Source organism: Salvelinus sp. IW2-2015, linkage group LG31 (genome assembly GCF_002910315.2).
Source record: "Salvelinus sp. IW2-2015 linkage group LG31, ASM291031v2, whole genome shotgun sequence".
Classification (NCBI taxonomy): Eukaryota; Metazoa; Chordata; class Actinopteri; order Salmoniformes; family Salmonidae; genus Salvelinus; species Salvelinus sp. IW2-2015.
Window position 1 is genome coordinate 19,352,539 of NC_036870.1, and position 70,422 is coordinate 19,422,960.

Consider the following 70,422-nt stretch of genomic DNA (forward strand, 5'->3'; position numbering starts at 1 on the left):
ATCCAAGCAGTATTTACATTTCCTTTTAAATGTTGATATTTGGTTGCATTGTCAACCAAACAGAATTCTATATTACTTTTGTAATAGAGTAAATAGCCTAAAGTTAATGTAACATTCAACCTTAAAATGAGTAACACATCCATGTCAACATTTTGTAGGTTACTGTCACTATACATTTTTTCTTATATAATGCGTGCATGTTCAAGATGGCCTGCTTAGGTCATTGCGGGTCTGTGGAGATTTACAATTGCTGTAAAAATCTCTGCAGAAACTTGAACGGCATTGATCACTTGCACCATGTACTTTAAATCTAATCTCAACTGCAATCCAGGTCTCTCTCTCTCTCTGCTCTCTCGCTTCGCTCTCTCTCTGTGTCTGTTGGTCTCTGCGTCTGTCTCTCTCTGTTAACTCCTGCATTTTTAAACAGACCTGCAGGTAATTGGGTCAGTGTCCAGAATGCACACACAAACACACAGGCCTGGATGATCATTTCTGGAACTCTAACCTTCTTCTACCTTGATATGACCTTGCTTTCAATCTGGTGAGAATCTAATGATTTAACCAAGTTCAACAGCTGTTAGCTAGAGGCAAGATGGCAGCACACTGCTACAACTACAAATAAACGGCATGCAACGAGAGGTACAGCGCTAAAACCATGGCAACCAACTGGGGCTGGTATTTTAAAATGGAGGAATTCATTCCCATTCTTCTTCTATACTCTTCTCCTCCACTCCTCATCCTCTCTTCCTTCTGTCCAGATAATTGCAGCCTTTCTCACTGCTAATGAAAAACAGCAGTGCCACAGAGTCATCACTGTATGTGTTTACCTGAGTGACACATAGGGGAAAGGCGAGGAGGGAAGAAACAGCAGAAACAGAGACGGAGTGAGGGAGGGAATACAGTGAAAGAGAAAAAGGTGATATGCACACTCCGTCTCTCTTCCTCCATTCTGTTTTGTCTGTTACTAGGCAACACCTGCAGGCATGGGCTAAATAAAGCCTTGCACCAGCCACTCACCCCCTCCCTCTTCAACCCCCTTTTCTATTTCCATCCTTCATCTCTCTCCCTTACCGCCTCTCTCGCTCCCAGTATTCATTCCTCTCTCACCACCATAATCTCTAACCCCATCTTATTCTCCCTCACCCCCTCCCTCCATCCCTCTCCATCCTTTTCTCACCCCTCCTCAGCTTCAAATTGTCCCTGAGACAAAAGCAGAGGATATCCACAGCACGGCCTTGAACCTTCAGAGCTACCTTGGCAGTTTGTGTTTGTCATGTTCTACCATGAATGCAGAACACATTTTCCTTGACAGCTTCTTTTCTCTCTGACCGTGATTTCTGAAGAACGACTATTAGATAGAGGGAAACCAACAGTAGAGAGAAGAGTAAGGAGGTAAACCCTGTGGACCCTGCTAGCTGAATCTCTACAGGAAATAAACCCCATCACCATGGAGACTAGTCAGCAACAGGAACCAGATATTGTTAACAATGGTCTGTGATTATCCCAATGACATGAGACACCTGTTCTAGAGCATTTATACTGAACTAAAATATAAATGCAACAATTTCAAAGATTTGACTGAGTTACATATAAGAAAATCAGTCAATTGAAAGAAATTCATTAGGCCCTAATCTATGGATTTCACATGACTGGGAATACAGATATGCATCTGTTGGGTCCCAGATATATTGAAAAAAGGCAGGGGCGTGGATCAGAAATCCAGTCAGTATCTGGTGTGCCCATTTTCCTCATGCAGCACGACATCTCCTTCGTATAGAGTTGATCAGGCTGTTGGTTGTGGCCCGTGGAATGTTGTCCCACTCCTCTTCAATGGCTGTGTGAAGTTGCTGGATATTGGCGGGAACGTGTACATTGATCCAGAACATCCCAAACATGCTCAATGGGTGACATATCTGGTGATTATGCATGCCATGGAAGAACTAGGACATTTCCAGCTTCCAGGAATGCTTGCAACATGGGGCTGTGCATTACCATGCTGAAACATGAGGTGATGGTGGCGGATGAGCCTCAGGGTCTCATCACTGTATCTCTGTGCATTCAAATTGCCATCGATAAGATGCAATTGTGTTCATTGTCCGTAGCTTATGCCTGCCCATAAAGTAACCCCACCACCACCATGGGGGGACTCTGTTCACAACGTTGACATCATAAAACCACTCGCCCACACAACATCATACACGTGGTTTGCGTTTGAGGCCAATTGGACGTACTGACAAATTCTCTAAAATGACGGAGGTGGCTTGTTAGACAAATTAAAATTAAATTCTCTGGCAACAGCTCTGGTGGATATTCCTGCAGTCAGCAGGCCAATTGGACACTCCCTAAAGACTTGAAACACTTCTGCATTGTGTTTGTCACACAACGCCAATGTACATTTCAGAAGGGCCTTTTATTATCCCTAGCACAAGGTGCACCTATGTAATGAGCATGCTGTTTAATATGCCACACCTGTCAGGTGGATTGATTAACTTGGCAAAGGAAAATGCTCACAAACAGGGATGTAAACAAATCTGTGAAAAAAAGTTGAGAAATAAGCTGTTTGTGCATATGGAACATTTCTGGGATCTTTTATTTCAACTCATGAAACATGGGACCAACACTTTACATGTAGTGTTGATATTTTTGTTCAGTGTACCTCAATTATATTAAAGTGCTCTGTTCTTGGGCATATGGTCACTATGGTGGTCTCTGTAGACAAATGCAGAGAAATGTCTTTTTGGGGTTTAAACCACAAATCCTGTATTTTCGCAGAAGATGAGTCAGAGAGCTAAAGCTGCATTACAAATGACACGTAAATCCATGCAAATCTGTGTGTGTGTGTTTAAGGTCTGTATGGGTGAATTTAAGTGGAAGCGTGTGGACTAAAAGTATTTAGCATTTTGAAATGTCTGTGTTAGCCTGTAGCCACATGTGTGTGTGTGGAGGCTGAGTGGGATTTGACTTAATCCAAACATGAAACAAGCTCTATCCCCAAATGCCTCCACTCCATGTGAATCTGTGAGTTGCGTAAGGGCATCTATTATATAATCCGAAACATATATTAATATCCACGAGCCAAGGCTTGCAGTCTGAGAGCATGAAGCATGCAACAGCAACAGATTGGAGAAGAGGAGAGCGAAGAGGAAAGGAGTTTGGAAGGAGGGGAGTGGATGAGGAAAGAAGAGGAGGTGAAAGGAGAGGACGAGGGAAGTGGAAACAGGGGAAGGTGGTTGGGTAGGCAAAGCGGGGAAGGGGTGATATGAGGAGATTCTGTTCGCTTGCTTGATTCTGTGTTGATGGTTCAGCCTAATGAAAACAAGTGACGGATCAAACAATGGGAGGAAGTGCACTAGATAGACAATAGGGTTTTGATACAGCCATTTCAATGGCATTTGAAAATGGCTAACGTAAGACGAAGTACACTCATCTCAGATGTATTTACAGTAACTGAGAAGGTTTTGGGTGTTTAGAATAGCAAACATGGTGGATTGTCTTGGTCTCGAGAGACCATTTGATTAAAGTGCCTGTCTGGAACACTTAGGGTCCAGAGCTTGAAGCAAAGGCCTGCTTTAAAAGCTCAGTCACAGGAGAGAGCAAGAGATTAGAAGAGAAAATAGGGGGAAAGTAGAAATGGATAAACAAAAGGTGTGAGGAGAAAGAGAGGAAGGTAGGGGGGAATAGTGGAGGGAGGTTAGAGAGCAGAGAGAGAGAAATTAGGAATGAAGTTACAGTAAAGAGCGAGGTAGAAGGCGTAGGAAGTGAATGATGTGTTCCTACAGGGGACATGTTATTATGGTATTAGTGAGCTGGCACAGAGCTGCAGCTAAAAGGCACTGGGCATCACTCACTCTGACAAAGCAGAGTACGGTACACACAGACAAGTTCCTCCCTGTTTAATACTCTCAAAACGCCACACATCCATGACAACTAGTCAACGTACCAGATGACACCTGATTTCCCAGTGCACTACTTTTGACCAAGGCCCATTGGGGTTTGGTCAAAAGTAGTGGTATTAAACTAAATTGGTAATATGGTGCCATTTGGGACATAGACCTGCAGTTGGTCTTCAGTCTCCCTCCAAGCCCACACCCCTCTCATACATCACCTTTTCAGTCTCCCTCTTCCTCCAAGCCCACACCCCTCTCATACATCACCTTTTCAGTCTCCCTNCCTTTTCAGTCTCCCTCTTCCTCCAAGCCCACACCCCTCTCATACATCACCTTTTCAGTCTCCCTCTTCCTCCAAGCCCACACCCCTCTCATACAGCACCTTTTCAGTCTCCCTCCAAGCCCACATCCCCCATACTGCACCTTGTCAGTATCCCTCTAGCACAGGGGTGTCAAACTCATTCCATCGAGGCCCTGGTGTCTGCTGGTTTTAGGTTTTTCCTTTCAATTAAAAGACCTAGACAACCAGGTGAGGGGAGTTCCTTACTAATCAGTGACAATCAAGTACAAGGGAGGAGCAAAAACCCGCAGACATTCGGCCATCTGTGGAATGAGTTTGACACGTGCTCCAGCACCTCTCCCTCCCATATTTCCCCCTATATTTTCTCCATTCTATAATGTTCCCTCTTCCTTATGTCTCCACTAGTTCCAGAGACAGCATGAAAGAAGAGGGGAAGAAAAGGGATGAGAAGGACAAGTATTCTTTCTCTGTTCTACCTCTTCCAGTTCCAGTGAGAGGAGGATGGAGGAAGAAGAGGATGGAATGAGAAAAGCAAGTGTATTCTTTCTTTTCCTCTCTTCCAGCTGCAGTGAGAGGTGAGGGGGCTGCACGGGCGTCATGACTCCTGTCATCATGGCAGCAGAGATGGGTTAGAAACAGGAGATGTATGGCTGATGGTGTGTGTATGTATGGTTGGTTGTGTGATATGACGCAGTTAAGTCATCATAGCAACCACCTACATGTGTACGTGTGCGAGTTTGAGCTTGTGAAGCAGAGTTGGGGTTGAGATTATATTTCAATGCACTTCAGAGACTTTATATGACTTTAATACTTTTAATCAATTCCACCTTTCTTCTTACTTACAATGATAAAAAATGAAATGGCCATTAAGAGAAACCTTCAAACATGCACAATAAGAAAAGAAACAACACTCTCTCCATGTTTTGCCAGTGGAGTTGAGTTTTGTTCAAATAAAACCGACAATAGAAAATAAAAGTCACTAAAGCATTGAAGCACACCAAGTCTGGGGGAGCATGGAAGAGTCCACATGCCCTGTCTAGGAGGGGTGGCCATTCTGCTATGGCAGTGGTTTCGAAGTACTACTGAGCTACCCAACACCCCTCTTCTCTCTCACGTTTGGTCTAGCTCTAGTCTGGCCAGCACCTCTTCCTCCCTCCTCCGTGTATCTTACTAGTCTAAAGTGGTTTCTCAACCCCTCTTCTCCATCTGCAAAAACATGGGTGACAACATGGTGGATGACCTCCAGTTCATTAACATCAGTGCACCCAAAGAGGAAAACTTGTTAAGACTATTGAGATACACATTTCTTTCTACTCCTCTCAGGTGCTGGTCAAAATCTCCCCTCCTCCCTCCCTCTCATCTCCTTTCAGGTGCTCGTCACCTCGATTTTCACCTCTCAACTCCTGTTTTGTGCTGACATCTTTATTCCCATTCTCCGTCTCCCCCTCTCCCTCCTTCACCTCCTTCTCTTCCTCCCTGGGTCCTTGCCCCTGTTTGTCTCTGAATACCTCGACCCCCAGCATGCGGAGGTAGTGGAACCTCTCGTTGCGGGGCACGAAGGCTCTGATGGAGGTCTTGCCTCTCCAGCCACACAGCTCTATAGGACACTGAGGACCATCAGGGTTACTGAGGAAAGAGAGGGAGAGGACGGTAAGGGAGTGGGGGGGTAGAGGGAGAGGACGGTGAGGGAGAGCGGGGGTGAGAGGGAGGTCAGGGTGAATTCTCTGATAACAGATAATATAACACACACAGACAGGCAAACAAAATGGACACTTACCTATTGTCAGGCCGGTATTTTAACACAATGCTGCCCATTCCTGTGGAAACAGAGGAAAACATGAAGGACTTACTAGTAATACAGACATGAATGGGCCAACACCCAACATGGCCTTAGACACAGATCATTGCTTTCCAGTTGAGAACACACACCCATCTTCTTGGCCTGTTGGTGAGCATCTTCCTCCAGTTTGCTGAGGTACGGGTTCTCCTGAGTCAGTAGAATCTTAATGTCCTCAACACTCACTGTGATCATCCTGGAGCGGATGTAGGGAAACAGAGTATAGATACCCTGGAGGAGGAGAGCAGAATGAGGAGAGCAGAATGAGGAGAGCAGAATGAGGAGAGCAAGGATTGAATGCGCGCGTGTGCGCATGCACCTACCTCCTGGGCTAGTCTGAAGGCACAGCCAAACTCCTCCCCGTCGCTGTTGCGAGACCACACCTTCACCCCTGTGTTGATCACCTGCAAAACACACAAAATAATGACTGTTTCAGCAACATATTTACAATTGCTTCTCATTTCAACATTGTCATTGTTGTTTTCAATAATAGTGATGACAGTTTCTAGATTTCTTTGGTTATGCAAATATTTGTTTATTAGGTCAAATTGCTCCAATTAGGAGATGGCCACTTCAAATAAACCATTGCTTTTAAGAAAACGAAATACTTTCTCCCATCATTGAGCCAGAACCCTGTTAAGTATGTTGCTTGTATGTCAGTATGTGTGCAGTTCTGGGAACCGTCTGGTGATGGACTCAGCCTGTCTGTTACTACTGCTTACCTGGAGGCTGATCTGAACCTGGGTCAGGTCTAAACATCAAAACATCAGAAAGGAGGAGGGCGATACATAGGGAGAGGGAGATACATAGGGAGAGGAGGAGGGCGATACATAGGGAGAGGAGGAGGGAGATACATAGGGAGAGGAGGAGGGAGATACATAGGGAGAGGAGGAGGGAGATACATAGGGAGAGGAGGAGGGAGATACATAGGGAGAGGAGGAGGGAGATACATAGGGAGAGGAGGGGGAAAAGGAAAGGGCGAAAAAGGGGGGGGGGCGCGACAAGGAGGGGAGAGCGCGACAAGGAGAGGTGGGGAGAGCGAGGAGGGGAGAGCGACAAGGAGAGGAGGGGAAATAGACAAAGAGCGGAATGGGGGGTTCTCTGTCTGCTTGAATGCACACACACGGCCACCTGTGCAGGAGCTGAGTGTACTAGGGAGATTTGGGATGAAAAGGATCCCATCTGTTACCTGGACTCCCCTTGATGGGCTGGCAGTGACACACACACAGTTGTTGTTAGGCAGGGCGCCACATTGTTCCTTAGAGAACATACAGGTGTCTCTCACACACACACACACCTTCCTACCTTCATTCGCTCACTGTTGTTGAGCATGACGTTGCGTAGCTCCTTGGAGACCATGTACAGATGTCTCTTCTTTCCCTCGTGGGTTCTGGTCAGAACGTTTATCTTAGGGAAGTCTGGAGACAGGTCATAGAATGACCTGCAAAACACACATTAACGGAATAGATCAACAACCAGGGATCAATCAAAACATGTAAAGGTAATACCATCTATGCTTGGTCAAAACATTGTCACCTCTGTACAGATAATGCTGATATCGAGCAGCTGCTTACATAGGCTACACAATCCACCAGACACCAAACACACTCACTCTATCGGGGGGAAGACCGGGTCGTCTTCAGTGAGGAAGACAAAGGGGTCTTCTTTAAAACCATGTCTCTTCATCTTTTTATTCGGAGGAGGCCTGGAACACAGAACAGAGTCAGAATACACACTCTTCCCTCCCACCCCTCTCTTTCTCTCAACTTACCCACACACGTTGGGTTCCTTGGTCTGATCGCTTGCCTCTTTGGGCGAGTCCTCTCCTGCCTCCTTCCCTCCATCTCTCTCTCCATCCTCCAAGGGCATCTCAGGAAGAGGGGTTTCCACTGGAGAGTCCTCTGGCTGGGGCACGGAGCTGGATGACTGCTCCTTCCTCAACTGGAGAAAGAAGTTAAAGTGAACTATGATCCGGGAACTTCTCTGTGGTATATGAGCTACCGGATGGTGTTGCCTTCCATCCGTGAGTGTGTGGCCGTGCATGTACATGTGTGTGTACCTTGGGGAATCTTCTGTTCCAGGGCATGGGGGCTTTTTTGACCAGGACAGCTACAAAGAAGCCTCCCGTGTTCTGGTGATGGGGCAGGATCCTCATACTGAATACACACATACGTATACACGGTATATACAAAGATTAGAGGCAACAGCACCCTCTGCTGGTAGAAATCAAATCAACACAAACCAGCAACACTTCACAGGGATTTGAAAGTCTGTTCAGCTTTTAATTTTTAATCTCATTAGCATTAGGTATGCAGCGTGCACAGGTGTAGCAAATACATGTACATGATTGTCATGACTGACATTTTAGGCATATTCTAACCAATAAAGTGGGGCCTATGTGTTTGTGTGCAGGTGTGTACGCAGGTGAGTGTACCATCTCTCCAACTTCATATTGGCCAGTTTCTCTGTGTCTGTGGGAGGGAACATGGTGGGTCTGATCTGTGTGTGGCGGTTGGCTGGCACCTCGGACCAGTCCTTATACCACTGACCCTCCTTAGTCATCAGCTAGAGATGGAAGGAAAGATGGTGAGAGAGATTAAGTGTGTGTGAGAGGTAACTGGAGGGAGAGGAGGGGATGGGAGAGAGCGCAAAAGACTCAGTTATAAAACGGGCTAAATCTGTAGTCAAACTGACATGGTGGTGGAATATCACGACTATTGTAGTGGCTAGACTGTCAGGCCTATCAAGTACCTCTAGTAGTCGCTAGCAGTGATTAATAGGCATGAGGTGGCGGTCATGTGTTCCAACAGTTATATACCTTCCATTTGGTGACTCCAGGCATCCATTTTAACCCTGGGAGATCAACTGACGCATCTGCTAACTCTAACGCACCTGGAGATAGACAAAGAGGCAGACAGAGGCAGTTATCACCTGTGTGTGTGTGACACTGTATTTGTGTGTGCATGCATGCGTGTGTTACCTTCACTCTTCTCCAGTAGCGTTGCTATGACAGCTTCGTCCTCTATAGGGTTGAGTGAACAGGTAGAGTAGACCATCCTCCCTCCTACAGCTAGCTGCTCCACACCACGCACTGCTATACGGATCTGGAGACTGGAGACACACACAGGTTATCACACACACACACACACACACATACATACACACACCTGGTCTCTCTCTCCTCACCCATGGAGATGCAGGCTGTTACTGGTGGTCCATTTCTTCCACACATCAATGTTCTTCCTCATGGTGCCATCTCCACTGTAGAAACACACACAGAATACTTTACGTTTTAGCAACACACTTGAGAAAAATCCAAAATTGGAGTTTGTCAGCTTCCCTGGATCATCTAACTACACTTTAGCTTTCCCAGACAGACAATACAACAATGTGGTTACAGGAGATCGCCCTCTCTCCTGTCTCATTCTTGTGGTCACCTTTTCTTCCCCTAATAAAAACAAAACAAGCAGTAGCCTACCCAGTGCAGCCACCAATCATAAATCAGACAGAAGAGCCAATCATAAGACACAGGGTAGAACCATGAGGTTGATATCTCTCCATATATCTGACTGTCTACACATCATGTCTAGTTTTGACTGTCCAATACCAAAATCCCAGATTTTCCTTTGCCCCCCACCTTTCTCCCCTACTTCTCTCAATCACTATTTACTTCCTTCTCTCAGCTAAACAGGTAACCAGGTTAACTCTTTGTTCACCTGCAGGGGACATCGCAGAGGATGCGGTCGTAGAACAGTGTACCCTTCTGTCCGTCCTCCGTGTCTATCTGTAGTCTGGGGATGCAGGAGGCATCATGGTTCACCACCATGATACAGGGGCTGTTCAGTCTCTTAGCCTGGTGCACCAGCAGGTAACAACGCTTGTTGTCCACGTCGTTGGCTATCACAAAGCCCTCTGAAGGGGGAAGAGGGAGAGAAAGAAAGAGGGGGAGATGATGTTCAGGATTACAATGCTTTGTTACAGTGTTTCACATTTGAGTCATTTTGCAGATGCTCTTATCCAGAGAGACTTACAGGAGCAATTAGGGTTAAGTGCCTTGCTCAAGTGCACAGATTTTTCTCCTACTCTGCTCGGGGATTCGAACCAGCAATGTTTTGGTTACTGTCCCAATGCTCTTAACCGCTATCTTTTCTGTCACAAAGTAACAGAAAAGATACAGTCAGCAACGTACCGCCCTTTCCATTGGGCCACAATTCAGATACTCCAATGCATCAGGTGTGTGTTACATTTTCTACAGATTTGATTCTGTGCGTGCGCGCGCGGGTTACCTGGGAAGGGTACATCCATATCAGAATGGAGCATCTCAATCAACTGCACCGTCTTAGATCCAGGAGCAGCACACATGTCCAGAATCTACCCACAGAAATACAGGTACACTATAATGTTCCAAGGTTTAGGGTCTAGGGACAGAATCTACCCACAAAAACACAATAATGTTCCCAAATGTAGGGTCTAGGGACCGAAATGGAAGCAGGTCTTGGCCAGAAAGGCGTCCAGTGTGTCGTTTACCTTGTGGTGGGGCTCAATCTTCATCAGCAGAGGAGGGATCATACTTACAGCCTCCTGTCTGCTGATGTTACCCTGTAGAGACCAACGTAGAGAAAGAAACACCACAGTACATAAGGCAGCCATACAGCTAAGAAACCATCGAGATCCTATTAAATTACTTTCTAATTCTTAAATAACACTCAAGACTTCCTCACCGACTCGGTCTCGCTGACCAGGAACTGATGGAACTTCTCCAGGAGAGGAGACTTCCTCAGGATCTTCCTGCTCATGTTGGTGTGCCACGCTAGCTCATCTGGGTACCTACACACACACACACACACAATTACAGGAGATGACCCTTTGTGTGTGTGTGTGTGTGTGTGTGTGCGCGTGCGTGCGTGCGCATACGTACCAGCTCAGAGGCTGAGGAGCCTCTATCTTCTGCCCGTCGATCTCTACCTCCTGGATCTCCTTGAAGTACTTGTTCTTCAGACAGTGGAGGATCTCCTTGGCATGGCTACATCATATCAAAGTTTATTTGTCACGTGCGCCGAATACAACAGGTGTAGACCTTACAGTGAAATGCTTACTTACAGGCCCTAACCAACATTGCCATTTTTAAGTCAAAAAATAGGTATTAGGTGAACAATAGATAGGTAAAGAAATAAAAACAGTAAAAAGACAGTGAAAAATACCAGTAGCGAGGCTATATACAGGCACCGGTTAGTCGGGCTAATTGAGGTAGTATATACATGTAGGTATGGTTAAAGTGACTATGCATATATGATAAACAGAGAGTAGCAGTAGCGTAAAATAGGGGTTGGCGGGTGGTGGGAAACAATGCAGACCCGGCCAGGTCTCTGACCTCCTTCGGCATCTGCAAACTTAATGGTGGTGTTGGAGTTGTGCCTGGCCATGCAGTCGTGGGTAAACAGGGAGTACAGGAGGGGACTGAGCACGCACCCGAGGGGCTCCAGTGTTGAGGATCAGCGTGGCGGATGTGTTGCTACCTACCCTCAACACCTGGGGGCAGCCCGTCGGGAAGTACATGGGGACAACCCAATGGACAATCCTTTTTAATACACTTAGAGGTTTAACAGAGTGGTGTTTTGGAAAGCAATCTTCATAAGTATGAATCCTGACGTGGAGCAAGAGTAGCCTAGTCCTAGACCTGTGTCTGCTGCCTCGCTAACCCCCCTATGGTCATTGTCATGTCAAATTATCATGAACACAAACAAATCTGGGACCAGGCTAAAACAAGAGTGGGAGTGTATAAATCATCATCCCTTTACAAAACATCTAAAGAGGTACATTTCAACTAACAGTTTGTCACCTCACCTACAGGGCGAGAAAGACAACTTCCATCTGTGCCATAGAGGATCCAGAGTCCATGGATGTATTTATTAGTGCACACTAACAAAACGTTTCTCAGAAAACATCTGGCAAACAAGAGTTTCTACTGGACAAATTTAAATAGGTCCCTCCATGTTCGTTATTGTTTACTTCCTAGTGAATACACCCCTGACCACTTGGCAGAGGTCTAGCTTAGTAGCTTCCCTTCCGTACCTCTTGTATCCAGTGATGCGGATGGTGGCGGGCAGCGGTTCTCTCATAGCCTCCATGAACTGGTCAAACTCCCCCTCTGGCACCAGGCCCAGCTCCTGGTAGTATGCCTCAAACAGCTTGTTCTCCTTGATGATGTCAGCGTAGCCTGCACCCCAACCCTACAGGACAGAGATATGGGAGGAGAGGGAAGACGCCAGGCGACAGGGGGAGGAGAGCAGATGAGGGGGGAACCGAAGAGGAGACATGGGAGGAGAGGAATGGATGGGGGTAAAGTGTAGTGTGAAGAGGATGTGGGTTTTCTGAATTGCAGCTTCAGATGGATAGATATTGATATAGTTTACTATCATAGTACAATAGCTATAACCTTGTCCCAGATCTGTTTTTACTGCATAGCCAACTCCTTGACATGCCAGCACAAACATCTGGGACCAAGATAAAATAGCTAGACATAGCTATGTCAACAAGTCATTATAAGCAATGAGTTGTGCAGTAGCAATCAAATCAAAGTTGATGGGGAGAAATTAAATCTCTTTGACTCGGCATACAATAATTTGAGGTGACCTAGGCAAGTTAGCTACAGTACGCTAAATTAGCCGGCTAGCTATGAAGAGCTATCAAAACTTACAGCATTGTCCCGGTTATCCCTTCCACCAGGCTTGCTATTATTTTGATGCTCCTTCTTTCTCAGTCGACTTCTCTTCCCCATTTTGGAAACACACACCACTCTAAATATGAACCTGCGAAGCAACGTTCTGGTGTAGCTAAATGTATTTTACTAACAGGATGATTGAAATGCGAATGGTACTGCACTCGTGTTCTGTTTCTGCGACTGACGCACACATGTGAGACAGGACCCCAGTTTATAGGTAGCGATGTATTAGCCTGAGAAATAGAAAATATCAGTGCAACATTTTGGCCAACTAAAACCAAAAACACACTCAAATATATTCTCGTTTTGGAGCTAGTCAGACAGTGACCAATGATAAGCTTTTTTTGTGTGTGCACGAATACCCCTTCCTCCAAACAATAAATAAAGGAGCCTGACTCATAATGAACCAATCGAGTCACTTTGTTTTGCATCGTCATTATCTAGCCAATTGAAAATGGATACAACGTTATTCAACTACAAGGTGTGTTCAGGAGAAACCACCACACTKGTAAAAAGATKAAATGACAGTAMATTTAGATGAATTCMATTACATATTTATSCAAACTGYCGTTWAAAAAAACWAAGTATATAGCCATTGMYCCTTGTTTCCTTAACTGGCGAKGAATMARCKAYRKASTMYRTMGYTKATTCMTCGCCAGTTAAGGAAACAAGGRKCAATGGCTATATACTTWGTTTTTTTWAACGRCAGTTTGSATAAATATGTAATKGAATTCATCTAAATKTACTGTCATTTMATCTTTTTACMAGTGTGGTGGTTTCTCCTGAACACACCTTGTAGTTGAATAACGTTGTATCCATTTTCAATTGGCTAGATAATGACGATGCAAAACAAAGTGACTCGATTGGTTCATTATGAGTCAGGCTCCTTTATTTATCCTTATGATTGGACGACGGAACTGAGCAGACCAGTGAGATGATCGCAGTACGCATACTTGTGCAAGTGACATATGTGTTCATTATTGCCTTGGATACATTCACTTTATTTACATTGTTTTGAATAAAAATGTAATTTCTTACACTATTTGCAGCTTATCTGGTAAAGATGGACAGTATTCTTTCAAAGCTTTTTGCCTCCGACACAGAAGAGTTGTATGTTTTGGACTGCCTGGCATACTTCATGATTTTCATGGCTGCTTGTACTTTCATAACTTTACTCTTTGAAAATGTCCCCTATGGCAGATACGCAACAAGCAGATATGGATTCCCCGTCAACGTCAAATTCGCCTGGTTCGTGCAGGAACTACCTGCTTTTCTGGTGCCACTGTGCCTTGTGCTGTGGACTTCTGCTGCGAAAACCACTCATCTTCCCAATCAGTTACTGCTGGTCATGTACTTCTGCCACTATGTGCAAAGGTAAGACCCAATGGTTAGAAGATAGTACTTTGTATGCATGTGAAGTACAGTGTTACTCTGACAAACACTAACTGTCATATCTTCTAGGTCAGTGGTTCTCAATCTTTTTTTGGTTACTGTATCACCAAGTACATTTTGCTCTGACCAGAGTACCGCCTCATATGCAATTGAATTCTCAATTGTAATAACACATTGCTAAATTATGTGCCAACGTTGTAACTGAAATGCAGTGCATTCCCAGCCATGAGACATGCATCCTAGACAACAGGTGGTGAAATGATTATTCATCAGTTCTATTTATTTTCTTCTAGATCTCTCATCTATCCATTTTTAATTCGTGGAGGGAAATCTACACCGTTTGCATCGTTCGCCTTGGCCTTTGTGTTCTGCATCTATAATGGCTACATGCAGGTCAGATACCTGAGCCACTATGCAGAGTACTCTGCTGATTGGGTTACCAGCCCTTGCTTTATCACAGGTAAGAGACATGGCTGACATGACATACAGCATAGGGTCTGTATTAATGCATAAACCACACATTCACAAATTACACAGTTGTCTATTTCAATATGTTCCATGAATTTCTTCTCGTTCTAGAGTTATCCACGTCATGCTATCCAAAACATCTTACATTTCCTAATTTTCACCTCATTGGTTGTCTTATACACTGTCATTATAAATCATCCCCATTGGTTGATTTTCAGGCTCTGCGCTGTGGTTGGTGGGTTGGTTGGTGAACGTTCACTCAGACCACATCCTGAGGAACCTACGGAAGCCTGGAGAGACCGGCTACAAGATACCAACAGGTAAGATACCTGCTACAGAGAGATATAGAGAGACAGGTTTCCCCTGACCAGACGCCATGACCGTTTTGGACAGCATGCTGTAACATTTTCACATCAGTTCTCTCATGGCCAGCTGAACACATTGCAGTGGTGGGCCGTCAGGGCCTGCAAGGCCTTCTCTGCTGGCCTAAACATCATCAGAATATAATTTTTTTTTAAATATATTTTCCCACAAATATGTATTAAATTATTCCCCAGAGTAAGAGTTATACTCTTCATTTCATAGCTTTCCTCTTGGTTGCACTGCTTCCAGCCCCAGGTTGAGATTTGGAGGGCTGGTCTTTATGTTAGATCTTTTATCCAATCATATTCAGCCATCATGTGTTGCCAGGGGTCTAAAATCTGCTCTTAAGGCCTTCAGAATCAACAGTGCAGGCGCTTGTAGCTTAAAGTGAATGGAAATTAAAATTTTGTGTCAACCAATCAGCTTTAGAGTTGGCTATTGTACGCCTGCTGGCTGGCTCCAGTGTTACACAGGAGCCAGCTAGCGGCGTAGGGCGTCCACGTCTTTTGATTGGATTACCAATATTGAGAGGCAGGTCCTATGGCAGGTCTATGCAGATCTAGGAAACTGAATTTGATAAACGAATTAATTCGCGTACTACCTAAACTGTTTTTTGAACCCACAATGGCGGAAGGAGGGAAGATATCGATTTGGTCGAGGATATAATTATAACGCCATTCTCAAGACGAACATTTCAAGAAAAGTTAGACATTGTAAGGAGAGGTCGCCCGACGCCACAAAGCCTGTCACAGGCGGGAAAGGGGTTCGTTCGTTCGCCACTTTCAAAGTTTCAACTATGAGCGCTGGCTCACAGGCTCCGAGAAGCACTGCAAACTGTACTGCTGGGAATGCCTATTATTTGCAAGTGATCGATTTGGTGTTTGGAGCCACACTGGCTTTGCAAACTTGAGTTGTCTAACCAAGGCAGCAACGAGACACCAAGTACGGCTGGGCACTTACAAGCAATGGTGCTTTTGAAAACGTTTGGGACACCAGAGTGGAGCTACAGCTCTCACTCGTCCTGCGTTATGTGACGGACAGGGAGTCAAGGAGCGATTTATCCGGTTTGAAGATGTGACAAGCGGCAAGCGAGCTGATGACATTGCCGCTCTTATTTTCCGTTTCTTGGAGGAAAATGAATGTAGTCTGGATAAAGTTGTGGCACAGTGTTTTGATGGCGCAGCAGTCATGGCATCTGGACTCAATGGGGTGCAGGCTAAAGTTAAGGAGAGGGCACCGATGGCCTTATTCATTCACTGCTATGCCAATCGACTAAATTTAGTACTGACTCAAGGAGCCTCAAAGCTTAAAGAATGCAAGGTCTTCTTTGCCAACCTCAATGGCCTTGCAGCATTTTTTTCACGATCCCCTAAGCGCACGCAACTGTCTAATAATCAGTCTTTGGTGAGTAGGCATACAATGCATGTTATTTTTTATTAAATGTGTATGTATGTTTCGCATTTTATTTCGTTAATATTAAATAGCCTATATATTAACAAAATAAAATGGCAAATAGCCTATGTTGCAAATTATTTGTTTTCTTTTATTTTCAGTGAATAGTTATGTGTTTTATATCATGGTGAAACTGCTTTGGGTGCGACAATGCGCTGTTTAGTGAACACACTGTATTTATTTTTTGGGGGACTTAAAGCTCAAAGTTTGTGGACCAGAAATGGATAGAAGAAGAATATTAATATAACTCTGTTGCACTCGACTATGTTCTTGCCTATTAGTTGAACTGTACTGTATTGTACTCTTCCCCTGCAATTCTCTGAAAAAAATGTCAATTTCAAGGTGACGCAACGCCTGGTTATACTGCGTTTCTAAATGTAAATGTATAGTGTCTAGAGCCATGGCATCTAAATGATGGTAATAACAGGTGGATTAATTCGGGTGGGACTGTGTAGGACCTCACTGAAGGCCCAGGCGCCAGGCCCACGGCACGCTACTGACACATTGTAAATAATGTCTGTAAAATGTGTCTATGCTAGCTACAACCATAGTAGCACACTGATGTTCAGTGTTGCTTAAAACAGGGAGTTCACTCTTTCCAGAGGGTGTATCCAGTATTCTATTTTAAATCCAGGGTTACAGAGAGTACAGTGTCACTATGACACAGCACCAGAGAGGGTCGAAACCATCACCTTGTGCCTGAGGTGAACCGTTCATAACTGATGAACCAGTTGAAACCTGTCCACCCTAAAGCCTTCTAGAAATAAAGCTTTTTACGGTAGAGACAGAAGAATGCAGTAAGTCTAGTCACACCGTATGAAACATTCTTACATTTTAGTCATTTAAGTGCCTTGCTCAAGGGCACAGACAGATTTTTCACCTAGTCGGCTCAGGAATTAGAACCAATGACCTTCAGTTACTGGCCCAACGTTTTTAACCGTTAGGCTACCTGCCGCCCTGTAGGCACTTCTGGAATCCAGAGAAACATGATGGTTTTAAAGGAGGAGCGGTGAAGGCAGTGGCTGTACACAGTCTGTTCAAGCAGGGGGGAGGACTGCAGCCATCTATGGTCTTTAGTGCCGTGTTTATGAATTATTTTTTATGCTGCCGTATTTAATCAGTCTATGACATAGAAGTGGTTTGAAGCCAGAGAGACTGTGAGAAAGGATCTGAAATACAATGCTACAGTTTCACCGGAAACTGACCTGAGACCTGAAGAAATTGTAGATTAACATGTCGTCAGTAGTGTTTTTCTTCCTTTTGTAATAATGCCACTATTGAATGCCTTACTTAACTGCAGTTTATACAATTATTTTAGGGATCTCTTTCTCCAATTATCCAACCACAATGATAATTTGAATGGTCTTGATGAAAATAATCAAGTGTGTGAAATTGTATCAGAGGTGGGTTTTCTGTATTGCAGCCTAGGATGGATAGATCTTGATAGAGCTCACGATCATAGTACAATGGCTATAACCTGGTCCCAGACCTGTTTGTACTCTATAGCCAACTCCTTGACATTACATTTAAGTTATTTAGCAGATGCTCTTGTACAGGGCGTCTTACAATAGTGTGTGCATACATTTGTACTTTTTCGTACTGACAAGCCAGTGAATGATCATAGACGTTGGCAAGACAGCACAAACATCTGGGACCAAGATAAAAAATTAAATTGTGATGGGCACTGATATGGAAAATCTATATTGAAATCAGTTGCATTTTATCAAACATATCTGTTTGAATGAATAACATTGCAACTGTGTGGACTTCTCTTCCAAGGCTTTGAAGTTCAGATAACTGCTTCCTGATTTCCCATGGACCAGGTGTGAATGTTCTGGGAGCCTAACCTAGCTTGAAAACAATGGAAAGCCTGTTGATGGCCCATCAGCAGGCTGTTAAGTATGCTAAGTAGATGTTCTGTGACTGCAGGAACAGTCATGAATTTACTTTTACACAATAGTGTAGGTTAACAGCAAGGATAAACCCATATCACGATATGCCATGCTCATATCAGTATTACATTAATTATCGATATTGGTGCTCACCACCAAACATTCGTATTGGGGGGGGGGGGAATTGTATATACACACACACAGAACCAGTCAAAAGTTTGGACACAACTACTCATTCAAAGGTTTTTCTTAGTTGTACCTTTTTCTACATTGTAAAAATAAAACATGGAATCATGTCGTAACCAAACAAGTGTTAAACAAATCAAAATATATTTTACATTCTTCAAAGTAGCCACCCTTTGCCTTTGACAGCTTTGCACACTCTTGGCATTCTCTCAACCAGCTTCACCTGGAATGCTTTTCCAACAGCTTTGAAGGAGTTCCCACGTGCTGAGCACTTGTTGGCTGTTTTTCCTTCACTCTGCAGTCCAAACCATCTCAATTGGGTTGAGGTTGGGTGATTGTGGAGGCCAGGTCATCTGATGCAGCACTCCATCACTCTCTTTCTTGGTCATATAGCCCTTACACAGCCTGGAGGTGTGTTGAGTCATTGTCCTGTTGAAAAACAAATGATAGTCCTAAGCGCAAACCAAATGGGAAGGTGTATCACTGCAGAATGCTGTGGTAGCCATGATGGTTAGGTGTTTTGAGTTAGAAATAAATCACAGACGGTGTCACCAGCAAAGCACCATCACACCACCTCCTCTATGCTTCACAGTGGGAACCACACATGCGGAGATCATCCGTTCACCTACTCTGCGTCTCACAAAGACACTGAGTTTGGAACCAAAAATCTCAGTTTTGATGTCTTCACTATTATTCTACAATGTAGAAAATAGTACAAATAAACTCTGGAATGAGTAGGTGTGTCCACACCTACTCATTCCAGAGTTTCTTTATTTTTGCTATTTTCTAAATTGTAGAATAAAATACAAACTATGAAATGACACATATGGAATCATGTAGTAACCAAAAAAGTGTTAAACAAAATAAATATATATTTTATATTTGAGATCCTTCAAAGTAGCCACCCTTTGACAGTTTTGCACATTCAACAAGCTTCATGAGGTAGTCACCTGGAATGCGTTTCAATTAAACAGGTGTGCCTTGTTAAAAGTTAATTTGAGACAATTAGTTGTTGTGACAAGGTAGGGGTGGTATACATAAGATTGCCCTATTTGGTAAAAGACCAAGTCCATATTATGGCAAGAACAGCTAGAATAAGAAAAGAGAAACGACAGTCCATCATTACTTCAAGACATGAAGGTCACTCAATATGGAACATTAAGAACTTTGAAGTGCAGCTGCAAAAACCATCAAGCGCTATGATGAAACTGGCTCTCATGAGGACTGCCACAGGAAAGGAAGACCCAGAGTTACCTCTGCTGCAGAGGATAAGTTCATTTGAGTTAACTTCACCTAAGATTGTAGCCCAAATAAATGCTTCAGAGTTCAAGTAACAGACACATCTCAACATCAACTGTTCAGAGGAGAATGCATGAATCAGGCCTTCATTGTCAAATTGCTGCAAAGAAACCACTACTAATTGACACCAATAATAAGAAGAGACTTGCTTGGGCCAAGAAACATATGCAATGGACATTAGACCGGTGAAAATCTGTCCTTTGGTCTGATGAATCCAAATGTGAGATTTTTGGTTCCAATGCCGTGTCTGTGAGACGCAGAGTAGGTGAACGGATGATCTCTGCATGTGTGGTTCCCACCGTGAAGCATGGAGGAGGAGGTGTGATGGTGCTTTGCTGGTGACAATGTCTGATTTATTTAGATTTCAAGGCACACTTAACCAGCATGGCTACCAGAGCATTCTGTAGCTATACGCCATCCCATCTGGTTTGCACTTAGTCCCACTATCATTTGTTTTTCAACAGGACAATGACCTAACAAACCTCCAGCCTGTGTAAGGGCTATTTGATCAAGAAGGAGAGTGATGGAGTGCTGCATCAGATGACCTGGCCTCCACAATCACCTGACCTCAACCCAATTGAGATGGTTTGGGATGAGTCGGAACGCAGAGTGAAGGAAAAGCAGCCAACAAGTGCTCAGCATATGTGGGCACTCCTTCAAGACTGTTGGAAAAGCATTCCAGGTGAAGCTGGTTGAGAGAATGCCAAGAATGTGCAAAGCTGTCAAAGGCAAAGGGTGGCCACTTTGAAGAATGTAAAATATTTGGATTTGTTTAACACTTTTTTGGTCACGACATGATTATGTGTTATTTCATAGTTTAGATGTATTCACCACTTATTCTACAATGTAGAACATTTAAAAAATAAACTTGAATGAGTAGGCGTGACCAAACTTTAGACTGGTATGGTGTGTATATTATTTATATATATATATATATATTAAAAGCCAACTAACTCTGTGTTAGCTTCCATGAATATACTGTGGCTCCATTGGTAGAGCTTGGCGCTTGCAACGCCAGGGTTGTGGATTCGATTCCCACGGGAGACCAGTACGAAAAAAGTACAAAGATGTATGTACCCACTACTGTAAGTCGGTCTGGATAAGCACGTCTGCTAAGACTAAAACCCAGACCTTGGATCAGTGGAATCTTGACTGGCGCAGGTGATAAATATGCGACACGGGCCTGGTTAATCACATTGTTGTCGTGACTGTTCCTGTGGTTCTACCAAATTATTTATATATACACTAGATGACTGATAGGGGGTGCCATTCATTCTTCTGGGCAGTGCCAATATGGTTGACCGGTGGCTTCAAAGCCTTTCACTGGTCAATACATAGCATCAGCAATCCAGGGTTTATATACTGTACATCACTGGTTGTACCCTGTCTTATGTTCTCTCCTGTAGGTGGGCTGTTTGAGTATGTGTCTGGAGCAAACTTCTTTGGCGAGATAACAGAGTGGGCGGGATTTGCCCTGGCGGCTCATTCTGTCCACAGCGCGTCCTTCTCCATCTTCACTCTCATTGTTCTTGCCAGCAGAGCCTTCGCTCACCACAGGTAGGAAACACACACACACACACATTCCACATGAAGACACACTGCACACACACGGTCTGGGATCAAATACACCTTTAACACTTGTAATACTATAATAGTGAATTCATGTCCTCCTGCCTTTCCTTCTCTCTAGGTGGTACCTTCAGAAATTCGAAGACTACCCCAAATCCAGGAAGGCATTGATACCATTTGTATTATAATGATTCACTACAACAATCCAAACTCCAACAGCCCAACACAACGAGCTGTGACCCTATGCTACATCATCTGGGGTCTGGTTAGGTTTGTTATTGCTTGTTTGTGTTTACCTCAAGAGAATACGTACAAGGATGAACACAATGAGTACTGACAATTCTATTCACTGGGAAGATATGAAGAGCTCTAGAAACCACAACACCACTGACAAGATTATTAGACATACCCTGATGGAGGCTACAATGCCAAGTAGAGGCAATTTATTTTATTAAAATAAAAAAATTCCTCCAAGAGTGGCTGGATATATTTTTCACATGGTTGCACCTCAGCTACCACCATCAACTTGGATATGTCCCGCAATGAGATTTACTATAGTATGTGGCGACTATTACTTTTACGATAAATTCACAGCGGACCAACCAACAGTACCAATCCATCTTACAAAGGTTCAGCTCCATTTCAACACATCCCCTAACCTCTACCCTTCCCCTAACTCCCTGCAGCAGTGTGTGCATCTCTCGCCCTCTCTGTTGCGTGCAGGCGGAGAATGAGCCAACCATCAAAACACAATCTGTCAGTAGAGCTCTAGTTTCCCCGGTGAGACAACCCAGTGCTAGAAGGACTGAGAATTAACTTACCGTCAACACACAGGAATGCACACAGACAGATTTCACTGCTTGTGGAAGAAACTAGCTCTTTGTATATTCGTGCACTCGTGTGTGTCAGATGAATCTGTCGTGAGCAGTGCTGTAGTCTTCCCCTATGATTTAGTGCTAGCAGCACTGAGGATGAACCAACCCTTCACCACACACACACTTAGTGAGGCGACCCCAGCCTTAGGGCTGAAAATGAGGTTATGAACCAAAGAGAGATACAAATGAGAGAAATGCTCCATTCAGTCAGTAAGGCCACTGGATTAGCTGATCACCCAGAGCTTGTTGCTGCCATAGAGAGACCAAAAGAAAGGGAGAGTGAAAAGATAGTGATGGAGGGAGAGAGTGAGCAATACTCAACCTGACATTCTTTCTCTGGGGGTTTTCCTTGGCTCTGTCACATGCAGCACGTGAGCAGGGAGGGAAGCAGACATTATGCAAAGAGCGCACACACAGTACAGACGGTGCTGCCAGTAGGCTCATTCCATTACAGAGTGTAATGGGCTGGAAGATAGCTGTGTGTAGGGTTGACTGCAAATGGTGTCTGGAATCGCTCTCTCTTTGCGTGTGTAATGAGGAACACCTCTAGTTATGTGTTCCCCGTCTCCTTCCCAGCCCTCTATCTTCACATGTAGTTTATAGTATAAATCCTGTAAGTGAGGATAGTATATTTCTAATTGGGCAGCAATTATTTTTTTTACTGAAACATTGAATTCATTTCAAAGATATGTCATGAATGGAATCAAAATAAGTAACTGAATTGGAAATCCTGAACTGCACTGTGGACTCCATCTCTCTCTGTGTGTGTAGTGTTCTCAAGACTCAAGCTATTACACCCATTGCCCCAAGCAACATATTTGTCTGAGGTAAGAGCTCACCTTGTGAATTCCTTGTGGTCTTAGGACAGCATTGCATTTTTACTCACACTGAACTGAGCTGTTAGCAAGCAGTAAAATGGGATGCTGAGCTCCTTAGCTTACCAGGGTCATTCAGGGAGAGACTAGGATCAATGACATTAAAGTCACCCAGCTTGTGGTAATACATTCTCTCTCTTCTTTTTTTTTTTTTTACCTCTACAAGGACCAGGAAGTCAATTTAACATAAAAAAGTATCTTCTGATATAAGAGGGATGCTCCAAATGAAACGACCTGCTTCTTAATGTAATCAATTTTTTGATGTCATGCACAAAGGCTGTCCAACATTTTGCCAGGGTTATTCAAATTTCTCATTACCATGTTGACTGATTACTTATTTCAAATTAACTTTATCTTAGCTGTCTACTCCTGTTATGATACTGGGTGCTGTTATTGAATTATTCATAATACATATTTTGCTGTATAAACATGGTCTAAAATTCTTCAAATATTTACTTTTAACAGCATTGGGTGATTTGTAATGAGTCAAATTGTGTGGCAGCTGAGAGCGAGGTGTGTGTCGTTACCACAGCTACAAAGCCAAAATTGGCTATATCTAAAAAATAAAATAAGTTTTTTGGTCTTAACTTTGGGTTAGGCATAATGTTAGCAGTGTGGTTAAGGTTAGGTTTAAAATCAGATTTTAAGAAGAGAAATTGTAGAAATAGGCGAGGGTTTATGACTTTGTGGCTGTGGTAACTAGGGACGACCGGGGTGTGTTCAAGCCGATCGTTTCAAATCCTACAGACATGCGCACGGCGCTTCGGTTTGAAGAGAATACGCCATATTGAATCACCGTAGACTTCTGCTAGCGATTTTTAGCTAGCTGTTTGAAAAGGACCAGTCTTCTAATGGTCTTCATTTGGCGTTACCATTTCTCTCTGTCTTTGTAACACGGGTTATTATCACATTTCTTTAGTCAGGGCAGTAGTGTATTTTTAACGGGCACATTGATTTGCTTGAAGGGGGTTCAGAAAAAAAGTTGAATGGATCCGAGGCTGGCTTGGAATCAGCCCGAGCAGAAAGGACCTGCGAACGCATTATGGATGCGAATCTGGGAGATTTCTCAGGTACGAGCGAGCTCCGGTCAGCATCATAATAATCAGAACCACAACCTGTATGGGAATTATCCAGCGTTGGACGTTTATAAAAATGTTGCGGCATTGAGCAATAGCATTTGCAGCAACACCACTGCTAGTATGAGCAGCAGCCATCACTGTATTTCAAACCGCACTACTTCTAATCACGGCACTGCATTTTCCTCCTACGGGTCAACGTTACCCAAAGGCAACGTACAGAACATATTGACTCCGTCCAACGCGAACGGTAACAGTGTAACGACAGATTTGTTGGGAGACAGTGGAATGCCCCAAAAGACGGAATCTGGAACGGACAGTCCATCTTCGAACTGCTCGTTGGGAAGGACTTGCGGTGGCAATGTAACGGGAAATAGTAATAAAAATCCTGGAGGTGCCAATCTGTTTTTTAGCTTCAGTGAAAGCATGCATAATAATGTCAACCAATACCACCACCAAAGACATCATCAGGATCACCCTCAGTACAATTTCCAACATAATTGTGTGAAGCGTCACCCGCCATCACCCTTAAATAACCACACTCACCATCCAGGCCGAAGGAAAAGTGACAACAAGGCGAGCACCTATGGGATTAATTACTTGCTTTCTAACTGGACTAATGACAACCATGTTAGCTCGGGGACTGGAACTCCTTGGAAGACGAGGAAATACAGCCCCGGTGTTGATGGGTGAGTATTTTTGATAGGGTCATTGCCCCACTGGGATTGTTTGACGCCAACGCACAGATAGAACAATGAGACAGATATTTCACCGGATGTATAAATGTGTAACATCCGGTTGGCCTTTCACTCACTACCAAATATGGTGATGAGAGGAAGCCCATTGGCCGGCTGTGGGAGAAGATTGGGCAATATGAATTTTGGCCGATTAAATATTTAATCTCCATACAGTTTTCTGTATCCTTAACTATAATATGTAGCTAACAGAGTGGATTGAGTTTTGTAGACTTTACCCTTTGCCAAAGTGAGGGGAAAAATGCGTTGTTTAGAAGTGCAAGGGCGAATTGAGTTATTGCACACACGCGTTTCACAGAGTAAGCGTTCCTTAACGGAAATATGCAATTAAATACTGGAACGCGCCAATATAATCTCACTAGCTCGTGCTTGGCTCTGCCCACCTTGCTTGTTCTGTCCACTGATTAATCTGCGCCCATTGGAAACAACAGGCTCTAGTTTATCTTGAGTTAGTTATACTCTTTGGCTAATTTGCTAATGTTAACCGCGATAACTAGCTATCATGGTTTCCTATTAGTTAACGTTAGCTACTTTTATTTTTGATTGTAAAAATATGTAATCTTGTCATGCATAAAGTCAACCAGTTAACGTGTAATTTTGATGTTTGTTTGATTTGCTGCACGGGTGATAGTAATGCGAATTGTAAACTTTTGCTAGATTGGACTGCAGTGGCTAACCAGTTTTTACTTATTAGCAGTGCATTAGCTAGCTTGCTAAACAGGTAGCGGCTAGCTAACGCTTTGGTAGGGTTAGTTTGCTAATTTATTGGTTATTTAACATATGAATGGTTGGGTAACTTCTAGAATATACGTTTAAGTCACACAAACTTAAAAAGGGGGTCATAGTTAGCCACTTGGAGGATGAACCTCTGACTCAATCTATAGTTATTCAACTATAGCTAGCTAGTTGGCTTGCTAACTACATTCCATATATTATTGTTGATTAGATTAGCCAGCTATATATTTACAAGTTGGTGACCACCGCTATAAAATCAGAGGCTGCAACAAGAACTTCCAGGTGACTAAGATACCTAGATGACTGCTATATCATGAGTTATGATGATTATGATGCCAGTAGATTGTCGACTTGATTCATGATGATGACTGCTAGCTAAGTTTTTGAAAGTATGACATTGACATGATCAGTCCAATCAAAGCTACTGTACATGTAACGTGATTTGACGTAATTTTATCTGTGGCCCACTGTGTGCAGCCGTCTTCATCTGACCTGGCCAAGGCTTTCGACTCTGTCAATCACCGTATTCTTATCGGCAGACTCCACAGCCTTGGTTTCTCTAATGACTGCCTTGCCTGGTTCACTAACTACTTCACAGAGTTCAGTGTGTCAAATCGGAGGGCCTGTTGTCCAGACCTCTGGAGGTCTCTATGGGGGTACCACAGGGTTCAATTCTAGGGCCAACTCTTTTCTCTATATGTCAAAGATGTCGCTCTTGCTGCGGGTGATTCTTTGATCCACCTCTACGAAGACGACACCATTTTGTATACATCTGGCCCTTCTTTGGACACTGTGTTAACAAACCTCCAAAAGCGCTCAATGCCGTACAACACTCCTTCCGTGGCCTCCAACTGCTCTTAAATGCTAGTAAAACTAAATGCATGCTCTTCAACTGATCGCTGCCCGCCCGACTAGCGTCACTACTCTGGACGGTTCTGACTTAGAATATGTGGACAACTATAAATATCTAGGTGTCTGACTAGACTGTAAACTCTCCTTCCAGACTCACATTAAGCATCTCCAATCCAAAATGAAATCTAGAATTGGCTTCCTATTTCGCAACAAAGCCTCCTTCACGAGCGATGTCATTTACAAAATAGCCTCCAACACTGTACTCAGCAAATTGGATTCAGTCTATCACAGTGCCATCCGTTTTGTCACCAGAGCCCCATATACTACCCACCACTGCGACCTGTATGCTCTCGTTGGCTGGTCCTCGCTACATATTCGTTGCCAACCCCACTGGCTCCAGGTCATCTATACGTCTTTGCTAGGTAAAGCTCCTTCTTATCTCAGCTCACTGGTCACCATAGCAGCACCTACCCGTAGGACGCGCTCCAGCAGGTATATTTCACTGGTCATCCCCAAAGCCAACACCCACTTTGGCCGCCTTTCCTTCCAGTTCTCTGCTACTAATGACTGGAACGAATTGCAAAAGTCACTGAAGCTGGAGACTCATATCTCCCTCACTAACTTTAAGCACCAGCTGTCAGAGCAGTTTACCAATCGCTGCAGCTGTACACAGCCCATCTGTAAATAGCCCATCAATCCAACCAACTACCTACCTCATCCCATATTTGTTTTTGTTTTTCTGCTCTTTTGCTCACCAGTATTTCTACTTGCACATCCTCATCTGTACATCTATCACTCCAGTGTTAATTGCTAAATTGTAACTACTTTGCCCCTATGGCCTATTTATTGCTTTACCTCCTTACTTCATTTGTACACACTGTATACAGATTTGTCTATTGTATTATTGACTGTACGTTTGTTTATCCCATGTGTAACTCTGTGTTGTTGTCGCACTGCTTGCTTTATCTTGGCTAGGTCGCAGTTGTAAATGAGAACTTGTTCTCAACTGGCCTACCTGGTTAAATAAAGGTGAAATAAAATGAAGAAATGCTGACCTGTAGTCAACGAACAGCATTTTTGCATAGGTATTCCTCTTGTCCAGATGGGATAGGGCAATGTGATGGCGATTGCATCATCTGTGGGCCTATTGGGGCGTAAGCAAATTGAAGCGGATCTAGGGTGATGGGTAGGGTGGAGGTGATTTGATCCTTGACTAGTCCCTCAAAGCACTTCATGATGTGTGATGACTGCTACGGGGCAATAGTCATTTAGTTCAGTTACCTTTGCTTTCTTGGGAACAGGAACAATGGTGGCCATCTTGAAGCATGCAGGGACAGCGGACTGGGATAGGGAGTGATTGAATTTGTCTGTGAACACACCAGCCAGCTGGTTTGCGCATTCTCTGAGGACGCGGCTTGCGAGGGTCCACTTTGTCCCTATACCGACATTTCGCTTGTTTGATTGCCTTACGGAGGGAATAACTACACTGTTTGTATTCTATCATAATTCCAGTCGCCTTGCCATGATTAAATGTGGTGGTATGTGCTTTGCGCGAATGCTGCCATCAATCCACGGTTTCTGGTTAGGGAAGGTTTTAATAGTCACAGTGGGTACAACATCTCCTATACACCTCCTTATAAACTCGCTCACCAAGTCAGCGTATATGTCAATGTTATTATCTGAGCCTACTCGGAACATATCCCAGTCCACGTGATTGAAGCAATCTTGGAGCTTGGAATCCGATTGGTCAGACCAGCGTTGGATAGACCTAAGCACAGGCGCATCCTTTTTTAGCTTCTGCCTGTAGGAGGGGAGCAACAAGATGGAGTCATGGTCATATTTGCCAAAAGGAGGGCCTTGTATGCATCGAGGAAGTTAGAGTAGCAATGGTCGAGCGTGTTCCTCGCTCGTGTACAGCAATCGATATTGTGATAGAATTTAGGTAGCCTTGTTCTCAAATTAGCTTTGTTAAAATACCTAGCTACAATAAATGCAGCCTCAGGATATATGGTTTCCAGTTTGCATAAAGTCCAGGGAAGTTCCTTGATGGCCGTCTTGGTATCCGCTTGCGGGGGGATATACACGGCTGTGACGATAACCGAGGAGAGTTCTCTTGGGAGATAATACGGTCAGCATTTGACTGTGAGGAATTCTAGGTCAGGTGAACAAAAGGACTTGAGTTCCTGTATGTTGTTACAATTATACCATGACCCGTGAATCATGAAACATAAACCCCCGCCCTTCTTCTTACCAGAGAGATGTTTATTCCTGTTGGTGCGATGTACTAAAGATCCCGTTGGCTGTATGGACTCCGACAGCATGTCCCCAGTTAACCATGTTTCCATGAAATAGAGTATGTTACAGTCCCGGATATCTCTTTGGAAAGCAACTCTTGCCCAGATTTTGACGACTTTATTAACTAGGGACTGGACATTAGCAAGTAATATACTCGGGAGCGGTGGGTGGTGTGCGCGCATCCGAAGCATCACTAGAAGACCGCTCCGGCACCCTCTCCTCCGGCGGCGTTGTTTTGGGTCGGCTTCTGGAATCAGTTCAAATGCCCTGGGAGGTTCAGACAAAGGATCCGCTTTGGGAAAGTCGTATTTCTGGTCGTAGTGCTGGTAAGTTGACGTCTCTCTGATATCCAATAGTTCTTCCCGGTTGTATGTAATAACACTTAAGGTTTTCTGAGCAAACCATGTAATAAATAATACATTAAAAAAATTAAAATACTGCACAGTTTCCTAAGGTTTATAAGCGAAGCTGCCATCTCTGACGGCGCCACCAGGGTCCTAGTAAGTGATAATGACAGTCTCTCTGCTCAGTGTTTCATTCTAAAATCATAGCATAGCGTTTAGGCCTATTCCTAGTGAATAAATTGCTATAGGGTTTTGCTGACCAGTACTACTACTGTTCCTTCCCAGGGGATGTGGATGACTTATGGTGATACGTATAAAAAAAAAATCCTAGATGGCTTCTCCACTACCGCCACACAGTTCTAAGGGATATCTGGGATGTTGAACTTATTTGATAGCCTGGGCGGCAGGTAGCCTAGTGGTTAGAGCGTTGGGCCAGTAACCGAAAGGTTGCTAGATCAAATCCCCGAGCTGACAAGGTAAAAATCTGTCATTCTGCCCCTGAACAAGGCAGTTGTTCATGGGCAGAACCGTCAATGTAAATAAGAATTTGTTCTTATTGTTCTAAATTGCCTAGTTAAATAAAGGTTGAATAAAAATACAAATCAAGCGACTTTGGGTCCTGGAAAAGTGCTATAGATGTCCCATTATTAAAATTATTATCAACATAGGCCTTGGATAAAAAAAATCTCTGCTTCCATGATGGTCTTACTTTTTTCGAGAAGATGCCGGCAGTAGGCCCGACCTGATGACCTTTAAATTCATGAAACAGAACATGTAAATCAACCTATTATTTGACTGGTTTATTATCGGGTGAGCAACTGTGTGCATGTTGTTAACCCTCTCCCTGTTCCCCTGTTCCTCCCCAGTCTCCATGAGGAGGTGGTGGACTTCTACAACTTCATGTCTCCCCAACCCGAGGAGGCTTCTATGAGGAAGGAGGTGGTCAACAGAATCGAGACGGTCATCAAGGAGCTGTGGCCTACTGCCGACGTGAGGACACACACACACCAGAGCTGGGCGTTGAACCAGCACATCAGACATTTTAGCCATTTGTCTACAAATATTGGTACAATATAGTTTTCTTTTTTCTAACTCTCTCTCCAGGTGCAGATATTTGGCAGCTTCAGCACTGGACTCTACCTACCCACAAGGTAAGAGAGCAGTCTTGTTGTGTAATGTGTTGAATCTTGTTCTCAGAATTTGCTCCAGGTGCTTGGCCACCAGTTGACCTACCACCATCTTTTTCTGTTGCCATAGTGACATAGACCTGGTGGTGTTTGGGAAGTGGGAACGCCCTCCGTTGCAGCAATTGGAACAGGCCCTCCGGAAACACAACGTGGCGGAACCTATCTCCATCAAAGTGCTGGACAAAGCTACGGTGAGTTGGTGCTGTGTTTTAAAAGAATGCATACCCAATCTGTTGGGATAGCTTCAATGCTGTTCAAACTGATAACCTGTTAAACTCTGAGTGTTTTAGGCTCTGTACCCATTCAGTCAATTTCATTCAGAAAATAGAAAGTGACCTATCATTCGAAAACTACAGCACTTGTCTTTTTGGAAATCGATCTCAAATCTCACTGCTGGTGATGTCATAAGAATGCCCCCACTACCGTCCACCCTACAGGCCAGAAATCATGCGCAACGGTCATATTCATAGTGTGTATAATTTGGGTCAAGTGACAAAAAGTGAATAAAAATTGTATGCATGGAAAGGGTACACCCTGGTGGTCCTCATAATGCAATGCATTTCTTTACCATCCACATATAATATAACATTACCTTGAATGCATCCTCCATATTCGCCATTGATCAATCTCACTCGTTTCCAATGGGGAAAGTAGTTTGACGTTTCCTTGGCTGTCTGTGTTATTTAAAAAAAATACTTGATAACTAGAAAGTCCCGACCAGTAGGGTAATTTTAAGATGTCAGACTTCAAAATCCATTCTGCCATTTTTGCACAGTGAGGTACTACCCAAACCAGATCAAACCAGACGCATCTATTTTCCGTGTTCCAAAGACACATGTGATCTTCCAGTGGACGAACTGGAAATCAAACATGAGATCTGATTATACCAGTAAAAAGATTACAACTTCAGCTTTATGTATATCATTCCTGTAAGATGAAAAATTAAAGCATGGCACCTTCCACAAGCCCTGCACTTTTAAAATGTCTGTGTCCTTTTGGAATGGTAATTGATTATTTTATTTCAAACCTAGACGTTCAAATCTCTTATTCCCCAACTAAGGGACAATTTTGTAAACATTTTTGTCACTGGCCTACACACAATAACTCTCATGTCAAAGTGTAATTATGTTTTAGTATTTATTTATTTTTCTTTTTTTTCTTCAAATTAATTAAATGAAAAGCTGAAATGTCTTCAGTCAATAAGTATTCAACCCCTTTGTTATAGCAAGCCTAAATACGTTTTAGGAGTAAAAATGTGCTTAACAAGTCGCATAATAAGTTGCATTGACTCTGTGTATAATAATAATGTTTAACATTATTTTTTTAATGACTACCGCATCTCTGTACCCCACACATACAATTATCTTTAAGGTCCCTCAGACAAGCAGTGAATTTCAAACCCAGGTTCAGACACAAAGACCAGGGAGGTTTTCCAATGTCTCACAAACAATGGTGGGTAAAAAAAATGCAGACATTGAATATCCCTTTGAGCATGGTGAAGTTATCACACTTTGGATGGTGTATCAATACACTCAGTCACTACAAAGAAACAGGCATCCTTCCTAACGCAGTTGCCAGATAGGAGGGAAACCGCTCAGGGATTTCACCATGAGGCCAATGGTGACTTTAAAACAGTTACAGAGTTTAATGGCTGTGATAGGAGAAAACTGAGGATGGATCAACATTATAGTTACTTCACAATACTAACCTAATTGACAGAGTGAAATGAAGGAAGCCTCTACAGAATAAAAAATATTCCAAAACACACGTCTTGTTTGCAACAAGGCACTAAAATAATACTGCAGAAAATGTGGCAAAGCAATTCCCTTTTTGTCCTGAACACAATGCAACACATTACTGAGTACCACCCTCTATTTTCAAGCATAGTGGTGGCTGCATCATGTTATGGGTATGCTTGTAATCGTTAAGGACGGAGTTTTTCAGGTTAAAGAAGAAACGTAATGTAATGCAAATCCTAGAGGAAAACCTGGTTCAGTCTGCTTTCCACCAGACACTGGGAGATGAATTCATATTTGAGCAGGACAATAACCTAAAACACAAGGCCAAACATATACTGCAGTTACTTACCAAGAAGACCATGACAGAGTTAGGTTTGACTTAAATCTGCTTGAAAATCTATGGCAAAACCTGAAAAATGGTTGTCTAGCAATGATCAACAACCAATTTGACAGAGCTTGAATAATTTTTTAAAAGAATAATGTGCAAATGTTGCACAATCCAGATGTGGAAAGCTCTTGAAGACTTACCCAGAAAGATTCACAGCTGTAATTGCTGCCAAAGATGATTCTAACATGTATTGACTCTGAGTTAAATACTTATAAAATAAAGATGTGTTACTGTTTATTTATATACAGTACCAGTCAAACGTTTGGACACACCTACTCATTCCAGGGTTTTTCTTTCTTTTTACTATTTTCTACATTGAAAAATAAAAGTGAAGACATCAAAACTATGAAATAACACGTATGGAATCATGTAGTAACCAATATTTTTTAGATTTGAGATTCTTCAAAGTAGCTACCCTTTGCCTTGATGAAAGCTTTGCACACTCTTGGCATTCTCTCAACCAGCTTTATGCATCAGTCACCTGGAATGCTTTTCAATTAACAGTTGTGCCTTAACTTTTTACTCTGTCCCAGATGCTAATATATGCATATTATTATTACTATTGGATAGAAAACACTCTGATGTTTCTAAAACTGTTTGAATTATGTCTGTGAGTATAACAGAACTCATATGGCAGGCAAACTTCCAAACAGGAAGTGGAAATTCTGGGGCTGGTTGATGTTAAAATCATTGTGTATTCACATCCCAGTAAGATATGGATCTGTTCGCACTTCCTACGCCTTCCACTAGATGTCAACAGTCAGTAGAACGTGGAATAAAGCCTCTAGTGTGATGTGGGGCCGGATGGCAGCTATTTGAGTCAGTGGTCTGGCAGAATGCTAGTTCCTGGTCACGCGCGCTAGTCATGATATGGCCATGTTGGAACGTTATTGGATATATATGATAACAACATCCTGAAGATTGATTCTCTACTTAATTTGACCAGTTTATTCGACCTGGAATATAACTTTTTGAAGTTTTTCGTCCGAGTTCGCCTGGACCGGCGCCAGCGTTTGGACATGTGAACTAAAAGTTTTAGCAAAAGTAGCTAATTGGACACTAGTAATGGACATTATCGAACAAAACAACGATTTATTGTGGAACTAGGATTCCTGGCACTGCATTCTGATGAAAGATCATCAAAGGTAAGGGAATATTTATGATGTAATTTCGTATTTCTGTTGACTCCAACATGGCGGAGAAATGTTGTGTATTTCTGAGCGCCGTCTCAGATTATTGCATGGTATGCTTTTTCCTAAAGTTAAAAAAAAAATCTGACACAGCGGTTGCATTAAGAACCAGTGTATCTTTAATTATATGTAAAACATGTATCTTTCATCAAAGTTTATGATGAGTATTTCTGTTATTTGACGTGGCTCTCTGTAATTACTCCGGATATTTTGGAGGCATTTCTGAACATGGTGCCAATGTAAACCGAGATTTGTGGATATAAATATGCACATTATCGAACAAAACATAAATGTATTGTGTACCATGATGTCCTATGAGTGTCATCTGATGAAGATTATCAAAGGTTAGTGATTTCATTTTATCTCTATTTCTGCTTTTGTGACTCTATCTTTGGCTGGGAAAAATGGCTGTGTGTTTTTGGGATTTGGTGGTGATCTAACATAAATATATGTTGTGTTTTCACTGTAAAACATTTAAAAAATCAGACACGATGGGTAGATTAACAAGATGTTTATCTTTCATTTGCTGTATTGGACTTGTTAATGTGTGAAAGTTACATATTTCAAAAAAATATTTTTGACATAAATATATGTTGTGTTTTCACTGTAAAACATTTTAAAAATCAGACACGATGGGTAGATTAACAAGATGTTTATCTTTCATTTGCTGTATTGGACTTGTTAATGTGTGAAAGTTACATATTTCAAAAAAATATTTTTGACATAAATATATGTTGTGTTTTCACTGTAAAACATTTTAAAAATCAGACACGATGGGTAGATTAACAAGATGTTTATCTTTCATTTGCTGTATTGGACTTGTTAATGTGTGAAAGTTACATATTTCAAAAAAATATTTTCCAATATTATTTTTTTGCCTTTTCAGCGGAATGTTGTGGGTGTTCCGCTAGCGGAACCCCTGGGCTAGATAGGTTAAAAGTTAATTTGTGGAATTAATTTCCTTCTTAATGCCTGAAAAATGGTTGTCTAGGGATGGAATACAGAAGATAGCCCTATTTGGTAAAAGACCAGGTCCATATTACGGCAAGAACCGCTCAAGTAAGCAAAGAGAAACGACAGTCCATCATTACATTAAGACATGAAGGTCAGTCAATGCGGAACATTTCAAGAACTTTGAAAGTTTCTTCAAGTGCAGTCGCAAAAACCATCAAGCTCTATGATGAAACTGGCTCTCATGAGGACCACCACAGGGAAAGAAGACCCAGAGTTACCTCTGCTGCAGAGGACAAGTTCATTAGAGTGACTGGCCTCAGAAATTGCAGCCCAAATAAATGCTTCACAGAGTTCAAGTAACAGACACATCTCAACATTAACTGTTCAGAGGAGACTGTGTGAATCAGGCCTTCATGGTCGAATTGCTRCAAAGAAACCACTACTAAAGGACCAAATAAGAAGGAGAGACTTGCTTGGGCCAAGAAACACGCCCAATGGACATTAGATCGGTGGAAATCTGTCCTCCAAATTTGATGTGTTTGGTCTGATGAGTCCAACCGCCATGTGACGCAGAGTAGGTGAACGGATGATCTCCGCATGTGTGGTTCCCACYGTGAAGCATGGAGGAGGAGGTGTGGGGGTGCTTGCTGGTGACGCTGTTGGTGATTTATTTAGAATTCAAGGCACACTTTACCAGCATGGCTACCACAGCATTCTGCAGTGATAGGCCATCCCATCTGGTTTGCGCTTAGTGGGACTATCATTTGTTTTTCAACAGGACAATGACCCAACACACCTTCAGGCTGTGTAAGGGCTACTTGACCAAGAAGTAGAGTGATGGGAGTGCAGCATCAGATGACCTGGCCTCCAATTGAGATGGTTTGGGATGAGTTGGACCGCAGAGTGAAGGAAAAGCAGCCAACAAGTCCTCAGGATGTGTGGGAACTCCTTCAAGACTGTTGGAGAAACATTTCAGGTGAAGCTGGTTGAGAGAATGCCAAGAGTGTGCAAAGCTGTCATCAAGGCAAAGGGTGGCTACTTTGAAGAATATAAAATATATTTTCATTTGTTAAAAACTTTTTTGGTTATTACATGATTCCTTATGTGTTATTTTATAGTTTTGATGTCTGCACTATTATTCTACAATGTAGAAAATAGTTTTAAAAAATAAAGAAAAACCCTTGAATGAGTAGGTGTCCAAACTTTTGACTGATGCTGTATTTATTTATTTATTTATTTTTATTTTTACAAATGTTCGAATTTTTCTTCCACTGTGATGTTAGAGTAGTTTGTGTAGATCGTTAAAAATGATGGCTGTGTGTTTTTTCGATAAAATATGACCATTTAAGTCCATTTTAATCCCACTTTGTAACACAAAAAATGTGAAAAAAAGTAAAGAGATGTGAATCCTTTCTGAAGGCATTGTAGATGGGGGTAATTAACATATTAAACAGCCTATGTGAATGCAGCCTATACACACCGCTGTCTTCCCAAAATAATGCAAACGAAATTAAATGCTAAAGTAGTAGCCTAGTTATTCATTCATGCATGCACATTTTTTGGGGTGAATATCAGTTTGGCAACTGTGAATGCGAACAAATTAATGCGAAAGAAACACTGGTACCAAGTAGGCCGAGTAAACAAAATATCAGATCAATAAAGGCATAACACAATCTACATTCAGGCTAGTTACATTAACAGTAAACAAAGCAGTAAATAAAAGGCGATTGGAGATCCAAATAACCAAAACATCCTGCTACAGTGAGATGCAGCCACGCACAGCTGTCTTGCTAAATAAATAGGCCTATAGGCCTGCTTCAAACATGGAAAATCATGGCGCTCATGAGTTCAGCAGCACGCTTTCATATGACACATTCCACTTTTGTGGATCAAATTTGACCCACACAATCAATTAAGCAATGCCAGCCTACCATAACCATGTTTCTAATACGTACATTTCCATTTACAATCACAAAAACCATTAAGCTACCATTGAAACCATAATAGAATTTATCTATTCCCATACGGAAACATACAGATACTGTTGAAGTCAGAAGTTTACATACACTTAGGTTGGAGTCATTAAAACTCTTTTTTCAACCACTCCACAAATTTCTTGTTAACAAACTATAGTTTTAGCAAGTCGGTTAGGACATCTACTTTGCATCACACAAGTAATTTTTCCAACAATTGTTTACAGACAGATTATTTCACTTATAATTCACTGTATCACAATTCCAGTGGGTCAGAAGTTTACATACACTAAGTTGACTGTGCCTTTAAACAACTTGGAAAATTCCAGAAAATTATGTAATGGCTTTAGAAGCTTCTGATAGGCTAATTGACATCATTTGAGTCAATTGGAGGTGTACCTGTGGATGTATTTTAAGGCCTACCTTCAAACTCAGTGCCTCTTTGCTTGACATCATGGGAAAATCAAAAGAAATCAGCCAAGACCTCAGAAGAAAATTGTAGACCTCCACAAGTCTGGTTCATCTTTGGAGCAATTTCCAAATGCCTGAAGGTACCACGTTCATCTGTAAAACAATAGTACACAAGTATAAACACCATGGGACCACGCAGCCGTCATACCGCTCAGGAAGGAGACATGTTCTGTCTCCTAGAGATGAACGTACTTTGGTACAAAAAGTGCAAATCAATCCCAGAACAACAGTAAAGGATCTTGTGAAAATGCTGGAGGAAACAGGTACAAAAGTATCTATACCCACAGTAAAACAAGTCCTATATCGACATAACCTGAAAGGCCGCTCAGCAAGAAAAGCAACTGCTCCAAAACTGCCATAAAAAAGCCAGAATACGGTTTCCAACTGCACATAGGGGACAAAGATCGTACTTTTTGGAGAAATGTCCTCTGGTCTGATGAAACAAAAATAGAACTGTTTGGCTATAATGACCATTGTTACGTTTGGAGGAAAAGGGGAATGCTTGCAAGCCGAAGAACACCATCCCAACCGTGAAGCACGGGGGTGGCAGCATCATGGTGTGGGGGTGCTTTGCTGGCAGGAGGGACTGGTGCACTAAACAAAATAGATGGCATCATGAGGGAGGAAAATTAGGTGGATATATTGAAGCAACATCTCAAGACATCAGTCAGGAAGTTAAAGCTTGGTCGCAAATGGGTCTTCCAAATGGACAATTACCCCAAGCATACTTCCAAAGGTGTGGCAAAATGGCTTAAGGACAACAAAGTCAAGGTATTGGAGTGGTCATCACAAAGCCCTGACCTCAATCGCATAGAAAATTTGTGGGCAGAACTGAAAAAGCGTGTGCGAGCAAAGGAGCCTAACAACCTGACTCTGTTACACCAGCTCTGTCAGGAGGAATGGGCCAAAATTCACCCAACTTATTGTGGGAAGCTTGTGGAAGGCTACCCGAAACGTTTGACCCAAGTTAAACAATTTAAAGTCAATGCACCCAAATACCAATTGAGTGTATGTAAACTTCTGACCCACTGGGAATGTGATGAAAGAATTTAAAGCTGAAATAAATGATTCACTCTACTTTTATTCTGACATTTCACATTCTTAAAATGAAGTGGTGATCCTAACTGACCTAAGACAGGGAATTTTTACTTGGATTAAATGTCAGGAATTGTGAAAAACTGAGTTTAAATGTATTTGGCTATGGTGTATGTGAACTTTCGACTTCAACTGTATGTACTGTAGCTATACCCTGGGGCATAATTTGGATTTCCTGCATTGGAATTATACAGATTTCCGCTTATATCATGCTGTACCACAATAAACACACGTTCAATTGCCGAGACCATTTGAGTGCTTTTGACCAAGAAGTGACCAGTTGGTGTGAATTGTCCGCTGCGCTCTATCAGCACCATGGACAGCCCTCTACACACTAAACGAGGCTGTTGAAAACCTAGGCTGTTGGCTAAGGTAGTCATTTTGCCATTCCATATCCTAGGTTTTTGCTGAAATGACGCCACGTTCTCTACCACCAAGATTTTGATAAAAACCAACCAGCAAGAATGTTTCTTTTCAGAAGAGTTGCAGCCTCCTTGATGCTCTGTGGAACTTCCTGAGTAATTGATCATTCCATTATCCCTGAAATATTATTGTAAGATCCCCTTCAAATGACAGTTGGATTAGTTGAGCTTTCCTCAGATGTAGTGTGCTTCTTCTGTGCTGTCTGAACACGTTTGTCAGTGGAAAATGAGATCCATGTGTCAGTGCAGTAAGCACGGTCAGCATAGCGGAGAGAGAACCAGAGAATCATTGCAGTGTATAGTGGGGTCCTCATTGGAGCTGGAGCGGGTGATTCTTTTTCAGCCCAACTGGCGAGCAACACTAAACTCTGCTCCCACCAAATTAGTTTTGCTTAGCTCTAGCAGTGGTTTCACCTTTTTCACATCTAGAAAGTCATGGCTCTCCACGTCAAAGGCACACAGGGCCTCCACCATTTGGCTGTTGTGTTCGCTGAATCATTCTGACATTTCACCAATGACGGCATCCAAGAAGTATTTTACACTCAGTCTCTTCTCCTCTGTCCTGCTGGACTACTGTACTGCTAATAACACTAGCACTTTTTACAGCTAGCTAAGAAGCTAACTAAACTGTAGTGGTAGGGCGTGAAGCGGAGTTGCTTGAAGCAGCTTCAACGGTAAACATGACCCCACCCTTATAAATGAAATATTACAGGCGGAGGAGTATCGCGTTATCCATTTAGCCAACCACCCAAAGGAGTCTTACCTAACCACCCCAGTGGCTTTCCATATCCCCCTTCACACACTGCGGTGCGCTCTGTCCATTGTACTGACGCAGTGCAGCAGAAATACAGATTTTGCGCCAACCTGTCACTCAATCATCATCATCTAAACATTTTTGCTATTTTTATATAGGGACATAGAACTTAAGCTGAGGAGGCACAAGTTTAAACTGAGGGGGCTAAGCCGTTTTTGCCCCCTTGTGGAGCCGGCTCCGCCTCTTTAATAGTCATGACGTTGCTGTACAGATATATCAGAATCCCACGGCACTTACCCTTCTAACAGTGCTAAGCATGTGTTTGTAGGACTTACATTTCGATTTCAAAATTATATCTAATTAGGGTAGGTTACAATTTGTGTCGCTTAGAAAATGACACCAGAGAGCGTCAGAATTGAACAGGATAAACAAGTAGATGAGACTTAGTTGAATGTACAACAAGTGTGCACTAAGGATTGGATCTGAGAATTGAGCGGGAATGAAAGTGAAATGGATGTGAAATAAACTTTGTTTATTTTTATGAAAAGTCAATGTTTCTCTTCTTTTTCCCAGGTGCCAATCATCAAGCTGACTGACCAGGAGACAGACGTCAAAGTGGACATCAGCTTCAATGTGGAGACGGGAGTCAAAGCTGCTCTCTTCATCAAGGACTACACAAAGGTGAGAACAGTAGCATTCGTAGTTTTTTATTTTAGCTTCATTTTCCCAAGACAGAGATGAGGTAGTCATTCAATAATCATATGAAACACTATTATTGCACTCAGAGTGAGTTCATGCAACTTATTTTAACTTAAGCACATTTTTACTCCTGAACTTATTATTAGGCTTGCCATAACAAAGGAGTTTAATACTTATTGACTTAACACATTTCAGCTTTTCATTTTGAGTTAATTAGTAAAAAAAAAACTTTAAAAAAACATAATCCCACTTTGACATTATGGGATGTTGTATGTGCATGTGTAGGCCAGTGACACAAAATCTAAATGTAATCAATTTAAAATTCAGGCAGTAAAACAACAACATCTGGAAAAAGTCAAGGGGTGTGAATACTTTCTGAAGGCACTGTATGCATTTTAAATTTGACTCTATACTCCAGCATTTTGGATTTGAGATGGAATGTTCCATATTGGGCGAGATCAGAGAATGTACACCTGCACATTGGTTCAGAGTGGTGTCGTCTGGTGTAATGTAGGGTTTTCCCGCTCAAATGAACCGTGCTTTTACTTCTCTAGCCAATCTCATTAGTTCTGCAGTAGTGCCTATGCCCTAGGGGTTAGGTGGAGATTTGGTGATAGGCCTACAATATGCTGTCAGTAAAGGAATTTCTCTGACCTGTCCTTTATTCAATGACATAATCCAACGTCACCAGAACCATAACGAATGAGTCTTTGTCCCATTGACAACCGCAGCCCCAAAATCAGCATATGATTTAAAAATGAGAACCTGTAAAAAGGAGGCGAATTGTATTTCAAGTAGTGATCCTCATACTAAGTTACATATTTTCATTAAATAAAGACTTTTTCATCGTCTAATTTGAAATAATTCCCACTTTTAATAGGTGCTCTGCTCCTCAATGATTGTGTAAATTGAGCAGCGATTCGATTCTCTCCTTACTGTTTTTAATCTCTCTCGCCCTCCTTCCCCCCTTTCTCTCTCGGGCCCCTACAGAGGTATCCCGTGCTGCCTTACCTGATCTTTGTGCTGAAGCAGTTTCTGCTCCAGAGAGATCTCAGCGAGGTGTTCACTGGAGGAATCAGCTCCTACTGCCTCATCCTGATGGTCATTAGCTTCCTCCAGGTACACACACAAACGAGCGTACGCACACACACACACACACACACACACACACACACACACACACAACACAAACACACACACTCACACACCCACTTCCACACACGTGTCAACTAGGAACATGTGTATCAGTTGGGAAGTTGGCACGTTGATTGTAAGTGTGTACATAAGATGTCCTGCTATTCTCTCACTCTATCTCTCTATCCATCATCATCCATCCAGCTCCACCCAAGAATTGACGCCAGTAGCCCCAACATCAACTTGCATTCTGCTGATTGAGTTCTTGAGCTTTACGCCGCCATTTTAACTACCTGAAGACGGGCATCCGGTCAAGAACGAGGGGCCTACATGCCAAGGAGGACATGACGAAGGTTATGAACAACGGCTACAGACCTCCATGCTCTGTATAGAGGACCACTGATGCCAGGTGTGTGTGTGTGTGTGCGCATCTAATGGTGTGCAGGACTGAGTGTATTGCTGCATCTGACGGTGTGCTGGACAGTGTTTGAGCAAATGTGTTGTGTTTTCCATTGGTAAGGTGTTGCCATAGTTTGTATGGGCCGATTCTAGGTGTTTAACCGTGTGGGTGTGGTGTCCAGGTAAACGACGTTGGCAGAGTTCCGTCACGGAGGCCATGCGAATGTCAAGCAGTGAGCTGTGTTGACTGACGCTTACTATATCTCCTTGGTCACGCCGTGTTCACTTTCGCGTAGCACCATGCTCCTACCTGTGTCGCGCAGTAGGACATTCGACAGTAGGATCTGTTCCCCACTCTTTCAGAACGTTTTGTTGTGTCAACCCGGCCTAGAAATGTTTGTACATGAATTGTAACATGAGTATCTACGAACGAGTAAGATTGTCAAATAAATAATTGGGTTGTGTTGGACAAGGTAACTGAAATCCCGCTGTGCAACTTTTAAGTCCTGACCCTTTTTCCCTCGGGTTTCCTCAATATCCCGCAGCACTTTGGAGGGATAAATTTCCAAGGCTGACCCAGGAAGAGGTGATTGACTACAGGGAGTGGATCATTGACACAGTGGCGAGGAAGGCACCTCGCCCGCATGGTAGTACCGGGGTAGATGTATGCTGATTGTTGTGTGTGTGTGTGTGTGTGTGTGTGTGTTGTGTGTGTGGGTGTGTCTGTGTGTGGTGGTGTGTGTGTGTGGTGGTGTGTGGGTGTGTGTGGTTGTGTTGTTGTGTGTGTGGGTAGTGTGTGTACGAAAATAACCTGTGTGTGTAACCTCTGCGTAAAATAAGTCTTGACTCTTTTATGGCAGGTTTTGTGTGCGTATATTGACCTGTGTGTGCAAGGGTAACCTTTTGTTGTCTCGTATGGCAGTTTGGGAAGTGTGTGTTGCTGTGTATAATAACCTGTTTCTCTCTTTAGGTTCTGTCCTGGCGCAGGACCCAGCACGGTGTGTGTTGGGTTTAGGTGTGGAGGAACAGAGGGACTCAGTCTCCCCTCACAGTGCAGACTCCCCCATGTCCCTGTCCAGTCCTCACCAACACTCCTCAGCCTCCTCGGTCTCCTCTCTGTCCGGGTCAGACAACGTAAGGGCACAGACACATACAATAAACACACACACTGCAGTCTTTATGATGAACTATATAAATGCAATTGTGTTAATGATTTGACAGCTGATCATGTTTTAAGCCCTCCCCTCTGCTGTGTGTTTCAGGACTCTGATTCGACGCCATGCCCTGGCCGCCCTCCGGCACTGCCCCCCTACACCCTCCAGTCTCTGGGTATGACTCTACCCCTGGGCCTGGCACTGGGCAAGCCTGGCATCAACCAGCAGCACCTCATCATGTCCCCTGGCTCACAGGTACAGAACCTAGCAGCTACTGACCTTTGTGTTGTTAGAGATGGGAGAGTTTAGCGTGATGGATCAACATGTTCTGTGAGTGGGACAGTAAAGGTAGACTCAGCAACGCATTAAGTATAAACGATATCTGGCCAGTTTCCGCAACAACTAAGAGCGTTGAAGCACGAGGCTAAACTTCTCTGCTGTTTTGGTCCCGTAGATACCACGTTGTAGCAGGGTGAAGTGCATCCGTGCACATCCACAGGTATCCACAAAGTCTTGCATCTTAATGTCTGCGGTGCTGCTTGTGCCAGCATCATACAGCAGAGTCTACCTTTTACGTTTATAAAAAAGAAAAAACAGCATTCCTGAATTTCCAGCTCCATCTTATCATTAAGATTTGTCATATCTATATATTTTTTAAATTCTATGAAATGGTCTCCATGCCTTGTGTTTTTGTACTCACATCCCAGTAACAGGGATTGTGAAATGGTGATCTAAAGCTGTTTGTGATTGGACGTGTGATGGCTCAAAATGTCTCCCTTCCTTCCAGGCGTGTATGTCTTTGCCCAGTGGCCTGACGATGCACTCCTTACCTGTCAGACAGGTGGGTATAGACATGACCCCCCCTACCCACCACCCTGCCCACCATAACCCTCATGTCCCATCCAACCCCCAGCCTCTGTCCAGCCCCCACCCCACCAGCTACACACACCAGGTAGGCGCCGGCCGCAATTACGGCTACACACACTAGACTGGGGCAACCTCTTTGTCTTTCTCTCTCCTTTAAGACTCCTCACCTCTCACTTTCTTATTTCTGCTCTCTTTTTTGCTTTCCAACGCATCTTGCTTTCTTTTCTCCCTCTTTCTCTCCTCCCCCTGTTTCTCTCTGTTCTCTCAATCTGTCCCTCTTGGTTTCATGATTACATTGTTGTATTGAATATCTGCAAGATTTAACTGAATATAGGATTCCTTTCGTAGAGCACTTTGCTTTTAGTATGTGTGTGTGTGTGTTGATTCAGGTTTCAAACACTCAATGACTTGAATTCTAACTCTTCATCGCTTCTCTCTCTCTCTCTCTCTCTCCAGAATGGTCCTAAGTTTCACGTGAAAGGCTTCCACAATCCAGCTGTGGTCCACAGTCCCGCCCTGGCCAACCGCGCCCACACGCACCCTCTCACACACGCCCACACACACTCACACACGCAGTACCGCAACACCTGGCGCCGTCGGAAGAGGGACAGCCTGCCAGTAAGCCTGAGCAGATAAAGGATAAAACATCCCCCTTTTCCTCTCCTCCTGCCTTCATCCCTCTCTCATTCTGACTGATTGGGAAGACAACTTCATGAGACAATGCTCCCTGCTGTTCAACTTGGAGGACAGGCAGGCAGAGGCACCAGACCAGCATTGGGATTCATTCAACAATTTGGGCTGCTGAACTTTGGCCCCGAGGAGGGAAAGAAGTGTAGCTCTGGGAAAACTCTTTCTCCATCGCTCATCCTCTCCCCATTTCTGCATGTTTTTTACTGCGCAATGAACCAACGGCCAACGATACGGGAACGAGCAGTGCGGCTAGCGAACAGAACGCAGCGCAACCCAACGTGCATTCTGACCCCAGAACTTTTCCGCAGCTCTCCAGTCTGCTCTTTCACTTCCTGTTTGGGATCCACATTTTGTTTTCTTTTTGTTAATGTTTATTGTTCACATTAATATTAAAATAATGGCGCTTTGCCCATTTTCACATACGTTCAAGGAGGCTGAGGATAGTGACATCTTTGCCAGGTGGAAGTAGCGAAAGCCCAGTGTCGTGTTGTAAATTGAGTTTATTTTTGTTTTTTTGACTGGGTTGCGTTGTGAAGGCCTTTGTCCTTGAACCCCGCAGCCAAGCTGTATCTTATTCAGTGTTCACACAATGGACGGTTCCTAATTTGTGCAATAATGTGTTCTATTTTTTTTTAAATCTTATCAATCTTTATTTAATTTTATTATTCGTGTATGTAAAGGAATTTTGGTGTTATGCTTTTAAGATTGTATTTTTTTTCCCAAGAGTTTACAAAACCTTTCCCCAGATGGCCTCCGGTCTGGAGAGTGTGTGACGGAGTGTGTGTCTGTGTCATGAGTGTGTGTCAATTGGTGAGTTGTGTGTATCTTGTTGGTGTCAAAGTATAGTTGAACCCCCCCATGGGTGTTTTATAATGTGTGAAAAGGAAGAATCAGAAGGAGCTAAGTCACTTCAGACTACTGCAATGCAACCTCTATTGTTGACAGGTTAAATGTCTGTAATCTCACATTGTCTCACTAGATGGAGCTCTTACTACAGCAGAGTCACAGTGGACTGACTGACTGACTGACTGACTGACTGAGCTCTAACTATAGCAGAGTCACAGTGGACTGACTGACTGACTGACTGACTGACTGACTGACTGACTGACTGACTGACTGACTGACTGACTCTTACGATGCAGAGTCCAGTGGACTGACTGACTGAGCTCTTACTATAGCAGAGTCACAATGGACTGACTGACTGACCTGACCCTGAGACTGAGCTCTAATATAGCAGAGTCACAGTGGACTGGACTGACCTGACTGACTGACTGACTGCTGACTGACTGACTGCACTGACTGAGCTCTTACTACAGCAGAGTCACAGTGGACTGACTGACTGACTGAGCTCTTACTACAGCAGTCACAGTGGACTGACTGACTGACTGAGCTCTTACTATAGCAGAGTCACAAGTGGACTGACGACTGACTGACGACTGACGACTGACTCTTACTATAGCAGAGTCACAGTGGACTGACTGACTGTTACTATAGCAGATCACATGGACTGACTGACTGACTGACTGACTGAGCTCTTACTATAGCAGAGTCACAGTGACTGACGACTAGCTCTTACTACAGCAGAGTCACAGTGGACTGACTGACTGACTGACTGACTGAGCTCTTACTATAGCAGATCAACAATGGACTGACTGACTGAGCTCTTACATATAGCAGAGTCACAGTGACTGACTGACTGACTGACTGACTGAGCTCTTACTATAGCAGAGTCACAGTGGACTGACTGACTGACTGACTGAGCTCTTACTATAGCAGAGTCACAGTGAACTGACTGACTGACTGCACTGACTGACGACTGAGCTCTTACTACAGCAGAGTCACAGTGGACTGACTACTGACTGAGCTCTTACTACAGCAGAGTCACAGTGACTGACTGAGCTCTAACTATAGCAGAGTCACAGATGACTGACTGACTTGACTGACTGACTGACTGACTGAGCTCTCTACTATAGCAGAGTCACAGTGGACTGACTGACTGACTCTTTACTACAGCAAGATCACAGTGGACTGACTGACTGACTGACTGAGCTCTAACTATAGGCAGAGTCACAGTGAACTGACTGACTGACACTGACTGAATGACTGACTGAGCTCTTACTACAGCAGAGTCACAGTGACTGACTGACTGACTGAGCTCTAACTATAGCAGAGTCACAGTGAACTGACGTGACTGACACTGACTGGACTGACTGACTAGCTCTTACTACAGCAGAGTCACAGTGGACTGACTGACTGACTGACTGAGCTCTTACTACAGCGAGTCACAGTGGACTGACTGAGCTCTAACTATAGCAGAGTCACAGTGGACTGACTACTGACTGAGCTCTACTATAGCAGAGTCACAGTGGACTGACTGACTGACTGACTGACTGACTGACTGACTGACTACTGAGCTCTTACTATAGCCAGAGTCACAGTGGACTGACTGACGACTGAGCTCTTACTACAGCAGAGTCACAGTGGACTGACTGACGAGCTCTACTACAGCAGAGTCACAGTGAACTGACTGACTGACTGACTGACTGACTGAGTTCTTACTATAGCAGAGTCACAGTGGACTGACTGACTGACTGACTGACTGAGCTCTTACTACAGCTGAGTCACAGTGGACTGACTGACTGACTGAGCTCTTACTATAGCAGAGACACAGTGGACTGAGCTCTTAGTCACACCCAATACCATAGCTGTTGTTTTTAAAACCCTTATCTTTATTTGGTGAGTGAGTGAGTGTGTTTGTGCACGCATATCAGTCATAGGAGGACTTAGTCACATAACGTTTGTGCCATTTCCGCTACTCAGTCCTAGTATAGACTAGGACTGAAAACTCTTTCCCATTGCAGGAGTTTGGCACAAGGCCAAGTACATATTGTATGCTCCAAGTGTGTTTCTGTTGGTGTATGTCTGTCATTTTTTAAAGATGTGCATGGTATGGGGGTGGAGTTAGATTAAGGAACAGCAAAATGACCTGAAAATTGGTGAGTGGTGTGAAATGGCACCTTACCCCCTATGTCAAGTAGTGAACTACGTAGGGGATAGGGTACCATTTAGACATGCCCTAAAAGACTAGGTGCTCTAAAGGCTATAGGGTCTTTCTTCTTAGCGGGGGAGAAAGTTCTGGAGACTTCTGGAACAGTGGAGGAAATGAGGAAAGGGAATCATTTTGATTCCATTCTGGAATCTAGTGTATATTTGATTGCCAGGTACTTCCGCTAGTTGTTTGTCTTTTCTTTGTGTTTAATTGTGTGTGTGTGTGTCTCGTCTCTGCAAGTATACAGCCCCACACACACACACACACACGAGTGACTGTGTGTGGCTGAGGCTCAGCGCGGTAGCTACACACTGAACATATGATGTTATTACTATGCAAGTGGGTTATTTTTGAGTGCCCCAGTATTTCTGTTTCCAATGACAACCACTGCTTCTTGGATCGGAGTGACGTTACTGTAAACTCCAGTTTGAACGACTAGGCCTGTAATTGGTGGGCTAGGCTAGATGGTGGTTAGCCAGCCTCAGCCCGGTTACAAGTGAACCACAAAACTCTGTCTTTGTATGCAAGTCCTGATATTTTAAAAGTCTCTAGTTTTGTATTTCTATCTGGCAGAAAGTCTATGGAAGGGGATGTGTGTTTAAGTGGTCAGGTATCTGTATGTCTGGCTTGTCTAAGCGAATAGCAAGACTTTATTTTTATTTTTTATGACACCCTATTCTCTATATAGTGCATGCTATTGTACTCTAGTGCTGTTTTAAAGTAGTGCCCTATATAGGGGTTAGGGTGTCATTTGAGTGCACATGAGGAGCGACTTGCACTCTGTAGTGGACGACTTCATACCCTTCCTAGTGCACTAGAGTCCTCTACCCTTACTGAGACAGTGTTAGGCGCCAACGTCACTCTCTGTAATGTTACTATAGCAACTTTTAACCACCAATCAAAATTCGACCTGGCCAATATACCGCCTTTGACAGGGTCGTCGGCCCCAAATGGCATCCTGTTCTGAATGTATTGCACTACTTTTGATTAGATCTTTGTAGTGTCTTGTGGAAGGTAGCTGGGCTATATAGGACATAGGGTGCCATTTGGGACTCAAACTGTGTCTGCTTTTAGAGAATAGAACCAGCATCTGTCAGAGATGAGCTCAAACACTATCTCTGGTTGGAGATTTGTCAAGCCTGTCAGTTGTCCACCATTTTTACAGATTCTATTAAGACTGAAATGCAGTGTGACGTCTGTATGGATTCAACTCTGTGTGCATCCCAATGGTCTACACAAGCTTCCTCCCCTCATGTCCTTTATCTGATCTGAAAGAAATTGGAACAGGTAAAAGCCAATCCTTTGGTAGATCTGACATTTTGTTTTCACCGATCTAAAACCCTACTGATCGGAGAGATGTGGAGGAGAGGAAGCCTCTTTAGACCATTGAGAACAAGAAACACATGTACACATAGATGCAATGTAATGCACTCCATTGCATCACAATGAGGGATTTTAAACTTAACGGCCGCCATTTTGTGAAAGGTGGCGGCTCTTCTGTCATGGCCAACTCATCTGAAGAGGAACTCCTAAAATGGTCGCCAAACTAGCGGCGGTCACAGAGTGACAGCCTGGCTTTTGTTTTGAACATTTTTTTATGTACCAGTATATTTTTTTCTATTTTATTTTTTAATAAAGATCATAAAACTGCCAGTTATCATAGTGATCTTGTCTTGTTTTTGTATGTGCTTAAGTCCCTTCTCTACAAGATACAGAAAAGCGTGATTATAAAATTAGGTCAAATGTGATCCTGTACTAATGCTCATCTACGCTAGGTGGCACACTAGGTGCACAACCATAGCAAAGATTTTTATAACTAACCCAAGATAGACCAGAGCCTGTCATTTCATAGTAGGCAGAACAAGCAAGGAGGTGGGCAGAGCCAAGCATGAGCTGGTGAGATCCTATTGACGAATTCTAGTATTTATTTGCATATTTCCATTAGGGACTGCCTACTCTGAACTGCGCGTGTTCAATAACAACAACAAAAATGAAACTTTGGCAAAGGGTAAACTCTACAAAGTGCAGTCCACTCTTTGTTACAAGTTTTAGTTTTGGAACCATAACTGTATGGAGATGAAATGTTTCATCAAAGAGAAAATTAGCAGAATGGGTGCAAAAATATATCTTGCTCCATCTTCTTCCACTGCTGCCCACTGGGCTTCCTCTCATCACCATATTTGGTAGTGCGTGGAAACGACAAATGAATGCTTCACATTCATACATCCGGGGAAATATGTCTCATTGTTCTATCTGTGCCCATAGCCTTGAATCCAGTTTGCAACATGGCAAATTGCTGTTCTTCAAAACTATTCTTCAGAGTTCCCTAGGCTCTATTTGATGTTGTGGCGTATAATCAGGAGTCCCGACACTCACCAACAGGCCAAGAAAATAGTCGCTAGTGTAAGTCCTTGCACCCCTTGCAGTCTTCACATTTTGCTGCCTTTTTCAAATTTAATCTCAAAAGGGAATAAATAAGATGGTTTTTCCTACTGATCTACACAACCTACTGAGGTGGGTTTTCCTGTCTGGTGATATAGTCAGGTGCAGTAAAGAAAGACCTAGCAAAGCTGCAGCTGACTCAAAACAAAGCAGCATGCCTTTAACCGCACAGACAGTACTAACATCAACAACATGCATCATAGTCTTTCATGGTTGAGGAGAAATTGTCTACTTCTCTTCTAAAGAAACATTTGTGTGTTGAAAATGCCTAACCACTTGTATAATCTATTTGCATACATTTCAAACAGACAAACACACCCCGCCAGACACCATACCCAAACCAAAAACAGATTTAATGCTTCACTCAGTTATGTATAGAACCATGTCATCATACTCCGGCAAAAAGCAAGTTTAACTTTTTTTTAAACCCAGAAATGTCTTGTATCACAAAAAATATATTTTAACTGTACTGTATACACTACCGTTCAAAAGTTTGGGGTCACTTAGAAATGTTATTGTTTTTGAAAAAAAAAGCAATTTTTTTTATCCATTAAAATAACATCAAATTGATCCGAAATACTGTGTAGACGTTGTTAATGTTTTAAATGACTATTGTAGCTGGAAACGGCAGATTTTTTTATGGAATATCTACATAGGTCTACAGAGTCCCATTATCAGCAACCATCACTCATGTGTTCCAATGGCACATTGTGTTAGCTAATCCAATTTTATAATTTTAAAAGGCTAATTGATCATTAGAAAACCCTTTTTCAATTGTTAGTGTGGCCGATGTGAAATGGCTAGCTAGTTAGCGGTGGTGCGCGCTAATAGTGTTTCAATCGGTGACGTCACTCGTCCCGAGACCTAGAAGTAGTTGTTCCCCTTGCTCTGCAAGGGCCTTGGCTTTTGTGGCGCGATGGGTAACGATGCTTCGTGAGTGACTGTGGTTGATGTGTGCAGAGGGTCCCTGGTTCGAGCCCAGGTTGGGGCGAGGAGAGGGACGGAAGCTATACTGTTACATTAGCACAGCTGAAAACTCTTGTGCTGATTAAAGAAGCGATACAACTGGCCTTCTTTAGATTAGTTGAGTATCTGGAGCATCAGCATTTGTGGGTTTGATTACAGGCTCAAAATGGCCAGAAACAAAGACCTTTCTTCTGAAACTCGTCAGAGAGGAGTGGGAGGCCCCGGTGCACAACTGAACAAGAGGACAAGTACATTAGAGTGTCTAGTTTGAGAAACAGACGCCTCACAAGTCCGCAACTGGCAGCTTCATTAAAAAGTACCCGCATAACACCAGTCTCAACGTCAACAGTGAAGAGGCGACTCCGGGATGCTGGCCTTCTAGGCAGAGTTGCAAAGAAAAAGTAATATCTCAGACTGGCCAATAAAAAGAGAAGATTAAGATGGGCAAAAGAACACAAACACTGGACAGAAGAACTCTGCCTAGAAGGCCAGCATCCCGGAGTCGCCTCTTCACTGTTGATGTTGAGACTGGTGTTATGCGGGTACTTTTTAATGAAGCTACCACTTGAGGCGTCTGTATTTACTCTGGGGTGTGAAGACATACGCAATCAAGACATCTTCATTTTTTTTAAATTAATTTGGAAAATTGTACATAATTTATCTTTCATTTTTGAAAGGTTGTACATCGATAGGAAGAAAATCCAATGTAATACTTAAAAAATATATATTTTTAAGGCAGTAAAATGTGAAGACTCTGCCAGCCCACTGGGCACACACTAGTTGAACGAAGGTTGTTTCCACATCATTTCAATGAAATGACGTTGAACCAATGTGGAATAGACGTTGAATTGACATCTTTGCCCAGTGGGAGGGGTGTGTAGAATTTCACTAGGCATGGACTGTAGGTGTGTGTTGAGCCTCAACTGAAAGCCATGATCTGTGTTTAATGTTTGCCCATTCATGTTTCTACTAGTACTGTAAGTGTTTTATGTTTTTCTCCTCTGTGTTTCCACAGGAATAGGCAGCATCGTGTTGAGATACCTGCCTGACAATAGGTATGTGTCCATGTTGTTTGTGTCTGTGTGTTTCTGTATTATATTGATCTCTTTCTCCCTCCCCCTCTCTCTCTCTGACGCTCTCTTGCCCTCCTTACCCCATTACAAAGGCTTTTAAATAAAAATAAATATGATAAGTGTGTTCTCTTATTACATTTCTGAGCTGAATAATTTTCCAGAGGGAGAGCGAAGGAAGTAGAGGCTGAGCGAGAGAGAGATGGAGAATGAGAGATGCCTCTGCGTTGTAAAGTAGCCGGCCTATAAGGGTTTTTTCATCTGGATTAGTGTTCAGAGAGAGGGATGAGGGAGGGAGGGATGGGGAGAGAGATGACTCGAAAGAGAAGAAAGGGAGAAGAGAATCAAAGGTTCTCAGATAAGACTGAGCACCTCTAGGTAATGACATCGGAGAGAGAGAGAGAAAGACAGATAAATAATAACAATAAGAGGGAGGTAGACACAGATGCAATTTGTCATGTTTCTCCTTTATTTCCATCACAAATACAAACACAGTATCTGTCAACTATCCATGCCAAATACACACACAGTATCTGTCAACTATCCATGCCAAATACACACACAGTATCTGTCAACTATCCATACCAAATACACACACAGTATCTGTCAACTATCCATGCCAAATACAAACACAGTATCTGTCAACTATCCATGCCAAATACACACAGTGAATAGATCCTTGGGAAAGCTACGTTTTGTCACCGATCCAAGATGGGGATAAATATTGGAAATGGCATGACAGTCCTGTGCCAGCCTGCCTTCTGTTCACATACAGTGCCTTCAGAAAGTATTCCTACCCCTTGACTTATTCCACATTTTGTTGTGTTACAGCCTGAATTCAAAATGGATTAAATAGATGTTTCTACTCACAATACCCCATGATGACAGTAAAAACATGTTTTTAGACATTTTAGCAAATTTATTGAGAATGAAATACAGTATTCACACCCCTGAGTCAATACATGTTAGAATCACGTGGCAGCTATTACAGCTGTGAGTTGTTCTGGGTAAGTCTCTAAGAGCTTTGCACACCTGGATTGTACAATATTTGTCCATTTATTATTAAAAAAAATCTTCAAGTTCTGTCAAGTTGGTTGTTCGTCATTGCTAGACAGCTATTTTCAAGTCTTGCCATAGACTTTCAAGCAGATTTAAGTCAAAACTGTAACTCGGCCACTCAGGAACATTCACTGTCTTCTTGGTAAGCAACTCCAGTGTAGATTTGGCCTTGTGTTTTAGGTTATTGTCCTGCTGAAAGGGGAATTCATCTCCCAGTGTCTGGTGGAAAGCAGACTGAACCAGGTTTTCCTCTAGGATGTTGCTTGTGCTTAGCTCCATTCCATTTATTTTTTTATCCTGAAAAACCCAGTCCTTAACGATTACAAACATACCCATAACATGATGCAGCCACCACTATGCTTGAAAATATGGAGAGTGGTACTCAGTAATGTGTTATATTGGATTTTCCCCAAATATAACACTTTGTATTAAGAACAAAAAGTTAATTGCTTTGCCACATTTTTTGTAATATTACTTTAGAGCCTTGTTGCAAACAGGATGCATGTTTTGGAATGTTATTAATCTTTTTATAATAAATTCAGGCAATTTTTCCAATTTTCCCAGGTTTTCCAGAAATGCTGTTTGGAGGATTCCAGATTTCCTGCTTATTCCTTACTGATTCCAGAAATATTCTAACCAGGATTTCTGGTAATACTGGTATTTTTGAGAAAGTTAACAGAATTTTGAAACCCTAAGCAGCACTGTGTCCAAGACAATAAAGTTGATCTTATATTGCCCTCACAAAGACAGCCCCAGATGGACAGCAGATGGGATAAGGAAGCGTGGCCGGCTGCCCAAAGAAACCTGGCAAAGGACTAGGGAGAAGGAGATGAAGAACTGGGCCTGTCATGGAAAACAATCCTAAAAGATTGGCAGCAGTGGCACTCACTTGTGAAAACCTTATGTTTCACATAGGAACGAAGCAGGTTCATTGAGTAAGAACAAATTAACAAACAAATGAATGAACAGACTTCATTGAAGTGTCTGTTTCGTATCTGAGAGCCCAGCAACATGTTCTTACTGAGCTGCTTCAGACAAAGACAGAAATCTCCCTGTATGACATCACATCATTAAAAGCCTGATTAGTCGACTGGCTTAACAATCCCTGTTTAACACTGCAGCACTCATCTCGAGCATGTCGTTAGACACATACACATGTGCACACACACACACGTGCACAAACGCACATTTGATGTATTGTATAGTCTCTCTGGCTCTCTCTGTCACTCTGTCTCCGTTCTTTAATAAAACATGTTAAAATTAGACTCTTTAGTTAAACTCCTCTCCCTTCACCCTCTGTTTCTCTCCTACTCCCTCTTTCTCATCTCCTCGCTCCCCCTTCTCTCCTCTGTCCAGAATAACCCCGTTTCAATCTCACCTCCATATTCTCTTCTTTCACTCCTCCTCCTCATCCCTCCATATCCCCTCCCTCCTTTCCTCTATCAAACACTTTAAACTACACTTGAAAGATTAGTTCCACCAGACCCACCGGTGTGTGTGTGTGTGTGTGTGTGTGTGTGTATGTGTGTGTGTGTGTGGTGTGTGTGTGTGTGTGTGTGTGTGTGTGTGTGTGTGTGTGTTGTGTGTGTGTGGTTGTGTGTGTGTGTGTGTGTGTGTGTGTGTGTGTGTGTGTGTGTGTGTGTGTGTGTGTGTGTGTGTGTGTGGACAGGTTAGGGGAGTAGATCTGTCAGAGAAGGGCGCTAGCCTGTCCAGCGCTTCACTGCATTTACAATTAAATCAGAGAGGGAGCGAGAGGGATACGGAGGGGCGGGAGGAGAGAGGTTTGGAAGAAAGGACAGTGATGAGAGAGTAGAACCCCAGTTTTGCTTTTCAAGAATTGAAACCCAGGTTTTTGCTGATATTTGCAAAGAGCAATGTAATAGAATTTCATTACTTAATTCCTTCTTTTGAAAGAGAGAGTGTGGACGAGGGAGATAGAGAGAGAGAAAAGAAGGAGAGAGAGAGAGAAAGAATTAGAATCATGCTGCAATAAAATATGTTTCAGTAGAAGTAAACATTAGTAAGTATTAGTAAGTAGTACCAGCAGCATACCACCCTGCATACCACTGCTGGCTTGCTTCTGAAGCTAAGCAGGGTTGGCCCTGGTCAGTCCTGGATGGGAGACCAGGTGCTGCTGGAAGTGGTGTTGGAGGGCCAGTAGGAGGCACTCTTTCTCTGGTCTAAACAAAGATCCAATGCCCAGGGCAGTGATTGGGGACACTGCTCTGTGTAGGGTGCCGTCTTTCGGATGGGATGTTTTTTGCGTTAACGGGTGTCTGACCTCTCTGAGGTCATTAAAAGATCCCATGGCACTTATCGTAAGAGTAGGGGTGTTAACCCCGGTGTCCTGGCTAAATTCCCAATCTGGCCCTCAACCATCACGGTCACCTAATAATCCCCAGTTTACAATTGGCTCATTCATCCCCCTCCTCTCCCCTGTAACTATTCCCCAGGTCGTTGCTGCAAATGAGAACGTGTTCTCAGTCAACTTACCTGGTAAAATAACGGTAAAATAAAAAATAAATAAATAAAAAAGTATGCCACCTACTTTTGGAGCAGCTATGTGACAGTGGGTAAGCACATTCATATTTTACCGTGTTAATTTTAATTGACTATTCTCTTTACTTATATCACTCTCTATGCAAAACACCTGCTCCCCTGTTGTACCCACTGCTGCTGTAGTGACAGAATGAGAGCGCCGTGAAAAACACTGACCTTACTTCCTAAACAGAACACACGTTGTTACGGGGTGCTAATTTTGTCACAGCACCCTCCAGCATGGACATGTTGATGCATGATGGTTGGAGTGTGTGTAACTAGTGTAACTAGCAGTAGACCGAATGGGATATTCGTACAACGTACACACTCATACGCGCGCGCGCGTGTGTGTGTGTGTGTGTGTGTGTGTGTGTGTGAGTGTGAGTGTGAGTGTGAGTGTGAGTGTGAGTGTGAGTGTGTGCGTGCGTGCGGGAGATGAGGAACCTAAACCTAAGGTTTAAACACATCCTCAAGTATAATGACACCTTACAAATGTGGGGGGATGTATCATTTTTCTCAATTCAATTCAATTTAAGGGCTTTATTGGCATGGGAAACATATGTTTACATTGCCAAAGCAAGTGATATAAATAATAAACAAAAGTGAAATAAACGATAAAAAGTGAACAGTAAACATTACATTCACAAAAGTTCCAAAAGAATAAAGACATGTCAAATGTCATATTATGTATATATACAGTGTTGTAACGATGTACAAATGGTTAAAGTACAAAAGGGAAAACAAATAAACATAAATATAGGTTGTATTTATACAAGGGTGTTTGTTCTTCACTGGTTGCCCTTTTCTTGTGGCAACAAGTCACAAATATTGCTGCTGTGATTGCACACTGTGTGGAATTTCACCCAGTAGATATGGGAGTTTATCAAAATTGAATTTGTTTTCAAATTCTTTGTGGGTCTGTGTAATCTGAGGGAAATATGTGTCTCTATGGCTCTCCACCTCATTTTGTGGGCAGTGTGCACACAAACTGAGAGCCAGGTCTGCCTTCAGCGGCCTTTCTCAATAGCAATGCTATGCTCACTGAGTCTGTACATAGTCAACGATTTCCTTAATTTTGGGTCAGTCACAGTGGTCAGGTATTCTGCCACTGTGTTCTCTCTGTTTAGGACCACATAGCATTCTAGTTTGCTCTGTTTTTTTGTAAATTCTTTCCAATCTGTCAAGTAATTATGATTTGGTTGGGTCAAGTTGTGTTGCTGTCCTGGGGATCTGTGGGGTCTGTTTGTGTTTGTGAACAGAGAGCCAGGACCAACTTGCTTAGGGGGCTCTTCTCCAAGTTCATTTCTCTGTAGGTGATGGCTTTGTTATGGAAGGTTTGGGAATCACTTCCTTTTAGGTAGTTGTAGAATTTAACAGCTCTATTCTGGATTTTGATCATTAGCGGGTATCGGCCTAATTCTGCTCTGCATGCATCATTTGGTATTTTACGTTGTACACGGAGGATTTTTTGTCAGAATTCTGCATGCAGTCTCAATTTGGTGTTTGTCCCATTTTGTGAATTCTTGGTTGGTGAGCGGACCCCAGACCTCACAACCATGAAGGGCAATGGGTTCTATAACTGATTCAAGTATTTTTTAGCCAGATCCTAATTGGTATGTCAAATGTTATGTTCCTTTTGATGGCATAGAAGGCCCTTATTGCCTTGTCTCTCAGTTCGTTCACAGCTTTGTGGAAGTTACCTGTGGCACTGATTTTTATGCTGAGGTGTGTATAGTTTTTTGTGTGCTCTAGGGTAAAGGTGTCTAGATGGAATTTGTATTTGTGGTCCTGGCAACTGGACCTTTTTTGGAACACCATTATTTTTGTCTTACTGAGATTTACTGTCAGGGCCCTGGTCTGACAGAATCTGTGCAGAAGATCTAGGTGCTGCTGTAGACCCTCCTTGGTCGGGGACAGAAGCACCAGATCATCAGCAAACAGTAGACATTTGACGTCAGATTCTAGTAGGGTGAGGTTGGGTGCTGCAGACTGTTCTAGTTCCCTCGCCAATTCGTTGATATATACACTACCGTTCAAAAGTTTGAGGTCACTTAGAAATGTCCTTGTTTTTGAATGAAAAAATGTTCTTTTGTCCGTTAAAATCACATCAAATTTATGAGAAACACAGTGTAGACATTGTTAATGTTGTAAATGACTATTGTAGCTGGTAACGGCAGATTTCTTTAATGGAATATCTACATAGGCGTCCAGAGGCCGATAATCAGCAACCATCACTGCTGTGTTCCAATGGCACGTTGTGTTAGCTAATCCAAGTTCATCATTTTAAAAGTCAAATTGATCATTAGAAAACCCTTTTTCAATTATGTTAGCACAGCTAAAAACGGTTGTTCTGATTAAAGAAGCAATAAAACTGTCCTTCTTTAGACTAGTTGAGTATCTGGAGCATCAGCATTTGTGGGTTCGACTACACGCTCAACATGGCCAGAAACAAAGACCTTTCTTCTGAAACTCATCAGTCTATTCTTGTTCTGAGAAATGAAGGCTATTCCATGCGAGAAATTGCCAAGAAACTGAAGATCTAGTACAACGCTGTGTACTACTCCTTTCACAGAACAGCGCAAACTGGCTCTAACCAGAATAGAAAGAGGAGTGGGAGGCCCCGGTGCACAACTGAGCAAGAGGACAAGTACATTAGAGTGTCTAGTTTGAGAAACAGACGCCTCACAAGTCCGTAACTGGCAGCTTCATTAAATCGTACTCGCAAAACACCAGTCTCAATGTCAACGGTGGAGAGGTGACTGTTGAAGAGCGTGGGGCTTAAGCTGCATCCCTGTCTCACTCCCTGGCCCTGTGGAAAGAAATGTACGTGTTTTTTGCCAATTTTAACCGCACACTTGTTGTTTGTGTACATGGATTTTATAATGTTGTATGTTTTCCCCCCCAAAACAAATAAAATGTTATTTGTCACATGCGCCGAATACAGTGAAATGCTTACTTACAAGCCCTTAACCAACAATGCAGTTTTAAGAAAATCCCTAAAAAAGAGTAAGAGATAAGAATAACAAATAATTAAAGAGCAGCAGTAAATAACAATAGCGGGGCTATATACAGGGGGTACCGGTACAGAGTCAATGTGTCGGGGCACTGGTGTCGAGGTAATGGAGGTAATTATGTGCATATAGGTAGATTTATTAAAGTGGCTATGCATAGATGATAACACAGAGTAGCAGCAGTGTGTGGGGGGCAATACAAATAGTCTGGGTAGCCATTTGATTCAGGAGTCAGGAGTCTTATGGCTTGGGGGAAGAAGCTGTTTAGAAGCCTCTTGGACCTAGACTTGGCGCTCCGGTACCGCTTGCCGTACGGTAGCAGAAAGAACAGTCTATGACTAGGGTGGCTGGAGTCTTTGACAATTTTTAGGGCCTTCCTCTGACACCGCCTGGTACAGAGGTCCTGGATGGCAGGAAGCATGGCCCCGGTGATGTACTGGGCCGTACGCACTAACCTCTGTAGTGCCTTGCGGTCGGAGGCCCGAGCATTTGTCATACCAGGTAGTGATGCAACCAGTCAGGATGCTCTCGATGGTGCAGCTGTTAAACCTTTTGAGGATCTGATGACCGAAAACCTTTTCAGTCTCCTGAGGGGAATAGGTTTTGTTGTGCCCGCTTCACAACTGTCTTGGTGTGCTTGGACCATGTTATTTTGTTGGTGATGTGGACGCCAAGGAACTTGAAGCTCTCAACCTGCTCCACTACAGCCCCGTCAATGAGAATGGGGGTGTGCTCGGTCCTCCTTTTCCTGTAGTCCAATTATCTCCTTTGTCTTGATCACGTTGTGGGAGAGGTTGTTGTCCTTGCACCACACGGTCAGGTCTCTGACCTCCTCCCTATAGGCTGTCTCATCATTGTCAGTGATCAGCCCTACCGCTGTTGTGTCATCAGCAAACTTAATTATGGTGTTGGAGTCATGCCTGGCCATGCAAATCAAATCAAATCAAATCAAATCAAATTTTATTAGTCACATACACATGGTTAGCAGATGTTAATGCGAGTGTAGCGAAATGCTTGTGCTTCTAGTTCCGACAATGCAGTAATACCACAGTAATCTAACCTAACAATTCCCCAACTACTACCTTAACACACACACCACAAGTGTAAAGGCTAAAGAATATGTACATAAAGATATATGAATGAGTGGTGTACAGAACGGCATGGCAGATGCAGTAAATGGTATAGAGTACGGTATATACATATGAGATGAGTACTGTAGGGTATGTAAACATAAAGTGGCTAAGTTTAAAGTGGCTAGTGGTACATGTATTGCATAAAGATGGCAAGATGCAGTAGATGATATAGAGTACAGTATATATACATAATGAGATGGGTAATGTAGGGTATGTAAACATTGTATTAAGTGGCATTGCTTAAAGTGGCTAGTGGTACATTTTTACATAATTTCCATCAATTCCATTTTTAAAGTGGCTGGAGTTAGTCAGTATGTTGGCAGCGGCCGCTAAATGTTAGTGGTGGCTGTTTAACAGTCTGATGGCCTTGAGATAGAAGCTGTTTTCAGTCTCTCGGTCCCTGCTTTGGATGCACCTGTACTGACCTCGCCTTCTGGATGATAGGCGGGGTGAACAGGCAGTGGCTTGGGTGGTTGTTGTCCTTGATGATCTTTATGGCCTTCCTGTGACATCGGGTGTGTAGGTGTCCTGGAGGGCAGGTAGTTTGCCCCTGGTGATGCGTTCTGCAGACTCACTACCTCTGGAGAGCCTTACGGTTGTGGCGGAGCAGTTGCCGTACAGGCGGTGATACAGCCGACAGGATGCTCTCGATTGTGCATCTGTAGAAGTTTGTGAGTGCTTTTGGTGACAAGCCGAATTTCTTCAAGCCTCCTGAGGTTGAAGAGGCGCTGCTGCGCCTTCTTCACAACGCTGTCTGTGTGGGTGGACCAGTTCAGTTTATCCGTGATGTGTACACCGAGGAACTTAAAACTTTCCACCTTCTCCACTACTGACCCGTCGATGTGGATAGGGGGTGCTCCCTCTGCTGTTTCCTGAATGTCCACAATCATCTCCTTTGTTTTGTTGACGTTGAGTATGAGGTTATTTTCCTGACACCACACTCCGAGGGCCCTCACCCTCTCCTGTAGGCCGTCTCGTCGTTGTTGGTGATCAAGCCTACCACTGTAGTGTCATCCGCAAACTTGATGATTGAGTTGGAGGCGTGCATGGCCACGCAGTCGTGGGTGAACAGGGAGTACAGGAGAGGGCTCAGAACGCACCCTTGTGGGGCCCCAGTGTTGAGGATCAGCGGGGTGGAGATGTTGTTAACCTACCCTCACCACCTGGGGGCGGCCCGTCAGGAAGTCCAGGACCCAGTTGCACAGGGCGGGGTCGAGACCCAGGGTCTCGAGCTTGATGACGAGTTTGGAGGTTACTATTGGTGTTAAATGCTGAGCTGTAATCGATGAACAGCATTCTCACATGGGTATTCCTCTTGTCCAGATGGGTTAGGGCAGTGTGCAGTGTGGTTGCGATTGCGTCGTCTGTGGACCTATTGGGCGGTAAGCAAATTGGAGTGGGTCTAGGGTGTCCGGTAGGGTGGAGGTGATATGGTCCTTGACTAGTCTCTCAAAGCACTTCATGATGACGGAAGTGAGTGCTACGGGGCGGTAGTCGTTTAGCTCAGTTACCTTAGCTTTCTTGGGAACAGGAACAATGGTGGCCCTCTTGAAGCATGTGGGAACAGCAGACTGGGATAAGGATTGATTGAATATGTCCGTAAACACACCAGCCAGCTGGTCTGCGCATGCTCTGAGCACACGCGGCTGGGAATGCCGTCTGGGCCTGCAGCCTTGCGAGGGTTAACACGTTTAAAATGTTTTACTCACCTCGGCTGCAGTGAAGGAGAGCCCGCAGGTTTTGGTAGGGGGCCGTGTCAGTGGCACTGTATTGTCCTCAAAGCGGGCAAGTTGTTTAGCCTGTCTGGGAGCAAGACATCCTGGTCCTCGGCGGGGCTGGTTTTCTTTTTGTAAATCCGTGATTGACTGTAGACCTGCCACATACCTCTTGTGTCTGAGCTGTTGTAATTTCGACTCGATTTGTCTCTGTACTGAGACTTGCCTGTTTGATGCCTTGCGGAGAGAATAGCTACACTGTTTGTATTCGGTCATGCTTCGGTCACCTTGCCCCTGGTTAAAAGCAGTGGTTCGCGCTTTCAGTTTCACGCGAATGCTGCCGTCAATCCACGGTTTCTGGTTTGGAATGTTTTTATCGTTGTCTGTGGGTACGACATCGTCCAATGCAGCTTCTAATAACTCGCTCACCGAATCAGCATATTCGTCAATATTGTTGTTTGGAACGCGATGCGAACATATTCCATCCGCGTGATCGAAGCAGTCTTGAAGCGTGGATTCAGATTGGTCGGACCAGCGTTGAACAGACCTGAGCGCGGGAGCTTGTTGTTTGAGTTTTTGTTTGTAGGCTGGAATCAACAAAATGGAGTCGTGTCAGCTTTTCCGAAAGGGGGGCGGGGGAGGGCCTTTATAAGCGTGCGGAATTAGTATAACAATGGTCTGGTGTTTTTCCAGCCCTGGTAGCACAAATCGATATGCTGATAGAATTTAGGGAGTTTGTTTTTAGATTAGCTTGTTAAAATCCCAGCTACGATGAATGCAGCCTCAGGGTTGTGGTTTCCAGTTTACAAAGAGTCAGATAAAGTTCGTTCAGGGCATCGATGTGTCTGCTTGGGGGGAATGTATACGGCTGTGATTATGATTTGACGAGAATTCCCTTGGTAGATAATGCGGTCGACCATTTGATTGTGAGGAGTTCTAGATCAGGTGAACAGAACGACTTGAGTTCTTGTGTGTTGTTATGATGATCACACCACTTCTCGTTAATCATAAGGCATACCCCCCGCCCTCTTCTTTACCGGAAAGATGTTTGTTTTCTGTCGGCGCGATGCATGGAGAAACCAGCTGGCTGCACTGACTCCGTTAGCGTCCCTTGAGTTAGCCATGTTTCCGTGAAGCAGCGCAACGTTGCAATCCCTGATGTCTCTCTGGAATGCTACCCGTGCTCGGGATTTCTCAACCTTATTGTCAAGAGACTGGACATTGGCGAGTAGTATGCTAGGGAGTGGAGCGCGATGTGCCCGTCTCCGAAGCCTGACCACGAGACGCCTCGTTTTCCCCTTTTTCGGCGTCGCACAGGGTCGCCGGCTGGGATCAGATCCATTGTATTGGGTGGAAGGCAAAACACTGGATCCGTTTCGGGAAAGTCATATTCCTGGTAGGAACGATGATGAGTTGACGTTAATCGGTATATTCAGTAGTTCCCTCCGACTGTATGTAATGAACACTAAGATTACCCGGGGTACCGATGTAAGAAATAACACGTAAAAAAAAAAATACTGCATATTTTCCAAGGAACACAAAGGAGGCAGCCTCTCTTTTCGGCGCCGGATGTAACAGTCATGATGAACAGAGAGTACAGGAGGGGACTGAGCACACACCCCTCAGGGGCCACCGTGTTGAGGATCAGCGTGGCAGATGTGTTTGTACCTACCCTTACCCATGGTGGCGGCCAGTCAGGAAGTCCAGGATCCAGTTGCAGAGGGAGATGTTTAGTCCCAGGGTCCTTAGCTTAGTGATGAGCTTTGAGGGCACTATGGTGTTGAAAGCTGTGCTGGTGTTCCTTTTGTCCAAGTGGGAAAGGGCAGTGTGGAGTGCAATAGAGATTGCATCATCTGTGGATATGTTAGTGCGGCATGCAAATTGGAGTGGGTCTAGGATTTCTGGGATAATGGGGTTGATGTGAGCCAAGGCCAGCCTTTCAAGGCATTTCATGGCTACAGACGTGAGTGCTACGGGTTGGTAGTCATTTAGGCAGGTTACCTTAGTGCTCTTCGCCACAGGGACTATGGTGGTCTGCTTGAAACATTTTGGTATTACAGACTCAGACAGGGAGAGGTTGAAAATGTCAGTGAAGACACTTGCCAGTTGGTCAGTGCATGCTCGGAGTACACATCCTGTTAATCCGTCTGGCCCAGCGGCCTTGTGAGTTTGAAGGTCTTACTCACATCGGCTGCGGAGAGCGTGATCACACAGTTGTCCGGAACAGCAGATGCTCTCATGCATGTTTCAGTGTTACTTACCTCGAAGCGAGCATAGAAGTTATTTAGCTCGTCTGGTAGACTCGTGTCACTGGGCATCTCTCGGCTGTGCTTCTCTTTGTAGTCTGTAATAGTTTGCAAACCCTGCCACATCCGACGAGCATCGGAGCTGGTGTAGTACGATTCGATCTTAGTCCTGTATTGATGCTTTGCCTGTTTGATGGTTCGTAGGAGGGCATAGTGGGATTTCTTATAAGCTTCCAGGTTAGAGTCCTGCTCCTTGAAAGCGATAGCTCTACCCTTTAGCTCAGTGTGAATGTTGCCAGTAATACATGGCTACTGGTTGGGGTGTGTGCGTACAGTCACTGTGGGGACGACGTCCTCAATGCACTTATTGATAAAGCCAGTGACTGATGTGGTGTACTCTTCAATGCCATCGGAAGAATCCTGGAACATATTCCATTCTGTGCTAGCAAAACAGTCCTGTAGTTTAGCACCTGCTACATCTGACCACTTTTTTATAGTCCGAGTCACTGGTGCTTCCTGCTTAAATTTTTGCTTGTAAGCAGGAATCAGGAGGATAGAGTTATGGTCAGATTTACCAAATGGAGGGCGAGGGAGAACTTTGTAAGCGTCTCGTTGTCACGATCGTCTGTTGAAGAAGGTGTGGACCAAAGCGCAGCGTGATATGAATACATTCTTCTTTTAATAACGTAAGAACACTGAACAAACAAACAAAGTAACAAAAACGAACATTAAGCTAAATAGAACGAGTGCTGACATGCAACTCCACATAGACAAACAAAAACCCTAGACAAGACAAAAACTCACATACCCACCCTCGTCACACCCTGACCTGACCAAAATAATACAGAAAATATAGAAAACTAAGGTCAGGGCGTGACACTCGGTGTGTGGAGTTAAGGTGGTCTAGAATTTTTTTCCCCTCTGGTTGCACATTTAACATGCTGATAGAAATGAGGTAAAACTGATTTAAGTTTCCCTGCAATAACGTCCCTGGCCACTAGGAGCGCCGCCTATGGATGATTGTTTTCCTGTTTGCTTAATCTGGAATATAGCTCATTAAGTGCGGTTTTAGTGCCAGCCTCGGTCTGTGGTGGTATGTAGACAGCTATGAAAAATACAGATGAAAACTCTCTAGGTAGATAGTGTGGTCCTCAGCTTATCATGAGATACTCTACCTCAGGCGAGCAAAACCTTTAGACTTCCTTAGATATCGTACACCAGCTATTGTTTACAATTATGCGTAGGCCCCCGCCCTGTGTCTTACCAGAGGCTGCTGCTCTGTCCTGCCGATAGTGTATAACCCACCAGCTGTATGTTCTTAATGTCGTTGTTCAGCCACGACTCAGTGAAACATAAGATATTGCAGTTTTTAATGTCCCGTTGATAGGATAAACGTGCTTTCAGTTCGTCCCGTTTATTTTCCAGCGATTGAACGCTAGCTAGCAGAACAGAAGGCAAGGGCAGATTAGCCACTCGTTGCCTTTTCCTCGCAAGACATCCTCTTTCCACGACACCTACGTTTTCTTTTCCAGCGAATGACGGGGATCTGGGCCCGGTCGGGTGTCTGTAGTATATCCCTCGCGTCCGACTCATTGAAGAAGAACTCCTCGTCAAATTTGAGGTGAGTAATCCCAGTTCTGATGTCCAGAAGCTCTTTTCGGTCATAAGAGACGGTAGCAGCAACATTATGTTCAAAACAAGTTACGAACAATGTGAAAAAACAAACAAAATAGCATGGTTGGTTAAGAGCCGATAAGATGGCAGCCCTCCCCTCCAACACGAAATCAACAAAGCATGAGAAGAATATGCATTTGTTTTGCTTTGTTTGTTTGTCAATTAGGGTGTTCAGGGTGAATACGTGATCTGTCATTCGGTAATTTGCGGGGATTTTTTGTTGTTGTTGACATTTGCTTAGTACATTGTTTTCACTGAGGAATTGTACGAGTTTGCTGTCAATGATAATGCAGAGGATTTTCCCAAGGTTGCTGTTGACGCATATCCCACGGTAGTTATTGGGGTTAAATTTGTCTCCACTTTTGTGGATTGGGTTGATCAGTCCTTGGTTCCAAATATTGGGGAATATGCCAGAGCTGAGGATGACGTTTGAGTTTAAATATAGCCAATTTGAATTTGTGGTCTGTATATTTTGTCATTTCATGTAAGAATCCATCAACACCACAGGTCTTTTTGGGTTGGAGGGTTTGTATTTTGTCCTGTAGTTCATTTAATGTAATTGGAGAATCCAGTGGGTTCTTGTAGTCTTTAATAGTTAATTCTGAGATGTGTATTTGATTATGTATATGTTTTGCTTTTTGTTCTTTGTTATAGAGCAAAAAAGATTGGATAAGTGGTTTATCCATAAACCTCCGTTTTGGATAGATAACTCTTTGTGTTGTTGTTTGTTTGGAATTTTCCAATTTTCCCAGAAGTGTGTCACGGCCGTTAAATGAAGTGGACCAAGGTGCAGCGTGGTGAGCGTACATTTGATTTTTTATTTGAAATGACGCCAACAAAACAATAAACAATACAAAACAAACCGTGAAGCATAAGGCTAATTGCCACAAACAAAGTCAACTTCCCACAAAGACAGGTGGGAAAAAGGGCTACCTAAGTATGGTTCTCAATCAGAGACAACGATAGACAGCTGTCCCTGATTGAGAACCCTACCCGGCCAAAACATAGAAATGCAAATAATAGAATATAGAATACCCACCCCAACTCACATCCTGACCAAACCAAAATAGAGACATAAAAAGGATCTCTAAGGTCAGGGCGTGACAAAGTGGTTAGATTCTATGGATTTTTCAATTACATTGAGCTGATTTCTGACATGCTGTTCCTTCTTTTTCCGTTGTTTATTTCTGTATTGTTTTAGTGATTCACCATGGTGAAGGCGTAGGCTCAGGTTTTCTGGGTCTATGTTTTTTGTTTGGATAGGTTTCTCAATTTCTTTCTTAAGTTATTCCATTCTTCATCAAACCATTTGTCATTGTTGTTATTTTTCTTAAGTTGTCTGCTTGAAATGTTTAGATTTGATAGGGAAGCTGAGAGGTCAAACTGTTATACTGTTTAGGTTTTCTACTGCCAAGTTTACACCTCCACTATTAAAGTGAAGCATTTTGCCCAGTAACTTGTCTAGAACGGATTGAATTTGTGGTTGCCCAATAGTTTTTTTTTCACACTACTTTCCTTCCATCTATCGCTTCTTAATATTATTCAGTTCCTTTGGCTTTGATGCCTCATGATTGAGCATAGCACTGTTCAAGTAGAGTGTGATTTTGCTGTGATCTGATGGAGTGCAGTACTACACTACTGCTGCCAAGAGATGAGGTATAGGTGTACCTACCAACGGAGTCCCCTCGAAGCCTGCCATTCACTATATACGTACCCAGCGTTCGACAGAGCTGCAGGAGTTGTGACCCATTTTTGTTGGTTATGTTGTCATAGCTGTGTCTAGGGGGGCATATGGGGGAGGGAATGCTATCACCTCCAGGTAGGTATTTGTCCTCTTGTGTGTTGAGGGTGTCAGGTTATTGTCCAGTTCTGGCATTTAGGTCACCACAGACTAGTACATGTCCCTGGGCCTCTAGGATGGAGAAGCTGTCATCGTTAAAGTATGGGGATTCAGGTATTACACATGAAGACATTTTTCTCTGTTGAGATTCTTTCCTCATTCATTTCTAGCCAGATGTAAAATGTTCCTATTTTAACTAATTTAATAGAGTGGAGTGGGTTAGGTCTTGTAACGGGTGTTGTTGTCGGATGAAGAGGAATCGGACCAAAGCGCAGCATGGTAAGTGTTCATGACTTTTTATTTAAACTGAACACTAAACAAAAATAACAAAGTGAATAACCGAAACCGAAACAGTCCTGTCAGGTGCAAAACACTAAACAGAAAACAACTACCCACAAAACACAGGTGGGAAAAAGCTGCCTAAGTATGATTCTCAATTAGAGACAACGATAGACAGCTGCCTCTGATTGAGAATCACACCCGGCCAAACACAAAGAAATACAAAACATAGAGAATGAACATAGAATGCCCACCCAAATCACACCCTGACCAAACCAAAATAGAGACATAAAAAGCTCTCTACGGTCAGGGCGTGACAGGTCTGCTCTATACCAAATTAGCATACCCCCTGAGTCTCTTCCCTGTTTCACACCTGGTAGTTTGGTGGATGGGACTACCAGCTCTCTGTAACCTAGAGGGCAACCAGTGGGTCCGTCTCCTTTATACCATGTTTCTTGTAGGATGACAATATCTGTATTTCCAATGTCTTTGATGAAGTCTGGGTTCCTGCTCTTTAGGCCAAAGGCAGATGACCTCAGACCTTGAATATTCCAGGATTAGATATTAAAAGCTTTGTGTTCCATAGTGTCTAGTGTTGATTTTGTGTGGTTTAGGCCTGGACCATTACAGTAGGTGTGAGCAGAGCATGTGGAGCATCTGATACATACCTCTTAGGTCGCATGAAGGGGCTTGGGCGGGTGTAATAGTGGGGGTTGGGCCTGTTGCTCTGCTCATTGCCTGGGTATTTGTCCTGCTATCATGTTGAGGTCCTTGCCGTGGGGGGCATGGGGTGGGCAGAAGGGGCATTGGTCTGATATGGGGGGTCTATATAGGGTGTGGCCAGTGTTTGCTTGGGATGGTCTTCGCTGGTTTGGGTGTGGGTGGTGATGCTGTGGTCTGGAAGTAGGTCCTCTTGGCGTGGCTTCTCTGGGGGGCAGGACCTTCAGGAGGGGTCTTGCCGGTCTGGGATGGTGTCTCGCTGGTCTGGGCGAGATGTCCGTTGCTATGTTGCTCCTGTGTGAGGTGCTGGGGCTACGGTTGAGGGTGACGTCCTCCAGAGTCCTGGCAAAAGTTGGGATGGCTGCCTTGTAGAGGTGGACCTGGTTGTAAAGGCTGTTCAAGTCTAGGTTGGAGTGGTGGGCCAGGTAAACATTAGGTTTTGAGGCACAGTCCCTGGAAATGCTTGCATTCACCCGCTGTATGGTGGCAAGGCGATTGTCTTTTCGTGGTACTGTAGCAGGGTGGAGATAACCACTTGTGCGTTGGGCAAAGTGGAAGAAGTTTTTTCAATCACTCCCTTGAGTGCTGTGGCCACCCATTCCTGCTGGGCCCTCAGGTCATTTGTGCCCGTGTGAATTATAATGTGGTGGGGGGCACTAGTCTTTCCTCTGACAACAGCTCCAGGGCATGCCTAGTGTTTGGGCACCAGAGTTTAGACACTTTCTGTTTGGGAAGAAGTTTATCCTCTTGCTTTTGTGTGTCCTCAGTGTATGTGTAGGGGTTGTCAAAAGAGCTGACAGTGGGCTGTTAGGAGGGGTTGGGGTCTGTTGGGTTGGTGGGTCCTGTGTTGTCTGAGGTTTGCTGTTCTGCTGGTTCTCTAGGGGAGTGTCCTGCTCTCTATCACACCTCAGCTTTGTCACCTCCTCCTTCAGTGCCATGTGTGCCACTTTAAGTTCTCTCACCTCAGACTGTAGAGCAGCCAGCTCTCTCAGACAGCTTCCATCTCGATCTTCTGCCCTCCGAGTCTTGTTGTGGGGGGTGTTGTTGTGCTGGTCTGTTTTGTGGGTTTGTTCTTATTGGATTTTGTCGACTAGCTCTCTGAGCTCCACCATGTCTCTCTCCAGCTTTGTGAATTTATCCCTCTCAATGATGGAGGAGCAGTGCAGTTGTGGAACCTGGGTGTGTTCAGTGTTGGGGGCGGGGGGGGTGGGGGGGGGTGACTATCTTCATCTGCAGGACAGTTCGAAGAGGTGTGATCAGACTCACTCAGGATGGTGGAGTCATCACAGAGATAGATCTTTTCCTGCTGTGCTCTCTCTTTGATCCTGTAAAAGTCCTGCTTGAGGATGCCCTGCACCATTACTGTCCCAGACTTGTACACGTTCACGTGTACAAGTTGTTTCAATTTCCTTAATGTCTAGTATTCTGAGTGTCTAGCCTGGGCCAATACCCTCTCTCTTGACATAGGAGTAGTGTACTCTTATAGCACTGTGCCATGCCAGGGGATGGTCTGTGTGGAAAATTAAGTTGCTTACGTTCCCCTCTTTGTAGCAGTCAGCAGATAGTTTCTCTGGATCGTCCTTGAGGAGCTTTTTTTGTATTTATTCCATGCACTGTTCTTTTTTATATCCATGGGGTACTGTATTGTAATGACCTCTCTACAGGGATAAGCCATTGGGGCTCTGTATTTTCAAGAGTTTTCACACCTCTCACTTCACACACTTCAGTGCTAATTGAAGTTGCAGCCAGGTCAGTTCTGTTCTAGCAGCTTGGTAGCTTAGTAGCCTTATTTATTAAGCTTTATATAACAAAATTACCTAGAGATTATTGTCTTTTACTTTTTGACTTCAGAAGTAGGTTCAGACTGAACATTACTCACTCAGTTTTGTGTTGGATGGTATTTCCAGGTTTCGCTGTGTTTCTTCTGCAGGTTTTGGTTTGTTAGACGTTTGATCTTGATAGTCCTTGATAGTAATAGTTCATTCATGTAATTTTGACCATAATCAAGGTTTTAGGTAAGTCATTTTGATTTAGATTGAAGGTTTTGAAGTACTTTGCGAAAAAAATCAAGTTTATCTACATTTATCCAACTCTAATTCTATATTTCTGCAGAAGAACTCAGAACTCAGGAGCCCATGAGCTCACTACCTCTCTCTTTTTCTCTCTCTCCCACCTCTGCCTCACTCTATCTCTCTCTCCCACCTCTCTTTCTCTAGGTATCTCTCTCTCTAGGTATATCTCTACAACAGTGTAATTGATTCCCAACCCATCAATTTACCACACTGTCCACAGGATGGTTTAATCACAGGTGAACCGACACCAATGGTCTAGGGAAAACACACACACACACACACACACACACACACACACACACACACACACACACACAC

The 70,422-nt window shown here is 43.5% G+C and overlaps 3 protein-coding genes and 1 long non-coding RNA gene across 6 annotated transcripts; 3 read left to right on the top strand and 1 right to left on the bottom strand.

The window, feature by feature from the left end:
• Nucleotides 1–4,978: 4,978 nt before the first annotated feature.
• Nucleotides 4,979–12,938, bottom strand: nsun2 (NOP2/Sun RNA methyltransferase 2). Its single transcript, XM_023976173.2, has 19 exons — nucleotides 12,723–12,938; nucleotides 12,098–12,255; nucleotides 10,944–11,048; nucleotides 10,747–10,852; nucleotides 10,553–10,624; nucleotides 10,312–10,396; nucleotides 9,742–9,937; nucleotides 9,212–9,286; nucleotides 9,006–9,136; nucleotides 8,844–8,917; nucleotides 8,460–8,590; nucleotides 8,085–8,181; nucleotides 7,797–7,966; nucleotides 7,638–7,730; nucleotides 7,331–7,466; nucleotides 6,349–6,429; nucleotides 6,118–6,256; nucleotides 5,966–6,005; nucleotides 4,979–5,814 (listed from the first exon to the last, which is right to left on the bottom strand). Exons 1-19 carry the CDS (start codon nucleotides 12,801–12,803, stop codon nucleotides 5,508–5,510), a joined length of 2,277 nt encoding a protein of 758 aa, XP_023831941.1. The 5' UTR covers nucleotides 12,804–12,938; the 3' UTR covers nucleotides 4,979–5,507.
• Nucleotides 12,939–13,504: 566 nt separating this feature from the next.
• Nucleotides 13,505–21,843, top strand: srd5a1 (steroid-5-alpha-reductase, alpha polypeptide 1 (3-oxo-5 alpha-steroid delta 4-dehydrogenase alpha 1)). Of its 2 annotated transcripts, XM_023976527.3 has the most exons (6): nucleotides 13,505–13,703; nucleotides 13,947–14,120; nucleotides 14,432–14,598; nucleotides 14,825–14,926; nucleotides 21,205–21,355; nucleotides 21,489–21,843. In XM_023976527.3, exons 1-6 carry the CDS (start codon nucleotides 13,681–13,683, stop codon nucleotides 21,553–21,555), a joined length of 684 nt encoding a protein of 227 aa, XP_023832295.1. In that variant the 5' UTR covers nucleotides 13,505–13,680; the 3' UTR covers nucleotides 21,556–21,843. The 2 variants fall into 2 exon arrangements, with proteins under 2 accessions (XP_023832295.1, XP_023832294.1); XM_023976526.2 differs by lacking the exon at nucleotides 13,505–13,703 and having other exon boundaries at nucleotides 13,710–14,120.
• Nucleotides 21,844–23,877: 2,034 nt separating this feature from the next.
• Nucleotides 23,878–45,382, top strand: LOC111955568 (terminal nucleotidyltransferase 4A-like). The gene is given in 14 exon segments (XM_023975777.2): nucleotides 23,878–24,882; nucleotides 30,041–30,164; nucleotides 30,279–30,325; nucleotides 30,432–30,552; nucleotides 39,921–40,028; nucleotides 41,037–41,165; nucleotides 41,385–41,425; nucleotides 41,427–41,453; nucleotides 41,455–41,566; nucleotides 41,762–41,812; nucleotides 42,432–42,713; nucleotides 42,842–42,988; nucleotides 43,521–43,685; nucleotides 44,057–45,382. Coding segments are annotated over 14 exon segments (2,313 nt in total). The 5' UTR covers nucleotides 23,878–24,103; the 3' UTR covers nucleotides 44,237–45,382.
• An 857-nt stretch (nucleotides 45,383–46,239) lies between these two features.
• LOC139023405 (uncharacterized) lies at nucleotides 46,240–48,996 on the top strand. Of its 2 annotated transcripts, XR_011474534.1 has the most exons (3): nucleotides 46,240–46,356; nucleotides 46,526–46,571; nucleotides 46,802–48,996. It is a non-coding gene; the product is annotated as an uncharacterized lncRNA (long non-coding RNA). The 2 variants fall into 2 exon arrangements; XR_011474533.1 differs by having other exon boundaries at nucleotides 46,240–46,571.
• The last annotated feature ends 21,426 nt before the right edge of the window (nucleotides 48,997–70,422 follow it).

Bases quoted from the DNA above. Each gene is read 5' to 3' on its own strand.
- nsun2 (XM_023976173.2), bottom strand. From the start codon at position 12,803: ATGGGGAAGAGAAGTCGACTGAGAAAGAAGGAGCATCAAAATAATAGC. The intron at 11,049-12,097 runs GTACGGAAGGGA...GATATGATGTAG, and splicing joins CGCATCACTGGATACAAGAG to CCATGCCAAGGAGATCCTCC. The intron at 6,430-7,330 runs GTAGGAAGGTGT...TGTGTTTTGCAG, and splicing joins ACAACAGTGAGCGAATGAAG to GTGATCAACACAGGGGTGAA.
- srd5a1 (XM_023976526.2), top strand. From the start codon at position 13,810: ATGGACAGTATTCTTTCAAAGCTTTTTGCCTCCGACACAGAAGAGTTG. The intron at 14,599-14,824 runs GTAAGAGACATG...GTTGATTTTCAG, and splicing joins CAGCCCTTGCTTTATCACAG to GCTCTGCGCTGTGGTTGGTG. The intron at 21,356-21,488 runs GTAGGAAACACA...CCTTCTCTCTAG, and splicing joins AGAGCCTTCGCTCACCACAG to GTGGTACCTTCAGAAATTCG.